Source organism: Alexandromys fortis, unplaced genomic scaffold, assembly GCF_014885135.2.
Source record: "Alexandromys fortis isolate MF-2015 unplaced genomic scaffold, M_Fortis_MF-2015_v1.1 scaffold_258, whole genome shotgun sequence".
Taxonomy (NCBI): Eukaryota; Metazoa; Chordata; class Mammalia; order Rodentia; family Cricetidae; genus Alexandromys; species Alexandromys fortis.
In genome coordinates, this window is record NW_026068132.1 from 1,173,325 (window position 1) to 1,241,586 (window position 68,262).

Below are 68,262 nucleotides of genomic sequence, written 5' to 3' on the forward strand. Positions count from 1 at the left end.
GAAAAATGTGGTACATTTACACAATGGAGTACCACACAGCAGAAAAACATAATGACACCTTGAATTTTGCTGAAAAATGGATGGAGCTAAAAAACATTATTTTGAGTGAGGTAACACAGACACAGAAAGACAGTTATCACAAGTACTCACTCATAAGTGATTTTTAAGCATAAAGCAAAGAAAACCAGTCTACAAACCACAATCCCAGAGAACCTAGACAACATTGAGAGACATACATAGATCTAACCTACACGTTGTCTTGTCTTTTTGACAAGATCTCCTGAGTAATTTGGGAGCATGGGGATCTTGGGAGAGAATTGAAGGGGAGAAGGGAGGCAAGGAGGGGAGCAAGAAAAAATGTAGAGCTCAATAAAATTCAATAAATAAAATAAAATAAAATATGCTGTATTAACATCCAGATTCCTAGCTTTGTTTAAAAATGCCATGGGACCTACAATCCCCCTGAGCTCCCACAGCATGCTGAGATTTACCACAGGTTAGCCCATTATATGGTCTGTGCATCATTGAGGTGGGTGGTAGGTAAAAATACCTCTAAAAGAAAACAAGCCTTTTATCCCAGCCCTTAAGATGGTCTCTGTGAGTTTAAGGCCATGCTGGTCTACACAGTAAGTTCCAGAATGTCTCCAAAAGGAAAGAAAAAGAGAGAGGGAAAGCCCATCAAAACTGATTAAATCTTTTCAAAGGGAATTTGACTTTCACTAGTTTAAGACATTTGATCCAGACTACAAATACATGTGCACAGAACAAAATGAAAGATATATTCAAATATACATACATACATATCTGTGGCAGTTCAATTGTAATATTGTTTAAAATAGCAAAACCCTGGAAACCACTAACATGTCTATCCATAGGAGACTGACTAAATATTACATTGTGCAGATGATCCACACAGCAGGGTCCTGTGCAGCTATTTTTAAAAGTAAGGAGTACAGTCTCTCTGTCACAACATTCCCCAAGAATATATTTTAAAAAGTGAGAGAAGAGGTAAAAGAAAGAAAGAAGTCTGGAACAATGTGAAGGATGGTATGCACAGTGTCATCCCACTTGTTAGAATGATTTTAACACATGTGGGTGTTTTGCCTACAGGCATATCTATGCACCGTGTGCATGCCTGATACCCTCAGAAGCCAGAAAATGGCATCAGGTGGTATCAGATTCCCTGGGACTGGAGTTAAAGTTGTGAGCTGCCATGTGGGTGGCGGGTATTGAACTCAGGACCTCTGGAAGAGCAGCCAGCGCTCTTAACCACTGAGCCATCTCTCCAGCCCCTAACTTCTGCTTTCCACACCTTTCCATTCTTTTCAAAACCATGACATATAGCATAGAACGGGTATTTTAATGATTAGAAGCAGGGACTAGAAAAATGTAGCTCCTGTGTAGCATGCTTACCTAGCATGTACGAGACCCAGGTTTGACTCCTCAGCACCCTAAGAAAACAAAGAAAAACCAAAGATGCGATGCTGTTAAAAATAAAATCCTAAGTCGGAGGAAACCACTTTCTGCGGAAGCTAGCTTGTGTGAAAATCCCATCAATGCTAGGATGGTAAGATGTAGCTCTACCGCACCGGCAGGCAGTGTAGGCTGTCATGACTCCGCCTGATTTCACGTAGGAAAACGCCAAGGCTCATGGCTCCATTAGAAACCGACAATGAGTTAATGAATATTTAAAGCACCTCACACTTGATAGCACTTAGTGAGGCCTCAATACATAAGGTGGGTAACTCTTGTCATCGTCCCCGCTTGGCAGTTGTACCATCCGCACCTCAGCCCTTCCACATTGCCCAATCCTGATTGGTCTCGATCAGGCCTTAGTCAATGACCAAAGTAGGATGCCCAGTGCAAAAATCCATGCAAGAAGCTCATCCCAGGTGAACTCTCTTCTGAGCCCCCGTCACGCCATGAACAAGATGGAAGCGTAGGTATCAATCTCAAGTGTTTCCTCAGGAGAAGCAGATGGTACCACCTCCTTTGCACCCTAGTTTCCTCTTCCAATAGATTCTCCTACACAAGCATGTATTCCCCAGAAAGATGCCCTAACCCACCACCTTCAACAACCTCCTTAACGAAGAATGGAAGCTTAAGACCCGACACTTCTTGCCTTCCTTCTGCCCTTTTCTCTTTACAGATCCCCTCCCTAACATCCCCTGTGCTTTTCCGAAAGGGACACTCCACTATTAGGACGTGACTCTCTTCGCCCTGAATCTTTGCCTCCCTCACCCCCTCACCATTCACCCCTATCCTCTGTCAGATAAGCTCTGTAGGCCTGTCCCACCAAGCCAGGCTTTGGGAGTTCCTACTCCAGTTCACCTTCCCCAGGGGCCCAGCTCCACACACAGTTGAGAGTCTGAGAAGTGTTCCCATGGTGCATTAGCTCCCAACAGTGAGAGAAGGGGAGTGTGGCGCTTTCCAGCCCCTGATCAATAATTCATTAGGCTCAGACTGAGGGGCACCAGTCAGTTCTTTTTCTCTGACAGGAGGCAAGCTGCCTTATCTCTTCAGGATGCGCTGAGCAACCCCGTAAATCCAGTTCTTGCTGGATACATCACTTGCTATCCATATACAACCCCCAGCACACCTGCTTTCTGTTTTGTCTTCTCAACTGATTTATGCATCTATGAAATGGTTCTTTTTTGTTTTTATTGTTGTTCTTGTTTTAGACAGGGTTTCTTTGTGTAGACCTGGCTGTTCTGGAACTCACGCTGTAGACCAGGCTGGCCTTGAACTCACAGAGATCTGTCTGCTCCTGCCTCCCGAGCACTAGGTGCAGTGTGCAATCACACCCGACAAGTAAATGAATCTTTAGTAAACACGAATGCTATAACAGTAACCCCAGGACTATTGCACAGCCTCGCTAACTGTGCAAGCTGTATATTTTACCAACTAGCAATGTTTTTCTAAAGCCACACCCCTGAGGTGGGCACCGTGGTCACTTCAGCCCACTTGGCAGCAAATGGAGGCTGAAGTCTTGGACTTAGACTTTAGAGCTGGTGAGTTTTATTCATCGTCTGCTTCACAGATGAAGCGTCGGGCCTGAGGCAGCCATAAGAATGATTGCATGGTGACAAATGCCTGTGTATTTAGCAGTTCGCGGTTTATAAAGCACTTTCACGTTTAGCAACTATTCATTGAGCGGGAAGGGAAGGGAAGACCTGAGGCTTCGTGGCCATGGAGAATCTAAGCACTCCCAGGTCTCTGTATTTCCACCACTGGTTAGGGGCTCTTGAGCATCTTTGCTGCCACCACCTGTGAGGTAGCAGATCCTCCCGGATGGAACCAGGACCTCCATTCTTTCCCACTGGGCATCATAGGGATCTTCTCAGGCTGTCTGAAGATGGAGGACTCAGGGGTTCTCAACCTTCCTAACACCGTGACCCTTTAATATAGTTCCTCATGCTGTGGTGACCCCAACCATAGAATTATTTTTATTGCTACTTTATAATTTTGCTGCTGTTGTGAATGTAATGTAAATATGGTATTTCCGATGGTCTCAGGTGACCCCAAAGGGTCACAACCCACAGGTTGAGAACTACCCCAGTAGACTTTGCACCAAGGAGAAAAGTGGGGTCAGGCCTAAGCCAGCTCATAACCCCTCACATTTGTCTCCTAACGTCCTCTTCCGTGACTGTGTGGACCCTGTGAGGAGCATGCCTCACCTGCACAGAGAGTCTCAAGACATTCATTCATCCTTCGTGTGTGTGATCTGTGCATGCGCATGTGTGCGTGCGCAGGTGTGATGTGTGTGTATGTTAAGAGCAGAAAGTTAGATACACACACTTGGTATAACAAAAGCCATATTTTATTATGCTGAGGGTCATCACATGAGGCTCACACTCTAAGTTCCTAACTACGGTCCCAAGGTTGCTCACCCGGGTGACATATCTGGCTGAAGTCAGGTCCAGTCTCTAACAGAAGTCTCCAATTTGAGGGTCAGGCTCCTGGGAGATTCTCCAGTCCCAGGGCAGATCAAGGTGTCCTCTCTCCAGGTGTGCAGAACAGAGCCTTGCTTTTGGTCTCTGCCTATATCCTGTCTAGTGGACATTGTGGTGTCCTAGAGTGAGGGGTGTCAGTGGGTTCTGGTTATCAGGTGCAGCCTTGGGAGAAGTGGAGTTCTAAGCTATTTTTCTGACTAAGCTATCTCTACCAGTCAAAGGGCATTTTCTTTTTAACTATGCCTATTACAGTGTGCTTGCTGGTGGGGAGATGTGCGTGTAGACACCAGGGGTCAACTCAGAGTGTTCCATCTTATCCTTTTCATGAACCGGGGTCTTTCTCTGAGGCTGGAGCGCACAGGCTTGGCAAAGGCAGCCAGCCAGAAGCCTCAGCCCTCATCCTGTCCCTCTCCCCAAAGCAAGGATTACAGCTGTTAACCAACACACCCTCTTTATGTTGATGCTGAGGATCCAACCCCGGGCCTCATGCTTGTCCAGTAAGCACTTTACAAAATGAATTCTCTCCGCAGCTTCACATATAAACCCAGACTTTTTTGAAAGAAGAATTATTTAAGGTTTAAAGAAGAAGGGAAAAATAAAAAGATTCAAAGCTTCCTCTACCGAAACTCGCCCACCACCACCACCACCACCACCCCCCAAAAAAATGGCCAAAAAATGGTGGGCCAGCATATGTGTGAAGAGCAGCTGGGGCACAGAAAAGTCTGAGTGTTCCTGCAGAGAAGAGCTGTAGGCTGGTCTACAGGAAACTTGGACTGAGAACTCGCAAGGAGTCCCAAGTCGGGCAGAGGTTAATGATTGAGAGGGTGCAGGCGCCAGCAGGCAGCAGGGAGCGCTCGCAGCCTCAGCGGTTCCCCGTCGCCCGGGACTCTCCAAGTTCTGGAAGTGGTGGCAGGCAGTCTGGGGAGACAGGACACTCGCTGCTCGCCCGGCCTCCCGCCTTTCAACTGTCACCTCCCCCAGCAAAGTTCAACCCAACCCCCGCCTGATCCATGCAGAAAGCGGGACTGCTGCTAGGTGGCTGGACTCGAGCGTGGAAGTTGGTGAGGATGGCCAGCTCCGGGGTGACTCGCCGAAACCCGCTCGCGAATAAGGTGGCCCTGGTCACGGCCTCCACCGACGGGTGAGTACGGGAGCCAGAGTTTCCATCCAGAAACAAGTGTTCTTCAACTCCTGGACTTTTGTCCACAGGCCTCGAATACGGCCAGAGGCCTGCCCGGGGGAGATAAACGAAACCCACAGTGGACCTGAAATCTCTCCGAACCCTCGACGTGGCCCTGGCACCAGCCAGCCCCTTGTGTGCCTTTGGCATTCAGACGGCTGGGTGCTGCGCGGTGGACCCAGGTCCCCAAGCTTCTAGGCTGCCCCCAATCAACAGCTCCACCTAGAGTATGGGAAGACCAAAACAGCCAGTCAAGGTTTCGCTCCATCTGATAGCTCTCACCAGTATCCAGACCCTTTACCGGATGAAACCCAAGATCCTGGGTCCAGATCTATGCTTAGGTCTGTATATTTTGGCCACCAACCCAGCCTGTCTCACCCACCACTCTTAGATATCCTGTTTTTCATCCCACAGGACTTTGATAGATAAAAGTTCCTTGAAAATCTAGATAGAATACAGATGTATATGAAAAGCTAACATCTGGCAATTGTAAAATATGACATTGATATTTATGTTTTGAGTCTTGCTTTTCCATAAAGGCCCCCATATCTAACAATGGATAGAATTTTGAAGTTGTAGTCTGGTAAGAGAGATACTTAGGGATATGGGCTCCTTCAAGCAAAACCCTCAAGCCCCTGCCCAGCAACTACTGTATACTCCTGGCGTTTCTCTCCCCTCTCTCCCAGCTGGATACAATAACCAGTCATGAGGTTTGTAGTAGATCATGACAGGTCATGGGGACCTGGGGTGAAAGATGAGATCATAATAAAATGATCTGAGTTTATCCTTCTGTCTGCACCATTAAATCTACTCTATCTAATAGGACTATGCAAAGCTTGCTGGTGGGTGGTGGTGCGCGCCTTTAATCCCGGCACTCAAGAGGCAGAGGCAGGTTTATCTCTGTGAGTTCAAGGCCAGCCTGATCTACAAAGTGAGAGAAAGCCTGTATGCTCTCACCCTTTACCCTGCTGTAGAGGCCTTGAGAATGTATCTCTTTTTACACTTGTAGGATTGGCCTCGCCATCGCCCGCCGTCTGGCTGAGGATGGGGCCCATGTGGTCATCAGCAGCCGCAAACAGGAGAATGTGGACCGTGCAGTGGCCACCCTGCAGGGAGAGGGGCTGAGTGTTTCTGGCATCGTGTGCCATGTGGGGAAGCCAGAGGATCGAGAAAGGCTGCTAACCACGGTGAGCAGGAAGGATATGGGCTCGGGGCCAAGAGGTGGCAGAAGGGAGGCAGCTTGTACCCTCATCCCTGACTTTAAGACAGCGCTGATGAGATTACAGCCCAGCATTGACTCCTGCCAGCATCCCAGTCCCACACCCAAACTAGTCCACCAATAATCTTTTAAAGATTTATTTTATTATTTTTAATTGTGAGTGTGTCAGGGGGAGTGCTTGTGGGTGCAGTTACCATGGAACCCACAAGAGAGTCTTGGATCCTCTAGAGCTGGTGATTATGAACCACCTGACGTGGATGCTGTGAACTGTACTCAGGTCCTTTGTGTGAACAGTGCATAACCACTGGGCCGTCTCCCTAGCCTCTCACCAATGCATTATTGTGTGACTTTTCTATTACATCTGCATCCTCAAGTCTAAGAACCACCAGATTCCCCCAGCAAGAGAATCAGAAGCCACTCTGGTGCTTCAGCCTTGCAAGATCCCTTAGACATCCCCCAAAAAATAGCTGGTCCTGATTCTCTGGGATGACCTAATAAATGCTGTCCTGTTCTTTGCCTTCCAGAACGAGCTCATGGATGCTCGTACGAGGCAGCTCACCATGTCTCATAACCTACCAGGAGCCATTTCTTTTCTGCAGAGCCTTAGGCATGTTGTTGTTGTTAGTAGTGGTGGTGTTTTGTTTTGTTTGTTTGAGGCAGGATCTCATGCTAGAGCTAGCGTGGTATGGAACTCACTTTGTAGCCTACTGTAGCCATGAACTGGCTTCTCCAGGGCTGGGAGTACAATGTGAGCCAACATGACCAGGCAAGGACTCTTCTCCCTGTATTTACAGAGACCGAATCACATAGCGGAAGGAACCCTCTCAGGGTCTCTCAGCCAGGATGGAAAGATCTGTGATGCAGCCCAGACCTACCCTTCTTTCGATGCCACAGACTAGATACTTCCCCCATTTATGTAGTGCAAGCCCTTGGGTACCCAAATAGGCTTTAGTCTAAGCCCATGTCAGGTGTGACACTTGGCACCAGACTCCAACTGTGTACAAAGATATGCACCATGCTGCAGAGAAAGTACGTCTTCCCCCAAGACTCAGGGTGAACACTAGTCCTCAGAGTACAAGGAAGGACTTACCAGCACAGAGAGAGCACAGCTTGAACGTGTCGGACAGCTGGAAGAAAGAATTTGGGCAGCCTTCTTAGAAGAGGAGGACCTTAAACAACAGTTGACTGAAGTGGGACAGATAGAATAAGATGATTCCATTTTTATTATTTATTTTTATTTTATATGTATGAGATATTTTTGCTTGCATGTATGTATGTTCCATGTACACTATGTGTGTTCCATGCCGTGGAGGTCAGAAGATAGTGCCATATCCCTTGGAACTGGAGTTACAGAGAGTTGTGAGACTCCATGCAAGTCCTGGGTACCAAATCAGGGTCCTCTGTAAGGTCAACCAGTGATCTTAGCCACTGAGTCTCATGATAATTCCAGTTTTAAAGAACTGTTGACAGATATTTAATATGCTCCTCAAAGGACCAAATATGAGTCCAGAAAAGTTGTATTGGAAGAGCCTGAGATTGTAGTCTTGATTCTAAGAAGCAGAGGCCAACTGGTGACATTTAAAATGAACATGGCATGCACATGTGTGTACACACACACACACACACATGCACACACACACACACACAGCAGTGCTGGGGTCAAACCCAGAGCCATGCACAATTTCATGTCAAAATCCTATGGTATTGGGGGGTTCGGGAGATGGTTCAGCCACTGAATCTCTTGCTCTGTAAGCAAGAGGACTGAGGGTCAGGCTCCCAGGCCCACATAAGTCAGGTGTGTCTAGGGGCTCACCTGTGATTGCAGCTTCAGAAGACAGAGATAGGATCCCCAGAGCAAGCTCTGGGTTTGACTGACAGGCCTTGACTTAACATAATAAGGTGGAATAGCGACCAAGGAAGGTTCCTGACATCGACCTCAGGCCTGGCCCACACACGTGCACCCACATATAAACTTGCAAATGCACGTGAAAAGAAGAAAGACCTTATTAGAAAATATCCTCTGGACAGGTGGTAGTGGTGCACACCTTTAATCCCAGCACTTGGGAGGCAGAGACAGGTGGATCTCTGGGAGTTTGTGACCACAGCCTGGTCTACAAGAGCTAGTTCCCAAGGACAGACTCCCAAGCTGAAACCTTGTCTCAGAAAAACAAAAAGAAGGAGGAGGAGGAGGAGGAGGAGGAGGAGGAGGAGGAGGAGGAGGAGGAGGAGGAGGAAGAAGAAGAAGAAGAAGAAGAAGAAGAAGAAGAAGAAGAAGAAGAAGAAGAAGAAGAAGAAGAAGAAGAAGAAGAGGAGGAGGAGGAGAAGAAAAAAATCCTCTGGCCACCAGCAGGTCCACTTAGCAAATCCTGCATCCTGCAGCCCTGGCCCTGAAGTCGAGCTTGAGTTAGACCTCAAGGAATGAGTGATAATAGGCAGATAGGATGAGGCTAGGGCTCCAGTGACCCTGGTAAATGGCCAAACAGCCAAGGACTGGAGGGAAGAGGGGAACTCTGCCAGTCCTCTCAGCCAAGAGCTAGAACTGTGGGAAGTGAGCTGCTTGGGTGGGACTCAGTGACTTCCACGGCCACCCAAAGAAGTGTCAATGACTGTGCAGCAGATAGAATCTATGTGAAGCTTGGAGCAAGATAAAGATTATTTAAAGAAGGATAATCTGGCGGTGGTGAGGATTAACACGGAAGGTGACAAGAGTATCAGTAAGGAAGCCATTGGCTATCACCCAGGGCGAGGGCAGTGACAAAGGGATTGCTCAAGAGACAGTGGGAACGAAGACTTTTCTAACCACGTGCCAAGAAATGAGATCTAGGAGAGGCGAGTCACATACATAGACATGTGCATGTATACATACATTTAAAAAATCACAACTATTGGGGCGTCTTACAGCAGATGTCAGGTGGAGAAGTTCGAGAAGTTCTTTTTCTGTGTCCGCTGCTCCCCAAGCATGGTTATTGATCATAACTTCCCGCCCTGCACCACAGTTCAGCGGTAGTGTGCTGAGACAAGGTCTGCAGATCCCCCACTTGTTTTAAATGCATAACTGTCAAAACAGACAGGTCCAAAACACATTGTGCTGATCAGACCTGTAGAGCAAGCTCTGAGAGACATCAACGTGATCTTTTCTCACTCAGCATTTGGGGGGGGGGATGACTTTTTATAGCGGGGTTTGAGACAGGGTCTTGTTCTGTAGCTCATACCGGCCTCAAACCTATGATTCTTTTGCCTCAGTTTCCCCAGAGCCGGGGTCACAAGAATAGACTATCATCTCCAATTTCTCATGAACTTTTGTGGTCCTATGATGCTCAGTCAACACATAGACTTCTCCCTGTCTGTGCTGATAGGCCTGAAAGGGAGGGAGACAAGTCAGAAGAGGGAGAGAACCCTCTTGGCAACCCACCCCCTTCTCCCCCTCCCTGACTTTCACAGAGCATGACATAATCACTTCCCTTCTGTTCTGTTCTTGCCAGTCACATGTCATCGGGCTCTTTGCACAGAGCCAAGCCAGGTGGCTGAGACTTTGGGTGACAATACCAAAATCTAGAATGCACGAGCAAGTATCAGTTGGGACTGGTTTTAAAGGACTCTGTGATTTTAAATTTTTGTTAAATGAACACGTTGACAGCCTGGGTATTCCTTTAACGGTGTAGAAACAACTGAGCTTAGCACCTAGTTAGCGGGAATAATTAGTTAAGAGGGGAAGCCAGCAGATGGTGTGCATGGTTAATAACACCCCTCCTCTGCCAAATTGGAGGCACAAAGTTGATTGAGGGCCCATTACATGCTATTTGCCCAAGGCTTCAAAATTGCCAGGTATGGGCAAACACAAAACCTGGTTTTAAGGTGGCTTCTAACTACTGACAGTGCTTGTTGGCATGTCCTCCCAAGCCTTTACCACCTACTTACAACTCAGTGAGGAGGTGAGATGTCTCCTTTCTTGACTTTCTCCGTTTAAGCCTCAGTTTCCACCTCGCCTCCTTGTACCACTGGGCCGAAAAGAGAAAGGAAAGTGGCATCAAAGCTTAGTGTCAAAGTCTGTAAGCCAGAAACTTCACCATCGCAGCTCTCCTGCACAGCTGCCTTCAACATCGCAGCTCTACAGCACAGCTGCCTTCAACATAGCAGCTCTCCTGCACAGCTGCCTTCAACATAGCAGCTCTCCTGCACAGCTGCCTTCAACATAGCAGCTCTCCTGCACAGCTGCCTTCAACATAGCAGCTCTCCTGCACAGCTGCCTTCAGCACCGCTGCTCTCCTGCATAGCTGGCTGCGCCATTGCAGCTCTCCTGCACAACTGTCTTCATAATGTTCCCAACTGGCTTGGGAGGGGGGGTGCTCCTAGGAATCAGCTCTCTGCTAGAGTTGGAGTCTGACCTCAGTTCAGCCACCACTGTACCTGAGGGGATAAAAATCCCCTCACCTCTCTAAAGAAGTGGACCACCCTGCTCTTAAATGTCCCTGCAGAATGATTACTGAGTTACAAGCTTGAAAAATGAACCTCCTCAGACCTAGGTGTCATAACTAGGAAAATGAGGAAATTGAGCTAGGATGATCCTTCCCCAGGATCTCTCTTCATTCAGGTACATGTGGACAGGCTGGCTTTGAGGTCGTGGTGACATCCTCAAGGAAAATGGTCAATAGGTACTCGAGGAAATGGGGCTGGGACTCAAGAGGAAGTCTAGAAATAGATTTGAGGTGAGAAGTGGAGACATAAGAATGTGGGCGCTCACTAAAGGAAAGTGTAAAGAAAAGAACAAAGGGTCAGAGTCGCCCTTAGAAGAGGCGGCAGATTGAAAGAAGCGCAGAAATAATAGCTTCAAATGTCAGCAGAGCTTAGGGTGGCTTTAGAGAGAACACGCTTCGAGAAAGGCATTTGACAACTGCTCCAACATTGATGAGTGCACCTCCCTCCCTTAGCTGTAGCCCTGACTCACGCCTTTCTCCTCTCCAGGCTGTGAAGCGTCATCAAGGCATTGATATCCTGGTCTCCAATGCTGCTGTCAATCCTTTCTTTGGAAACCTAATGGACACCACAGAGGAGGTGTGGGACAAGGTGAGAAGTTAAAGCAGCAGGGAGTTGGCCTCGGAAAACAGCCAGCACAGATGGGGCCTGCCTGGAGAGCGCCTTCTCCACGTGTGGTTGCGAAAGGCTCACTTGGTAAAGCCTGCGTGGCCTGTATGGCTGTTGACTCCCCACATCCTACTCTCCTCTCCCACACACACACTTTTCCCATTTGCTCTGTGCTAGCCACCTTGGCTTCCAGCACACGCGCGCACACACACACACACACACACACACACACACACACACAGCCTCCCTCCCCTAGCCTCACCCACACCCTTCTTCCTGGTTTGTTTCCAGCAGAAACATGGCAGCTAAGAGGCCAACAATACCATGCTTAAACTTACCCACCCGCCCCCTTCTCAGCTGTTAGAAAAGAATGTTTTTTCATCAGTTGGGAATGTTAATAACTGCTGTTGACTGAAATGTCAGTCTTGGTGAAATTACAAAAGTTGATGCATTATAGCATACGGCCTTTGGATATGACCTATTTTTTCTCTTTCTACCCACACTGCTAAGACAATTCTAGGTGTCTCAAAGGTGCTAGGATCTGGGTTTTCAGGTGACCGTGTCTTGTCACATCGTATTCATAATGTAATTCTCCCATCTACATACACCCTTCAATGATAAAACTTTAACCTAAGGTCACTATTCCCACATGATTCGGATATGCTAAGTTCTTATGATTCCCCCATGGATTTCTCAGCATGAAAGTTTAAGGATAGCAAAAATATTATAGTTTATCAGCTTTTCAAACATAAAGACCAGAGTGCCAAAATGTTCTTCAGTGAGCTAGTTTCTGCTTATTTTTGAAAGTAAAAAGCCTCTTTTGGTAAAAGTTAAATAAAACCAGTTTGTAAATCAGTACTTTTTATTTGAAAGGTTTTTTTAATTTTTTAAATTTTTTGTTGTTTTGTTTTTGTTTTTCGAGACAGGGCTTCTTTGCATAGTTTGGTTGTCCTGGAACTTGCTCTGTAGACCAGGCTGGCCTGGAACTCGCTGAGATCCACCTGCCTCTGCCTCCTGAGTGCTGGGATTAAAAGTGTGCACCACCACCATCCAACTGAAATTGTTTTTTTAAATTTTTATGTGGATGTGTTTTGCCTGTATATGTATCTGTGCTCCGCATGCATGCAGTGGTCCCAGAGGCCAGAGGAGGATGTTGAGTGACTTGGATGTCAAACCCCCGGAGTGCCTATCATCACAGAACCAGGAAAAACAAGACCATGGTGCAAGCTTACTGACCAGTCAGTCCAGCTAAATCCGTGAGCTCTAGAGTCAGTGACAGGACCTGTCTCAAGAAACAATAATAAGTTGGAGTAGCAATTGAGAAAAATACACTGCACTGACTTCTGACCTCTACATGGACACACATATCCCACAAACAAGATTAAGTAAAGCTGGGCATGAGAACCCAGCACTAGTGAGGCTGAGGCAGGGGAATTGCTATGAGTTCAAGGCCAGCCTGAGCTACAGAATAAGTCCCAGGATAGCTGGGCTACAGAGTAAGAAAATAAAACTATACAGATATGTGAAGAGGTTAAATCAGGCAAAAGGTATATAACTTGACTCTAGGTAAAGGATGCTGGGTAGTCCCTGTATTTTCTGTCTCAAATGTTTAGTACAATTAAAATTTTTAAGAAGTTGGCACAGGAACACAGAATGTGAGCAACCCACTACTCAGAACAATGTAACGAAGTCATACGTTTAAATGTTAATTTTGAGATATGGGAATTGTAATTGCGGAGTATACCCAGCTCCCTGGGAGATGTTCCCTCATTATTCTACTTTTTGGTAAATACCCATCCCAACAGTCCATCCTGAAGATCCTCTCCTCCCCCAGGTGTCTCAGGTCAGGCTACATATTCCCTGAGAAGCCCAGCCCACTACAGTGTAGGCCCAAGCAATGACCCAGTTCCAGGTTCCCTTCTTAGAAGCTCAAAACCAAAGCATCTCTGAGAGGTCAAGCTGATTGTGGCCTGGTTGGGTAGGAGAGATGTTTGATCACCTGACCTCATGTGTCCTCTAGTAAGATGAGCTATGAGCGGCACCTACTCAACCTTGAACCCGAATCTTTCCCATTGTTTGGTCGGTTATCCCTGAAATCTCTCGACTCCAACAGGCATTTCCAGAGAACCCACGTAACTCCCGCTCACGGTGGCCTTGCGAGAACCCGCTCACGCTGTCTTCCTTTCTGTTGGCTTCAGGTTCTGAGCATTAATGTGAAAGCGACAGCCATGTTGATAAAAGCGGTGGTGCCGGAGATGGAGAAACGAGGGTAACCAATACAGAGAGGAGGCTTGGGTGAGATGGGCCCCATGAGGGCAGTGGTCTTTATGCCGAAAAGGGTCAGCTCTCTTTCCTTTTCAGAGGCGGCTCGGTGGTGATTGTGGGGTCTGTGGCAGCCTTCACTCGATTCCCTGTAAGAACCTACCCCTTCTACCCTGGCCTCCATCCTCTGCCATTCACCCCTCCAACTGCCCAAAGAAGTATTTTTAGCTTCGCTCTACCAAGTCCCCTTCCACAAAACAGACACCTTGCTTCCATGAACTCTAGCCTACCTGAGACTGCAGGACCATTTCTGACTGTGACCCTCCTTTACAGGAGGTGCTCCTGCCTCCGTTGTACAATAAGAACCAAAGATGGCCTGCAAAGTACTGAACTGGCTCATTCTCTTCTTCCCCTAGTCTCTAGGCCCTTACAATGTCAGTAAGACAGCTTTGCTGGGTCTTACTAAGAACTTCGCTGCGGAGCTGGCCTCTAAAAACATTAGAGTGAACTGCTTGGCACCTGGACTCATTAAGACTCGTTTCAGCAGTGTGGTGAGAAGGGAGAGCACTGAACCCCTAGACCCTTGGAAAGATAGGGAAACCCAGTGCCTGAACCCCTACCCCTTCCCATCCCTGCTGCCTGTGCTTGTGCGTATGTATCCCCCTTTCTTTACCAGTTACCTTCCCCAGACCAGACTCTCACTTCCTCCTCTCCTCCTACATGGGCTCTACCAAGTGAGGAATTCAGACTGTACCCATATTGTATCCTGTCTCCTAAAGTGAATGAGAATTGAGGAGACCAAGCAAGATTGCTGAATAAGACCTGATGAGAATGACTGTAGAGTCCCGCGGTGGGGAAGGCAGGTCGTGAATAAGAGATGAAAATGTGAAACCCCCCCCCCTCCCTCCCAGATGCTGTGGAGACAGACAGTTCCCTCCCTTCTCTTCCCATGCTTTCCTCTTGTAACACATAAAAAGATTTCTCTTCTTCCTATAGCTATGGAAGGACGGCTCAAGAGAGGATGTCATAAAAGAACACATGCAAATTAGAAGGTAAGCTGACACAGGGGAGGATTAGCGTGGATAGAGTCAGAGCTCAGCCCTGGCTCCCAGTCCCAGGGATAACACAGCATGCTCCTCTAGACTTCACAGCTCAGAAGCCCACCACTCCTATGGCCTAACCAAGGACACTGCTTTCACTGCCAAAAGCAAAGCCGAGGTCTCGCTCGCTATCTGCCTCTACCTCGAATGTGGAGACCAGAACCCAGAGGACAGTGGTGTTTCCAAGGCTCAGACTAATGACCCTACAATCCAGGGAAAAATGTCTGTGAAGCTCATTGAGCCCAGACTCAGCCTGAGGGAATTTCTCTCTTCCCCAGTGGGCTGATTGAACTACTCAGACATTTTTGCTAGGTCTCTATCACTGCCCCTCTTCCTGCCTTCTGGCTGCTCTAGCTTGACCCCTCAAGGACAAATGCTGGCAGTGTCCTGTAAACATTCCATCCAGCCTTCCTCCAGTTCTCCCAAAGTCATGCTGAATCTGGGCCTAGTTAACATCTTCTCTCGACAAGTCAGAGCATTACCATCCTAGAGACTCCAGTGGGTGATACACCCCAGTGATTCTGAGTCCTGGTGGCACATTTGAATCGTCTGGGGAGGCTTTGACAAGCGCGGTTGATTAGGGCACACTCCCAGGGACTTCTCTTTAATTGGCCCGTGGTGGAATTTGCACATCTTTTTTCCTTTCCTTTCCGTTTTTTTCGAGGCTCCCACGCAGCTGCAGTGTTCAGCTGGGTTGAGGAAATGCTCGTCCAGGCCTTCTACTCACTCACAGTCACCTCTGGAGCACACAGAATCACAATCCAAACAATGCAATTTTGCACATTCTTGTATCTGATCTTAAAAGGATAAAAGTAGATTCCTAAAAAGCTCTGTACATTGAGCCTGCACAAGTGAAATAACCTGATCATGCCATTTCCCGTCACAAAGACTCTCTGACACTGGACTAGTATACATACATGTTGAAACAGTTTCTTCTGAAACATGAAATAATTGTTCACCTTTTTATCAATTCCACTCTGCATCCTGGTATCTAAAAACAGTGTTTCTTATTTAAATATAGTATGGTTTTCCAGGAATCCGTATTTATGCTTATGTAAATAATAGCCACATAATCATAACCACCCTATTTAATAGGTTAAAAAAAAACTGTACACTGATTCGGGAAAATCACCTAATTCTTTTTAACATTTTTTTAATATGTGTGGGTGGGTTGGTTTTTGTTGTTGTTTGGTTTGGTTTGATTTTTTTCAAGACAGGATTTCTCTGTGTTCCTCTGGCTGTCCTGGAACTTGCTCTGTAGACCAGGCTGGCCTTGCACTCAGAGATCCGCCTGCCTCTGCCTCCCTGTGTGCTGGGATTAAAAACCTGCCCTGCAGCCACCACCGGATTCCACCTGATAATTCTTAAGCAAATTTCATGCGCTGTGGGCCAGTTGAGAGGCTAGCAGGATTTACATTTGCTCTCTACCCGGTTCCCAGGCTAGGCAAACCAGAGGACTGTGCGGGCATAGTTTCTTTCTTGTGCTCTGAAGATGCCAGTTACATCAATGGCGAGACAGTAGTGGTTGGAGGAGGAACCCCTTCTCGCCTCTGAGGACCAAGAAAGACTGCAGAGGTTAACTCCAACTCGTGGGGGTGGGGGTGAAATCCACCTTGCCTCTGTCACCCTTTCTTGCCGCTGACTAATATTTTTTTCACCCCACAAAATCAGCTCTACCCGATAATAAATTCCTGGCTTCTCTGTGGTCAAAATGTGATCATATGAGCATTCCTGTTGTTGCTATGGCCTTGTAAAAGGCTTTGCGTCGGGGAGGAGGGGTTAGCGGGATGGAAAGGGACTTGCTGAGAAGACGTGGCTACCTTGATAAAGACCAAGTCCCCCTCCACCGTCTCTGGAGAATTTGAGGGGAGAGAGAAGGGACCCGGAGTGGAAGGAACAGAAATGGAAATTAACCATTTACAAATAAGGTCCAAATAAAACGAAGATGATCGCGTTGCTCTGAATCAGTGTGTGCTCATTTCTCAATGCGAGGTGCTTCAGAGTATCTGAGAAGTCTGGGCAGTGCGGGATCTCTGGATTTCCCCCAAGCCTCCTCCCTGTCTCCAAGGCCTGAGCTTGATGCTCAAGGGTGGCAGTGTCTGCCGAGCTGCCAGCTTGCGGGGGGGGGGGGGGGGGGGGGGGGGGGGGGGGGGAGGGGGTTGGCTCGGGAACTCCCAAGTGCTACTCTTAGCTTCACACCCCCAGGGACGGTGCCAAGGACGCTACGGGGATCCCCGAGATTAGACTAGCGAGCAGAAAAGAACCAACTCCCTCCCTCCCGCTCGGACAGGTCTTCTTGCAGCATCGCCCTTGATTCAGAGTTCCCTCCAGGGTCAGCAAGGACGAGCTAGACCGTTCCTGGGCAGGAAAGAGGGAGAGGGCGGGGCCATACAAGGATGACTCGGGGAGGGGTACCAAGGTACATAAACGAAGAAACTGAAGGTTCTGCTCCGGGTGGCCGATGCGTGGGTGGCACGGCAAGTGGAAGCGCTGCACTCCGCCCCTGAGATAGCTCGGACACCATGCGCCGTTCACTGGGCTTCTCACGAGGTAGCCCGCGGGAGGGGTCGCCGCGAGCGCGCGCGGGGTCTCACGCGGCTCGGAATCTCAGCGCGCATGCTCCATTGGCCAACTCTCCGGGAGGGGCGGGAGACCCAGCGCTCAGTAGCCGGGGGGGGAGGAGCGCTCGCGCAGCCGCCCCTGACGGGAGCGGGCTCGGCCGCTACTGCAGCGCTCAGCGCCGGGCCCTGCCGGAGCCGGGACTAGCATGTGCGGTGCCTCTCGGGAGGCGGCGGCGGCGGCTCCTCTGCAGCAGCAGCAGCAGCAGCAGCGGCGGCCGCCATGGCCAAGGCCAGCGTGGAGCTCACCCGCGAGCTGCAAGGTACGAGGTTGCCTTCATCTCCGGACGCCCGGTCCGCGAGCATCCAGACCCAGTGCTTTCCTGCGGTACACCCCAGCCCGGCGCCTCCCGCCCCCTCACGCATCCTCGCTCTTAGGCAGTCCCTTCCTCTGCATCTCAGTCCGAGCTTTGCTTTCCGTGGAGCATCCTTCCCTGCCCCACTCGCCTCACCCTATCAGAACCTTCCTGTCCCGGAGCCGCCCGTCCCGCTCTTCGGTGACAGGTGCAGTTCCCTGGCGCTCTTGGGGGCTGACTCTCGGCGTTCTTGACCCACCCCTCCGCAAGGCAGATAGTCTTCCTTCCCTCCGGAGAGTCCCAGCTTTCCCCTCACCCTCGCCGGGCGGGGCTCAGCATTGGGAGCTGCCCCTGGTCCTGACTGCTGCTTATCTCTACACCCTCCCTCCTCTCGGCCCCGCCCCGGAACTGGCCCTGGAGAGGCCCCTGGGAGCCTGGCAGCGCCCAGGCCAGTGGGGCAAAGGAGGGAATCAGGGCACAGGCCCTGGACTGAAGCTAAAACCAAGAGCAGGGTTTCTGCGTCTCATCTCCCAGAGCCCCAGTCCCAGCCTGCTCCCTTCTCATTACCCACCACCCAACACCTCCACACCTCTCTGGATCAGTGATTTTCAGACGTATCTCCTCTAATCCCCCCCCCCCACACCAACGCAGCACTGCCACAACCCTGACCCTCAAAGGCAGGAGCATAGGCTAGCCCATGCAGAAAACAAGACGCTCAAGGATATTCAGAGCCCTGTTGCACTTTGGAGATCTCTCACACCTATGCATGCATTTAGAAGCACAATCATGAGATGTGTGTACACACATCTTACAGAAGCTGCACCTCCACCACATATATGCATACTTTATCGTGCACGTGTAAGCGTGCACACACACGCACACACTCACACAGTGGGGTAACTGGATGGTTCTGTCAGAAGATTGTATGGGTTCATTGAAACATTAAATCCTTCTCTTACCCTACCCTCCACACACAAACTGTCTGGCACTCTGCCCCTTTCATATGCAAGCCAGCACTCATTCACACTCTGTCCCCACTAATGCCATATTCAGGTTCTCTGGCATCCTCAGAAGAAAAACATACAGCCATAGTAAAAAGCAGAATCTCACGCCCAGACCACCTAGGGTACAGTCAGGGGACATTCCCACCCACACCCCCCAGCCCCCCCCACACACACACACTGACTCACTATGTGTATGTTGATGTAGTGCATGCGTGGGAAAAATCCTTCACACCATCAGAAGTGTAAGATACATGCTCCCACAGACAGTGTCAGTCAGCAACCATCCCCTGAGTCAGGGACACCGGGAGCCAGAGTTTCTCCTCACCATCCTCCAGTAATAAAGTCATCCAGAAAAGAAGTCTCTGCCCCATGCCTCCCTATCCAGGGCCTGTTTGCCTCTGTTTCTCACCTCTCATCTGCCCCTTTCTCTCTGGAGAGTGGGGTGGGGATGGGGGGCATAAGAGAAGTTTTGAGCTGGTCCTACCCATCTGCAGACAGCATCCGGAGGTGCCTGAGCCAGGGGGCTGTGCTCCAGCAACATCGTGTGAAACTGGAGACAAAACCCAAGAAGTTTGAGGACCGAGTGCTGGTGAGAGCATTGGTCTTAGGGGAAGAAGAGATATTCAAGGGCAGCTGAGCTGTAGGGAGGTGGGCAAGAAAACAGCTGGAGATGGTGCTGAGGAGACAAAGTCTAAGGGTGAGGACAGAACCAGACCAGGCTGGTGCACAGGAGCTGAAGGTAGGACAGGAAGAATGTGGGGGGCACGGAGGGTCTTGGAGCAGAACTGAGGAGCTAAAAGATAGCAAAGGCACCGTGGCCCAAAAGGCTGCCCTAAGCTGTTGATGCTCTACGCTGCAGGCCCTGACCTCCTGGCGCCTCCACCTTTTCCCCCTTAAAGTTCCTGCCAAGGTAAGTTGGGCTAAGGAGTCGGAGGGGGGGGATGCCTGGCATGCTCCTCTCGTGTCTAGTGACAGGCCCTTGCCAGGAGCTGAGCACCCCACCCATGCCCCACCAGGTGGAGAGCTCGTTCAATGTCCTGGAGATCCGTGCCTTCAACACACTCAGTCAGAACCAGGTGAGCCGAGGGGCTCAGGCCACCGCTGGGCCAATTAGAAGACGGCGTGGATCTCTAAGGCTCTGCCACTCCCTCCCCCTCAGATCTTGGTGGAGACTGAGCGTGGCATGGTGAGCATGCGACTGCCATCAGCTGAGAGCGTGGACCAGGTGACACGACATGTGAGCTCTGCCCTCTCCAAGGTCTGCCCTGGCCCTGGGTGAGTGGCAGATGAGGGGTCTCCAAGGGCTAGACTACAGGCAGAGTTCTCCTTCCTGTTGATCTGGGCTCCCAGGACCAGAATTCCTCTCTCTGATCTTCCCACACCGTAATGCAGGGAGAACCGAGAACCTCTTTACCTCTCTCTCTGAAGTGATTTGTTCGTCTTCCAGGTGTTTGATCCGGCGTGGAAATGCAGACACCCCAGAGGGGCCCCGAGACACATCTCCCAACTCTGAAACTTCCACATCCACCACCCACAGCGTGTGTGGTGAGCAGGGGCAGACATGAGAACGTGGGTCTTGGCGCACCCTGCCCCCTATCCACAGCCCTCTGTGCGTGGGTTTTGCCTGTCCTGAGGACCTCAGGCTCAAGGTTTATGGCGTGGAAGGAACCTAGGACACTAGCACTTGCAATGACCTTGACCATATCTGAATTCTAAGCCTATTTCCCATCCCCCTCACCACCCTGGAGCCAGCCCATCTCCTGCCCTGCAGGTGGCTTCTCGGAGACCTATGCTGCCCTGTGTGACTACAACGGACTGCACTGCCGTGAGGAGGTGCAATGGGTGCGTTGGGCAGGGACTTGGTAGGGAGTAGGTGGGGCCCAAAGGGAGGGGACGGAGGAGGGGCCTGAAGCGGATGTGAGCCACTCCCACCTCTCCAAGGATGTGGACACCATCTACCACGCTGAGGATAACCGAGAGTTCAATCTTTTGGATTTCAGCCACTTGGAGAGCCGGTAAGCAGATGGGCAGAAACTTAACCCCCAAATTCCCAGCCTCGGCCTTGCCCCTCTCAAGGTTCCCCCTTCTGGTCCCACCCACAGCCCCTGCCTTATCCCTGCAATTCCGACCACTTACCCCACTGCCATCCACCCATCTAGCTTCCCCCCACCCATCCCATCCTTAGTCCCCTCATTCTTGCCCTGGTTCATCCTTTCTTGTCCTATCCAATGTCCCCCAGAGATTTGGCCCTAATGGTGGCAGCCCTGGCCTACAACCAGTGGTTCACCAAACTCTACTGCAAAGACTTGAGACTGGTAAGAACTAGGACCCGGGGAAGGGGAACAGAGTTGTGTTCTTCTTGGTTCCTGATTGCAGGACCCCTCTGTCCTCAGGGCTCAGAAGTGCTAGAACAGGTGCTACATACCCTCAGCAAGTCGGGGAGCCTCGAAGAGCTGGTGCTGGACAATGCTGGCCTTAAGACGTGAGGCCAGGCTCCTCCGTGGGCAGTACTTTCTCCATATAGTCTTAGAGTCCCGGAACACTAGAGAACCTATGAGACCCTGGGCTATTTCGTCTAGCTCCTCACTTTATAGAGGATGCTGATGCTTAGACAGGCACAAAGCAAACTGGAAGTCAAAGTGGGACTCAGATCTTAGTCCCTTATGTCCCAGCTCCTGACTTCTCCTCAGAACACACTTCATGTCCCACCAACTCCCAAGCAGGGTGGGCTGTTCCAATCTTAACAACCCAAAGCTGGGCTTTGCCTCAGCATGCCATCCTGAAGTATAGAATGTCTATAGGTATGGAATACAAGATGCAGCCCCACCTTTTACTCCCACAAACTCCTGCGTGAAAATCTCCCTGGTCAGCCCCAAGTTGCTCCTCCACTTTGGGGTCCTCTGACAGGATAGCCCTAGTCAAATAGGCAGATAGGAGATGGGAGGGCAGCCAGGGGCTGGAGACCTGGGGCTCAGCTCAGGACAAATCCTTCCTCCCCTTCCCTGAAGGGACTTTGTCCAGAAGCTGGCCGGGGTGTTTGGGGAGAACGGGAGCTGTGTGCTGCATGCCCTCACTCTGTCCCACAACCCCATCGAGGACAAGGGTGAGCCCTAGCCCTGAATCCTATCCCCACTGCAATGCAGACCCTTATCCCAGCCCAGAGCCCAACCTAGGTTTGAATAGGGCCTTTGCAGCCTGAGGATTGCCCCAAGCCCAAGCACCTCCATCCTTGACCCCAGGCCTCCACCCAAATCTAGCCCCAGCCTGACCACACCATATGTACCCACTAACAGCCACTCACCAGCTCCTTTTCTCTCTCCACTCCCCAGGTTTCCTCAGTCTGAGCCAGCAGCTCCTCTGCTTCCCTACTGGCCTCACCAAACTGTGCCTGGCCAAGACTGCCATTTCCCCTCGAGGTACTCACACCAGGACCCCAGGCCTCTGACCCTTCCTGAATGCTGCCTGAGATGCTGAGCCCTAGAGGTGGACCCATTCGCTCACATACCATCCCAGGGACTGGGAGAGGGGAAAGAATGATACTGGGGAGTGGGGGGTGGAGCCTCATGGATTAAGAGAATGAAGTGGGGATGGGGGCCAACCCAGCCCAGTGCCCGCTGTGCTCAGGGCTCCAGGCACTGGGCCAGACCTTCGGGGCCAACCCGGCCTTTGCCAGCTCCCTTCGATACCTGGACCTGAGCAAGAACCCTGGGCTGCTTGCCACAGATGAGGCCAATGTGAGTCCGTGGAATGTAGCCTCAACCGTCTATAAACGCATGCTTGGGATTCATGGGAGTTTCTATCCCATGGCCCCTAAGGGTAGGGGGATGCTACCCACCTTTCCCTTCTTCTACCCTTTCTTCCCCAGGCCCTCTATAGTTTCCTGGCCCAGCCCAACGCCTTGGTACACCTGGATCTGTCAGGGACTGACTGTGCTGTGGACTTGGTGAGGGGTTGGGTGATGGAAGGAGCTGGACAGGGGGGTTTTAAAAAGTGGGGGTTGAGGGGGCCTTCCATCTCCCCCTCTCCCCCTGAGTACAGAGATGGACAAAGCTACAAGGACGACTTCAGGTTTATAGTCTATACCGTGTGTGCTTCATTCAGATCACTAGACCATGCTGGCTTTACCTAAAAATAGACCCTCACTCCAGTCCTGGCACAGGGCTATGTCCACTAGCAGAAAATGCTAACTTGAGAAAATGCTCCTGGAAGCCAAGAGTGGCCCTGTTTTAACAATACTGCCTGTGAGTCTCCTGGTAGCCCTGCCTTCCATAGAAGAGCAAACTGGATCTTGAAGAAACTGAATGAGCATTCTCCATGGAGGACTCAGAGAGAGAACTGACAGGGACTTGACAGGGATAGGAAGGGTCTCACGCTCTCCCCAGGCCTGTTAAGGTCCACTGTGTCTCTCCGCAGCTTCTGGGCGCCCTCCTTCATGGCTGTTGCTCCCACCTCACCTACCTCAACCTGGCTCGAAACAGCTGCTCCCACAGGTGGGGGAGAGGGGGCAGGGAGGAAGAAGTAATGCTTGTCCATAGCCCTTCCATACTGACTCCCGAGGTCTCCACAGGAAGGGCCGGGAGGCCTCGCCAGCCTTCAAGCAATTCTTCAGCAGCGCCTACACCCTGAGCCATGTCAACCTGTCAGCCACAAGGCTGCCCCTGGAGGCCCTCAGGTTGGGTGGGTGAAGAGTTGGAGGATGCCCCAGGGAGCCATGGGAGTGCGAGGGAGGGGTAAAGTGGGCCTACTGACCTTCCTACTGCAGGGCACTCCTTCAGGGCCTCTCCCTCAACAGTCACCTCAGCGATCTGCACCTGGACCTTAGCAGCTGTGAGGTGAGCTCCGCTCCTATCTCCCAGGCGTCGTCCCAGTGTCCCCCAGTCAAGACTTAGCTCTGTGTTGCCACCCCATCTCTCTCTGTCTCTCTCTCTCTCTGTCTCTCTCTCTCTGTCTCTCTCTCTCTCTCCCTCACACAAACACACACACACACACACACACACACACACACACACATACAGAGTAAGAAGCAGAAAGAGGACAGCTATCTGGCCTGACCACATCCCTTTCCCTCTCAAACTGGCCAAGTTCAGACTCCAGAATCTCTCTGCCCCTAAAGCTTTGGGTGGCAGATACCAGGCTTGCCCAGCAGAGGGCAGGAGCAAGCTGTCTTCAGAGCAGCTTCTTTTGGCGGAGGGAGGGGAAACCCCTAGGGATGGATACTGTGCAAAGGTGTCTCCCTGATTTTACACTATTGGTATAATATCTATGCTCATCCCCTACCTCATCCTTCACCCCCGTTCCCTGTCCCTCCAGCTCCGCTCAGCAGGAGCCCAGGCCTTGCAGGAGCAGCTGGGGGCCGTCACCTGTATAGGCAGCCTAGATCTGTCTGACAATGGTGAGTAAGACTCCTTGAGCACAGGGGTGAAGCCCTGAGGAGCCCTCTGTTGGCCTTGGGCCTCACGGCCAGGACTCTCCCGTCTGCTGAACAGGGTTTGACTCAGACCTCCTGACACTGGTGCCTGCACTGGGCAAGAACAAATCCCTCAAGCACCTGTTCCTGGGAAAGAACTTCAATGTCAAGGCCAAGTGAGCCCCATCCTGTGCCCACAGACCCTGCTCCGTCACCCGTCACTCCCCATGGCTGGCTGTGTTCCCCCCCGGCCCCCTCCCCTCCCGGTGGCTTCCTGGGTTCCCTCTGGCCACCTCTCTCTTTCTCTAATAGCATGTCCCTGTCCCCCTCCCCTCCTCCTCTGACCCCCATCTCCCTGCAGGACTCTGGAAGAGATCCTTCACAAGCTGGTGCAGTTGATCCAGGAAGAGGACTGTGTGAGTGACCAGGCCTGGGAGGGAGCTCGGGTGGGTGGTGGTGAAGATTGAGCCTAACCTCCTTTTGCCCACTCAGTCCCTGCAGTCGCTGTCCGTGGCGGACTCCAGGCTGAAGCTTCGCACCAGCATCCTCATCAATGCCCTGGGCAGCAACACCTGCCTGGCCAAGGTGGATCTGAGTGGCAACGGCATGGAGGACATCGGGGCCAAGATGCTGTCAAAGGCCCTGCAGATAAACTCTTCCCTCAGGTGAGGCCCACGTCTCCACCCTTCCACCTAGATCCCCAACCCACTGACATATACACATGTTTCCCCCCTTGGTCCCCATGCCCTCCTCTTCTGGAACTGTGACTCTGTCAGGGAAAAGGGGGATGCAAGAGGGTTACCCCTCTGGCCTTTACCGAGGGCCCAGAGGGAGTGCTAACAACTATTGTCCACCCTCCCCCAGAACTATCCTATGGGACCGGAACAATACATCTGCTCTGGGCTTCCTGGACATTGCAAGGGCCCTGGAGAGGTGAGTGGACCAGCACTGTATCCTGATACAGGCCCCAGCCCCTCTGTTCCAGGACGAGAATTAAATGACCCTAGGTACATCCCAGTTCCCAGACCTATAGGATAGGGAAATAATGAGCAAGTGGAGGCTGGGGAAGGCTCCCCTCTTTACCTCCACCCCCCGACTCTACTACCATTTCACAGCAACCACACCCTGCGCTTCATGTCCTTCCCCGTGAGTGACATCTCTCAAGCCTACCGCAGTGCCCCCGAGCGCACCGAGGACGTATGGCAGAAGGTGAAGGGCTGTGTTGTAAGCAGTGAAGACAGCAAGGGGCAGAGGCAGCCACACCCTCAGCCCTGACCCTTCCCGCTCCATCATCTCCAGATCCAGTGGTGCCTGGTGAGAAACAACCACTCCCAGACATGCCCCCAGGAGCAAGCCTTCAGGCTGCAGCAGGGCCTGGTGACCAGCAGCGCCGAGCAAGTAAACATTTCCCTCCCAGGAGCATGGGGCATGCAGGGTACAGATGCCACGTGCTGGAAGCACACGGATGGGCATCACATGGTGCCCCAAACTGGATTGAGCAAAAAGACACTCTGATTATGAGCCCCCAAATATACACAGGCAAATAGCAGTCAAGGGGTAGCCCCAGCCCAGGGGTACAGAGGACTCCTGGGGCTCAACTAGGTATTCAGGAAGGGCATTCCGAGGAAAGAAGCCATGCAGAGATACCACCACTGTAAGTGCTGGCAACGTGGCCCACAGGGTCTGACCTGAGACCCCTGCCACTCCTGCCGCTGTGCTCTAGATGCTGCAGCGGCTGTGTGGACGAGTGCAAGAGGAGGTGCGAGCCCTGAGACTGTGTCCCCTGGAGCCTGTGCAAGATGAGCTGCTCTATGCCCGGGACCTCATCAAGGACGCCAAGAACTCCAGGGCGGTGAGTCCTCCACAGCCCCACCCTCCCCTGTAGTCTGAAAAGCCAAGAAGGTCACCCAGTTCTCAACCGACTGGGAATATCTAAGCACTGGTCCGTGAACCTGTTCCTCCTAGCCTGGGGGCCTGGTGGAGCCTGATTCTGACCTCTTCCTTTCCAGCTGTTTCCCAGCCTCTATGAGCTGGGCCACGTGCTGGCCAACGATGGACCTGTGCGTCAGAGACTAGAGTCGGTAGCCAGTGAGGTATCCAAAGCTGTGGACAAAGAGCTTCAGGCAAGTTCTGGGAGAGGAAGGAGACCCTTGGTGGGAACCCAAGGTTGACTAAAGCTGAAGTCAGGGCAACGGGGTCAGAGGGCACGAAGGAAATAGAGTTTAGGCTCCCCCAGACTCCCCTGTGCCTGCAACAAGATAGACTTAGAATTATTTTCTCTGTTAGCTGACATCTTGGATCCTGACTTCCAACCCCTTCCTTTCTCAGATTCTGATATCTGGGCTGACTCTCCTCTGTCAGGATGGTGGGGTGGAAGGGCACTGACCAAGGCAGAAAACTCTGAGTCTCCAAGGTTCTGGGACTAACGGCTGTGTGATCTTAGCTAGGTCCCCCCGTCTCCTCCTGGGGAACTAGATAAAGGACTAAAGACTTGCGACGGTGCTCCTAGCCCTGATCTCTCCCTGCCTTCCTCCTCCTTAGGTGATTCTGGAGTCCATGGTCAGCCTCACACAGGAGTTATGCCCTGTGGCCATGCGGGTGGCCGAAGGGCACAACAAGATGCTGAGCAATGTGGCGGAACGTGTCACTGTGCCCCGGAACTTCATCCGAGGAGCGCTGCTGGAGCAGGCGGGACAAGACATTCAGAACAAGCTGGAGTGAGAGGCAGAGGGTGGCAGTGGGATGAGGCTGGATGTGGCCCAGAGCACTTAGGCGGTTTGGAGCTCTCCGCGATGAATAATGAATGGATAGCCCTTCCATTTCAAGGGACGGATCTTTAACTGTGCAGCCATGCTATTTAGGGTCTGATTGGTGCTTGCCCTAGAAACCTGGGTACTGAGATGGGTACCCAGGCAGAAGGGGTCAGGTGTTCCCGAGAGTAGGGATATACTCCCATGACCTACACATATACCAGGAATTACCTCCTAAAAGCAAAACACAGCCTCCTCAGAGGCATAGACAAAGAAAAGTATGTAAGACAGGAGTATAAAGATGTTCCCTTCTTCCTAATTGTCACCACCTCTCATCTGGGCGTAGGCACCACCACTCACTAAAGCAAGGGAGAAATAAGCAGCCCAAGGCTTGTCAGCTCCCAGTTTACCCAGCTCGGTGCCACTGGAGTGCCTGACCTGGAGCCTCCTTGTTCTTGCTCCTCCTTCAGTTCCTCTTTGTCCACACACACCTTGGCCAAAATGATCACTCTCTGGGTCCGGCACATATGTTTGTAGAGATATGGCTGTACCGGACCCAAGGTGCAGCCAACAGCAGCTATGCTCTCTGTAGGCAGCCAGGCCAGCTGGCCCATTCTCAGACATCTGGGGAAAGGAGGGGTGGAGGCCCAGGGGTCAGGCAATAAGTAGCTGAACAGCCCCACTTATACCTACAGTGAGGTGAAGCTCTCCGTGGTCACCTACTTGACCAACTCCATAGTGGATGAGATCCTGCAGGAGCTGTACCACTCCCACAAGAGCTTGGTAAACATTCTGAGCCCAGATGGACTCAGGCCTTCCCTCTACCCTGTGCCATCCTATCTCCCCTGGCTCTTCTCCAGAATCAGGAGAGTGAGCAGGTTCTTCGGGATTCTGTATTAATGCCTGTCATTCTTCAGGCCCGGCACCTGACCCAGTTAAGGACACTGTCAGATCCACCAGGAGGGGCGAGCCAAGGGCAAGATGCATCTTCTCGAGGCAGAGGCAGGAACCACGACCATGAGGAAACCGACGATGAACTCGGGACCAACATCGTGAGCCTGTCTTCCCCCTGCCCTTTCACCTGAGTCCTCTCCCTGAACCTGCGCAATGGCTCCCCTCACTTCCCTGGACTCACTCCGCCTCACTCTGCTCAGCCTCTTCCCTCATTCCAGATCCTCAGCCACCCGAGGCAGGGGGGTGAGAGAGGTCAGACGAAGGTGGGGCCCACTTTTTGTCTCCATTTCCGCAGGACACGATGGCCATCAAAAAACAGAAACGCTGCCGGAAGATCCGGCCTGTGTCTGCCTTCATCAGTGAGTCCACAGCCTCTAGAAAATGCCATGGTTCTCAACCTGTGGACCGCAACCTGTTTAGGGAGGAGGGTCAAACAACCCTTTAAAGTGGTCACCTAAGACCATCTGAAAACACAGGTGTTCGCAATATGATTCACGACAGTGACAAAATTACAATTGTGAATTAGCCATGAAAATAATTTGAAGATACGGGGTCACAACATGAACTGTCTCAAAGGGTCGCAGCGTTAGGAGGGCTGAGAACCACGGCTCTAAAGCCTCCCACATCCTACCTCTCCCCAGGCCTAGTCCCCTTTCTTTTCTCTGCCTCTCCATCCTGACTCTCCTGTTAGTCTTGGAACACATTGCATCCACAGGCGGGAGCCCTCAGGACATGGAAAGCCAGCTGGGGAGCCTGGGCATTCCTCCTGGCTGGTTCTCGGGACTTGGAGGCAGCCAGTCCACAGCAAGTGGCTCCTGGGAAGGTCTATCCGAGCTACCTACTCACGGCTATAAACTAAGACATCAAACACAAGGGAGACCTCGGCCTCCCAGGACCACCCCACCAGGACCTGGCCGGCCCAGTGTAAGTCCCAAAGACCTGACAGAAGCAGCTTCCCATGGCAACGCCAGAGCCAGGGCTCTAAGCTTTAGGACCCAGATTGGCAAGAGCCAGAAAATACTTAATAAGAAATCTATCTTGTGTGTGTTTGGTGGCATGAACCTACAGTCACAGCTACTCAGGGGGCTGAGGCAGGAGGCTCACTTGAGCCCATAAGTTCACAGTCAGCCTAGACAACATAGTGAGACATTCCTCACCATCTGAAAGGGGGAGGATGCAGAGAGAAGGGAGGAAGGAAGGAAGGAAGGAAGGAAGGAAGGAAGGAAGGAAGGAAGGAAGGAAGGAAGGAAGGAAGGAAGGAAGGAAGGAAAAGGGGAAGAGGGATAAATCTATCTTGCCATGTAGTGGCTGTGACATTGAAAATATCTTGTTGTGCTGAAGTCTAAACTTTCCTGGGGCCAAGTCCAAGGGGGAAGATCCTGGGAAGATCTGAGAGGTGGGACTTCCTGCACCTGACTTTCCTTCCAGCAGGTACCAGTACCTGGGCCTCGGCAGGAGAACGGGATGGCAACCCGCCTCGATGAGGGGCTGGAGGACTTCTTCAGCAGAAGGGTCATGGATGAAAGCTCCAGGTATGAGGCCCACTCCCCACCCTCAGCAAACCACAGGCTCAGTGAGGGTTCCTTTGTCCTCCAACAACCGGGTCCCCTAACCGGTCTCTCTGGGAAATATCCCTGTATTCTCATCCTAACCTCACCCATCCTCATGCTCCCAGGCCTCGGAATCCCCTCAGGATGGCTGAAGAAATATGGAGCCAGCATTTATTGCTGGCCGAGGTCTGGGGTTAGGAACAGATCAGGGGTGACAGGCACCAGGTGGAGTGCCCTTTTGCAATATGAGACCCTGAGTGGTCTCTCTCACTGTTGGCAGATTCCCCTGGGACTGGACATAAGTGATGTCATTTGGGGAAGCTGAAAGAAGGAATTATGGGAGGAGATCTAGGAAAATAGAGTCACTTTGGGTTCAAGAAGCCACTGATGGTTTATGACAGAGAAAGTTAGGACAGCGTTCCCTGCCGAGTGCCAAGCCGCAGTACAGGAGAGACTAAATGGAGAGGGATCGGGATACTTGTTACACTTAGAGTGGACCAGTACCAGCTCCGACCTTAAGCCCTGCATTTGGCCCTTGTCGCCAACCCACCCCATCTCTGCCCAGCTACCCCCGGACTCTGAGGACCATGCGGCCTGGCCTCTCGGAACCACCACTGCCTCCACTCCAGAAGAAGAGGCGACGAGGCCTGTTTCACTTCCGCCGGCCTCGGAGCTTCAAGGGGGACAGGGGACCAGGGTCGCCTACAGCTGGACTCCTCCTCCCTCCACCCCCACCTCCACCACCAACTCAGGAGAGCCCTCCCAGTCCAGACCCCCCAAGCCTTGGCAATAACTCATCTCCTTGTTGGAGCCCAGAGGAGGAGAGCAGCCTTCTTCCTGGATTCGGAGGAGCCCGGGGGTCTACCTTCTGCAGGAAGATGGTAAGCCAGACAGAAGTACCAGTCTCCCCTTCTCCTGGCCCACACATGGCCCACTCCCTGAATACAACCCACCCTTCACGGGAGGACATTGGTAATTCAGATTCCCTTTTCTTAAGGATGATTCGGAACATGGTGCATACAATGAAGAAGATGTTGGAAGGGTTCCCCCTAGAGTCAAGGCAGGGTTTCCCCCAGAGCAGGGTCTCACGGGGCATCAGACCTCCCACAACGCCCCTCTGTCTAGAAAGCCTCTTGTGTCTTTAACAAGAAACTTTATTCTAGGGTCCAGAGAGGTTGGAGCCAGGGGAGGCAGCCCCAGCCCCTGGGACAATGCAGCAAACCAGGGTACACGGCGTTGCCCTTCCTGGCTTGGGGAGAACCAAAGGCTGGAGCTTTGATGGAAAACGAGAGGTGAGGGGTCCTGGGGTGGCAGTGTAGGGTCCTGTGAGTTCCTTCCAGCACCCCGCTTCCCTCATCCCTGTGGTCAGTAGACAAGGCGGATTCTTTCCATGTTGTTCACACTGAACCCAGGGCTCACTTTACCTATTAGAATTGTGTTTCCCAACCTGTGGGTCGTGACTCCTTATACAGGGGCCATATATCAGATACCCTGCATTTCAGATATTTATGTTATGATTCATAACAGTAACAAAATTACAGCTATGAAGTAGCAACAAGAATAATTTTTATGGTTGGGGGTCACCACAACTGTATTAAAGGGTCACAGCATTAGGAAGGTTGAGAACCACTGAATTAGAACTCGTAAAACAGAGGATAGAGTCATAAAAAATACTTGCTTTTAGAATCCTGTTTCCCGAACTTCTGTGGCTTGTGTCACAGCCTTTGCGACTGACTTTTGCCTTATTCGTGAGCACCTGGTTAAAATTGTACTGCATTTTTATTTAAATCAGCCCACTTTTTCAAATTTAGTCTGGACCTAACCACGATCCTCTTTAAAATCAGAGGCATTTTGTAAGATCCATGTTCTCCTGCGGCACAGACACTCAGATAGCAGTGTGTTCATTGGCGCAAACCTTCTTATGCCCCCAATGTGATTTGAGTGCTGTGCTTTGGAAGCAAAGTCTGAGTACCTAGGAACTCGTAACCTGTGACTGACGGGAGCGTCTAGGGCCAGTGCCTCTTTCAGCTGCTGTCTCCATGTGAAGGAGACTTTTCTCATAACCTGACTCAGATGTCCTTTTAGGGCTCAGGCCCAGACCAGGAGGACAGTACCCAGGCTTGGCAGACACGGCGTTCTTCAGATGATGCAGGTGATGTTGGCTGACCTCGCTCCTTTAGTCCCTCTCTCTTCGGTGCCTCCTAATTCTCCCATCCCTTCTCCCCTTCTGCTTCCCATCCCCTCCCCGACTCCAGGGCCTGGAGCCTGGAAGCCACCCCCACCCCCACAAAGCTCCAAGCCAACCTTCAGCGCTATGCGCCGGGCAGAGGCCACGTGGCACATAGGTATGTAAAGCCCTTTCTTGGCCAACAGTGCTGAAAGTTCAAAGAGCCAAAAGCCATGCACCCACACATACACACACACACACCAGCCCTGCAACCAAGGGGAGGCAGTGGGAAGTCAACACCGTGAACATGTTTAAAAATATTTAGAGATCCATCCAAAAAAAGACTAACAACCTAATCTAATCCAAATCCAGACTCTGCAGAGCACAGGTAGCGTCAGCGGGGTTAAACGGATGTGAGGAAAGCTTTGTGGATGCTTCTAAAGAATTCTCTGGGACAGGTGGCTCCCCTGGCCGCTGTCAACAGGGATGTCCTCTATAAATGAGGCCTCGCTGGGAGAGAGGGAAAGCCCAGCTACCAGCAAGTGGCGGCTAACACTACCACCCTGCTTCCCAGCCTGTCCTCAGAGTTCTCAGGGATGCCCCAAAGCAGAAGCAGTGCCTCTGCTCGGAGGTCAGAGTCTTGCTTACTAGTGCCACTCAGCCACCTGTGACCTCAAGCCACCACCACTTTCTAACTTCATGGTCAGGAGCTGGGGAAGGGAATTACTCTGGCTGTTACATTTCCCCCTTCTGGGTCCAGAGGACCTGAATTCAGCCTAAGAAGGCACTAAAGAAAAGCTAGATGGCCCAGCCTCAGCTCAGGTTCCTAAAGGCCTGGGATACAGCTCCTGGCAGTATCAACACAGACCCAATCTCCCTGGAGACCCAGCCCCCTCCCTCCTCCATCCCTACTCCTAGGCTAGGGCATAGGCCCAAAGATAAAGGACAAACAAGCAGGCAAGTCTGGTTTGAGGACTCCCTACACCCAGTTGTTGCATCCTGTTCCTTTCTGTTCTGTCCCCTTCTTCTCCTGCAGTGCTGGCATAAGGCTTGCCAGTACCCATATGCCTGTCCCATCCTCTGCCCACTGTTGGAGGCAGCTTTACTCATTTTCCATCTCTGGCACCGACTAGATGAAGCATTCAAAGCAGGGCCTCATCCTTCCTTTAGTAAACCATGGTAGCCAGGTCCTGTGCTACGTACTCAGAGACAAACAGCATCTGGCAGGTGTTTCCTTTCTGTGCTCATGTGGCTTAGAGTCCCAGACGAGCGTAAGAGGGCGTCTTACCTCAGTCAGACTTGAGGACAGTGCTGAAAGTGCCAGGCTGCAGCCTTGGCAGGTCCCTGGCAGCTGCGCCTGTGGAACCAGGAGTTCTTTTATCCTGACTCTGCTCCAGTAGGAAAAGGACTGAGCCCTGCTGGCCCTGGGCAACCCTGGGACATGGGAGAATAAAAGAGGACACGGAAAGCAGAGATGCTGGAGCAAAAGAGTTTAGATAGGGCAAGTCCTAGCCTTGCAGGGCATCATGGGAAAAGTAACAGGATGGCTCTGGACAAATGCCTTTTCTGTAGCTTCTCACGTCTTCCCTTTCCCAGCTGAAGAGAGTGCTCCCAACCCCAGCTGCCAGAGCCCTAGCCCAGCTTCCCAGGATGGAGAGGAAGAAAAGGAGGGAGCCTCATTCCCAGAGAGGGCAGTCCCTGCTAGGAATGCCAAGGTGAAGGATGGAAGATGGACCGGGAGGGTATTTTGAAGGGGTTAAGATTCTAAAAGACCTGGGAATGTCAGGCTGAAAGCCAGTGGTCAGTGAGGAGGCTCCCTTGAAGGAATCAGAGACTAACTGACCCGGCGTCTTTACTCTGTTAGCTACAGGACCCCCCCATAGGTCCACGTCCCCCTAAGCCAGTGGCTGTGCCCAGGGGCCGCAGGGCCCCCCAGGTGCCAGGAGGCAGAGAAGAGCCTGAGACTGGCAGCGCTACCCCAGGAGTCAGCAAGCCCCGGCTGAGACTGGGCTCACAGCAAGACCAAGAGGAACCGGAAGTGCAAGGTCTGCCACCCTACCTGATGGGGGCTTGGGAGAACTCTGGGGGTTTAGGCCCCCACATCAGCTCTCCTTCCAAGGCATGAAACTGGAATAAGCAACAACCAGGAGTCAAAGCCCGGATGAGTACCCAACTGGCCCCCTGTGTGCCAGGCTTGCTATGACTCCTTTCAGGGCCTTCGGATCTGGGGCGCCGAACAGCCCCCCTGAAACCCAAGAGAACAAGGCGAGCACAGTCCTGTGACAAGCTGGAGCCTGATCGAAGACGGCCCCCTGACCCTACAGGTGCCTGTGGTGAGACAACAGGTTCCCTTCCCACTGGTCCCTTCGATCCCCAGCACTGGGTGGCTGGCTCTCTTTGCCCAGGAAACAGGGTTCCCTGGATTTATCCCCAGCAGGAACCAGTGAACCAGGAACGGACTGACCGCCACTGACTGCCCTCCCCAGCCTTCCTCGACATGTGCCTCAGAAGGACTCAGGCCCTCCGCCCCTGCTCCCTCAGCCCTGGCCAGCCCTTGTCCTATAGGGCAACACACTGAGTAGGCCTAGGGGAGCAGGAGTGGGGCCTGGAAGGGAGGGAGCAACCTGAAGCAGGGAGGCCCTCACACCTGCCTTGCCTCACCTCTGTAGAGAGCTTGGGGCAGAGGCTGTCTCTTCCCCTGGGGGAGGGTAGATCTCTGCCCCTCCATGCCCAGGGGTTCTCTGCCACTTGTATAGAATAATAATAAAAAAGAATCACTGTCTGTTTCTATTCTCTATAACATTGCACAAGCCCCCAGGGTTGGCCTCAGCAGAGGGCAGTGAGGAACAGCTCACGTGTGTGGGGCTAGGGCTCCCAGAGGAGAGGAGGAAATAGCAGACCTGGTGACGAAGAGTGGCAAGTGGCCGGTTCTGTGCAGAGCGAGCCTGTAAAGGGGGCTGCTGTGACAGAAAGCAACGTGGTGTCTTTCTGGCTTTGGGGATCGTGGTGGGATTAGAAGACCCCAGTCAGTGTACCAGAGAAGACTGGGAAGCTTGTGTGCATGTGTGTGTACATGTGTGCACCTGTGTTCACACATATGTTCACTAACATTAAATGCTGTATTATCCTATAGGTACCCTTTTTAATATGTTATTATTATATTTATTTATTTGTGTGTATGTATATGAGCACACGTATGTCACAGATTTCATGGGGAGGTCAGAGGACAACTTGTGGGAATCAGTTCTCTCCTTCTACTGTGTGGGTCCCCAGGATCAAACTCAGGTCCTCAGACTTAGTGACAATAGCCTTTTCCTGCTGAGCCATCCTCAGTCCTCCTTTAGATACTCTTTTTACATGTATCAGTGTTTGGCGTGTATGTATGTATGTATGTATGCATGCATGCATGCCTGGCATCTGTGGAGGCTAAAAGAGGGCGTCAGACCCCCCTGAAACTGAAGCTATGTATGCTGTAAGTCACAGTAGGGGTGCTGGAAATCCAACACAGGATTCCTACAAGAGCAACAAGTGCTCTAAACCACTGAGCCATCTCTCCAACCCCTATAGATATTACTTTTTTAAATTCTTTTATGTGTATGGGTGTTGTGCTTCTGTGTGTCTGTGCACCGTGTGTATGCAGTGCCCACAGAGGCAAAAAGAGGGCTTTGGAGTCCCTAGGACTGAAGTTACAAGTGGTTGTGAATTGCTGTGTAGGTTCTGGGAACTGAACCCAGGTCCTTTGGAAGAGCAATCGGTGTTCTTTAACTACTGAACCCTCTCTCCATCCCCACCTGTGGATACTCTTAATAATCAAAAATCTCAACAATAGAGTAGCTTATAGTGAACAGGTCTCTATGACATGAAAAGAAAATACAATACTTTAACGATTTCTGGTGCGTCCTGACAAATATGATTTTGAAACTCAGAACTGCCTCCAGCACCTTCTGGAAGCCTTCCCCCACTCACCCAGATTGAACTTCCTTCCCTCATTATGCCTCCTTTTCGCCCGGAGCATAATTGTGTGTGTCATACTTAACTGCATCTCATATCATCCTAACATCTCTGTGTAGGTCCCTCTATCTCATATCCATCTGCCTGCTTGGGAACAGGAGCTACGTCTTAACTACCTGACTAGCCCCAGTGCCTGGCACACTCTCCAGCACTCGGGAAGTAGTTCATAAATGGTTTCTACCTTAATAAATGAGCAGCTTAGGGGACAGAGATTGAAGGTGTCCCTGTGAACGCGGCTGAGTGCTCCTCCAATCGCCACGCCCAAATGTCTCCCCACACGGCTAATAGCAGCCCAGAAACTGCTCACTTCCCCTGACCTCACGGAGAATGACTACTTCTGTTGCCTTACGCTTTGTACCTGGCCCAGCCCCTCCCATAAGGATGTGACCATAAGGTACATTGTGGCCCTAGGAACATGCCTTGGAAGTCAGTCTTTCAGTAAATGCACTACGTGTGCGACCCTGCCCTCCAGGACTGAAAGAATGAAAACCTGTCCAATGCAATCAGGTGCACGTTCCATCTTTCCCTAAGAAAGGGTAACTCGGGGACTGGATGTTTTCCCTGAGGTTCAGTGTGGTGCATGTGGTTTTTAAGGAGCATGCGGACATCAACATTCTGTTGTATCCAGGTTAAGTGAGAGTAGGTGTCTGTGTGTATGTCACAAGTACAGCCCAGGGTTCTTTTATGTGTAGCTACAAATATCCTTAACAAGTATGATGCTGTGTGAACGTGCTATGAGAGTGTGCTTCCCACGGCGCATCGCTGGGGCTAGAACTGTCATGGTGTCACTGTGAATTTATGTGCTGGCGCCTGTGCGTGTCAAGCTATGTGTGAGTCGTGGGTGCATGTGTCGCCATCCTTCCTCTGTGTGGCTGTGTGTGCATGTCCCCCTGCAATGTGTGTGTGTCTCTGTGATGCTGGGTGTGGGTGTGATGAGAAGGGGATGTGTGTCACTGTGTCTGTGGGGGTCCTGCCTTGGGTCTGCCCCCAGCCCGCCCTCCTTCCCTAGTTCTGTGGCTCCCTCCCAAGCAGTGTCCCTGCCCCTCCCCTCTTCTCCCTCCCAATCAGTCTGTGCAGGGGGGGGGAGCTGGTGCTGCGGCCCCCCTCCTCCCCATCCAGGCCCCATAAATAGCAGCAGAGCCGGAGCCGGAGCTGGCGCCAGCGGCTGGAGCAGCAAGGAAGTCAGGGGCAGGGCCGGAGAGCTGGAGAGAAGAGACCCCAACTAAGAGCCCAGGTGAGCCCACCCTTCCTCCCTAATCCAGGCTGAGCCCTCCCTTCCCCGGCTCAGTCTCCACAACAACATCTCCTGCAGCTGTCAGAGAAGTCACCAGCCAGCCCTACCTGGTCCCTCTCCACCACATGCCCCTGCCTACCTTAAGACAGCTACATTAACTGAGAGACTTGTGGCTGGAAGACAGAAAGCACCCCAAGCCCAGACCCTCCCTCCGGTATCTAGAAAGATGTCATCGGGAAGCTGGTATCCAGCCAGGGACTGGTCCCTGTTCTGACAGAGCTACAAGACTGTCACACCCTCCTGGAGATGGACACAGGACAGAGGGGGACAGACAGAGGGTGGGGCACTCGGGCACACCAATGGACACTCACTCAGGAAGCAATGGCATGGATCAGAGAACTTCACCCTGAGATCTGGACAGGCACAGATAGATGGGATGGACCAGCCATGAACTCGGGTCAGCAGACCCCCGTTTGCTGCTGACTGAGGCTTGGTGACTCTGCCGGGGGAGGGTAGTGCGCATGCATCCCACGGGCAGCATGGTGGGGGCCATGGCGCCCCCAAAACCCTGTCGCTAAGAGACGGTGCCTGTGTTGCCAAGAAGTGTGAGAACAGGGAGGGGGGAAGACTGCAGGCTTGTCAAGCGCCTGGGGAGCTCAAGGCAGAGCCCCAGTCCTGACTCTCACTCCCCAAGCCCACCACCCCTCCTTTTCCATCAGCCACCCATACAGTGAGTCGGGGGGGGGGGGCGCTAAGACAGTGGGTCCAGTTGGGCACAAACTCCTTCCACTGATAACCTGGTTCCTGTCCACGACAGACTTCTTTCCTAAGGCCCATCCTCTTCAGACCTCCAGGGGCCTCCCCACCCCCCTGCCCCACCCCCTTGCCCCACTTTGGTTCCCTAGTGCCAAGACTGAGTGCTGCACTGGCTCATCCAGCAGTCGGGAAACAGCCGAAGGTGCTGAGACAGCAGGAGGCATAAATCAATCGATGGCCTAGGAGCCAAGACTGCCAGGAACCCACTTCTACCCCAGCCTTCCAGTCTGTTCCAGCCCCAGCCATGACACCTAGGCTAGCAGAGTGACAGAGGCTCTGGACTCCTCATCTTTGCTGTTCAGAGCTTCAGGGAAGTCAAGCAGAGGGCAGGGGAAGTGGGCTGACCTTAGGACCCCAGGACCTCAGGAAGAAGAGCAACGGATAGGTCCAGGACCCCCAAGAGACAAACTCCTCCTCTCCTTGTCCAGGCTGTCTGTTCTGTCCACACGGTCATGTCGGACCCTGAGATGGCATGGGTGCCTGAGCCCCCAGCCATGACCCTGGGGGCCTCGCGAGTGGAGCTGCGGGTGTCCTGCCACGGCCTCCTGGATCGAGACACACTCACCAAGCCACATCCCTGTGTGCTGCTCAAGCTGTTCTCTGATGAGCAGTGGGTAGAGGTGCGGGCAGCTAACCTTGTTAAACCCAAGAAGGAGGGAGGGTGAGTGGGCAATGGGAGCCTCATGGGGATGTGAGGATTCCAAAGGACCTTCTCTAGCCTTGTGGATAACCTTGAATGTAAGTGTGCCATCATTATGAACCCAAACTTTTTGACCAGAGACTTACAGAGCCCCCAAAGGGCTGAGGTCTAGTAGTCCAGCAGTACCCCAAATTCAGAAGTCAGCTAAGAAAGACAGGAGCTGGTTAACAGGGACAAAAGGACCAAGGCAAGTCCACGTGGCCAGGGAAGCACAGGGAAGGCACAGTGGCCTTGGTTCCCAGAGGGTCCTATCCCTCCTGCTACAGGTGGAGCGTACAGAGGTGCTCCGCTCCTGCTCAAGCCCCGTCTTCTCCCGGGTGCTAGCCGTTGAATACTTTTTTGAAGAGAAGCAGCCTTTGCAATTCCATGTGTTCGATGCAGAGGATGGAGCCACAAGCCCCAGCAGCGACACCTTCCTTGGCTCTACAGAGTGCACCTTGGGCCAGGTCTGCACCCCAGTTCAGTCCCTACCTCACCATCAGCTTCTGCCTCTAGAAGCCACACTAAGAGAAAGGAACTCGGAAGCTAGTTCTGAAGCATGTGCACCCTTGGACAAGATTCTTTAATGTACTTCTTCCATCTGGTGGAGGGGTGACAGGTTATTCTCATAGTGCTCCTTTTGTTATTGTTACTTTTGTTGTTGTTGTTGTTGTATTTGGTGCTGGGGATTGAACCCATGGCTAAACAGGTAGACTACCACTAAACTACACTCCCCCCTCCCAGCACCTCTCTTTAGGCTGCTGTAGAAACTGAATCCACCCTAGTCCAATCAAAGGGTCAACATCCTGGACACTCTGTGGACATTTCTTTCCCACCCTCACACCCTTGTCCAGGGCAGATGCATGCCTCACAGCCAGGCTCCCCCTCCACCTCTGTCTTTAGATTGTCTCACAAACCAAGGTCACTAAACCATTACTGCTGAAGAATGGGAAGACAGCCGGCAAGTCTACAATCACGGTAGGCAAAGCCAATGTCCCCATATAGACATCCGCTGTGACACTGGGCTTACAGCCACCTTGGTTTATGGGAAACCTATATGGCAGCCCTTCCGGTGGGGAGAAAATCCTTCACACCGTGTCCCCTTTTACAGATCGTAGCCGAGGAGGTATCAGGTACCAACGACTATGTGCAACTCACCTTCAGAGCCCACAAGCTGGACAACAAGGTTGGAACCCTGGAGTGCAGGCACCCATGCCTCATTAGAGAGCCACGGGCATCCCACTAGACAGATTCCAGGGTCCCGAGCCAATTCTCTTCTCAGCGTTACTCCCTCCCCACCTTCCTCATAGACTCATGAACTCTTTCCCCTACACCTCCAGGATCTGTTCAGCAAGTCTGACCCTTTCATGGAGATCTATAAGACCAATGGAGACCAGAGTGACCAGCTGGTCTGGAGGACTGAGGTGGGTGCACAGGGCTATGGGATGGAGGTGGGCAGATTTTGGTAAAGACATTCATACAGGAAGTGACAAGATCCCTCCTGCCTCTCCAAGGTGGTAAAAAACAACCTGAACCCCAGCTGGGAGCCATTCCGCCTGTCCTTGCATTCTCTGTGCAGTTGTGACATCCATCGGCCTCTCAAGGTAAAGCCCCCTTGGAGCACCCAGTCCGCTGTCCAAGACCCTCCCCAAGATACTGCAAACCTCCTCCCTCTCCCTCCTGTGATAAGCACCGCAGCGTGTCTCTGCCGGATAAATAACAGCTCACAGCTCAGAGTTCAGCTTCCCACAGAAGTGCCTTTATCTGAGGCCAAACTCCCTGCCAGAAATTGAGCTTAAGAATGACTTTTAGCAGGTGGCTTCTGCTTGGTTAAGGACCTCTGTTTGGGCCTAGACACTGTGAGGCCCCTACTACCTTAAATCAGGAACCTTTGGGGCCACTACTGAGCGCCCCTAAACTGCTTCTTCCCTCTTCCCTCAGTTCCTGGTGTATGATTATGACTCCAGTGGGAAGCATGACTTCATCGGCGAGTTCACCAGCACATTCCAGGAAATGCAGGAAGGAACAGCAAACCCTGGGCAGGAGGTGCCAAAGACCCCATGGGAAAATCTTGAAGGGGGTTGGTTGCTGACCACATGGCTGTAGGTGACTGCAGACAGAGAGGGTGGAAAATGCCCAGGCTTGGCACAAGGACAGGGTCATGAGTGTCTTGCCTTGGAAGCATCTGCAGGAAAGGGCCAGAAGGTCTACTTGATGGACGTCTGACTTTGCGGTGTGGGGTGGGTCTAGATGCAGTGGGATTGTATCAACCCCAAATACCGGGACAAGAAGAAGAACTACAAGAGCTCGGGGATGGTTGTTCTGGCTCAGTGCACAGTAAGTCACAGTTCACAACTCAAGCACCCACTGCCCCTGCCCAACCACAATCTCAGACCCATGCCCTTCCTTCCTTCCTTCCTTCCTTCCTTCCTTCCTTCCTTCCTTCCTTCCTTCCTTCTTAATTTTAAAAAACTTTCCATTTATTTATTGGGAGTGTGCTTGTGTGGACACATCGGTGCCACTGAGCCCATGTGGAGGGCAAAGAACAACTTTTGGGAGTCAGCCCTCCCTCTTTGCACCATGTCTGTCCTGGGGATCAAACCCAGGCCTTCAAGCTGGGTAACAAGTACCTTTACCTACCGAGCCTTCTTTCCAACCATTTATTGCTTGCATTTATGTATTTGTTCTGTGTCTGTCTGTCTGTCTGTCCCTCCCTTGCTTTAAAGACTTGCTCTGAGAACTGGGAACCTTTGTCCCATCCCCATCCTCAGTTGCAACCTTTAAAACCCTAGTCCCCCACCCCCGCCCCACTTTCCCCATGAAGCCTTGCCAAAGCTTCCACCCAAAAGGACCCTCTCACCTACCTCATTACCCCTGCCCCTCTGCCAGGTGGAAAAAGTGCACACTTTCCTGGATTACATCATGGGTGGCTGCCAGATCAGCTTCACGGTAAGCCCCCACCCCAGGCGGCAGAGGGATGGCATAAGAAAGAGGGAGGGCCCAAATCCATGCAAACAAAGGAAGCCAGAGTCTCCCTGCCCTTAATAACTGGGCATCTGGTGTACCTTGCATCCACCACCCCACTCAGCTATGAGGCTGCCCGTGGGCTCCCCTAGATTCCCCCTGGTTCTCTAACACATTCTAACTCTGGCCTAGCCTGTCTGCTGGTTCTCATGGCTACAGCATGACCGTTCCCCACCTTCTCCCAGGTGGCCATCGACTTCACTGCCTCCAATGGGGACCCAAGGAGCAGCCAATCCCTGCACTGCCTTAGCCCCCGACAGCCCAATCACTACCTGCAGGCCCTGCGCACAGTGGGAGGCATCTGCCAGGACTATGACAGGTAATGGGAAGGGAGCGGGGTGTGGATCAGGAAGGGAGGCCTTGCCCAGGACCTTCACAGCTTTCTCCTCTCTCCAGTGATAAGCGGTTCCCAGCTTTCGGCTTTGGAGCTCGAATTCCCCCAAACTTTGAGGTAGGCTGGGTACAAGAGACAGAAAGGTGGCAGGGGAGACAGAAAGGAGATGCTCCTTCACTGCCTTGCCTCACTCTTACAGGTGTCCCATGACTTTGCCATCAACTTTGACCCAGAAAATCCTGAATGTGAAGGTAAGCTAGGGGAAGTTACATCACCCTGCGCCACTACAGATGCTTGTGACCTCCTCAGGACCACAGACTCTACCCCTGAACATTCAGCTCCCAGACCCATCCCTTCCTCCCATCCAAAGCCTGTCTTCATTTGGGAAGAGCGCTATGGCCCGGTATCACGCCCACCTACCTCTCCTGGCCCCAAGGACCATCTAACTCTCTCTCTCTCTCTCTCTCTCTCTCTCTCTCTCTCTCTCTCTCTCTCTCTCACTCACTTACTCACTCTAAAGTGCCTGGAGCCCCTGCTGACTCTGCCAGCTTCACCTCTTTTCTTTGCCTACAGAGATCTCAGGGGTTATTGCCTCCTACCGCCGTTGCTTGCCTCAGATCCAGCTCTATGGTCCTACCAACGTGGCCCCCATCATCAACCGCGTGGCTGAGCCAGCCCAGCGGGAGCAGAGCACTGGCCAAGCCACGGTGAGGAAGCAAAACAGATAAGCAGGTGCTGCCCTGCAGGGTCAGGACCTGCGTTTGGAAAGAGCATCGGAGCCCTTTCCTACAGAATCAAGCCATGTTTCCCTTTTGCTCACTCCCAGAAGTACTCGGTACTGCTGGTGCTTACTGACGGTGTGGTGAGTGACATGGCCGAGACCCGAGCGGCCATTGTGCGAGCCTCCCGCCTGCCCATGTCCATCATTATTGTGGGTGTGGGCAACGCTGACTTCTCTGACATGAGGCTACTGGATGGAGATGATGGTCCCCTGCGTTGCCCAAAAGGGGTACCTGCAGCCCGTGACATCGTCCAGTTTGTGCCCTTCAGGGACTTCAAGGATGTGAGTATTTGGTACTCTCCTCCAGTGAGAAAAGGCTTCTCAGCAATTCATGCTCCCCAAATCTGTCTTTCTATTTTACTTTTCTTTTTTTTTTCTTTTTCCTTTTTTTTGTTGTTTTGTTTTGGTTTTAGTTTTGTTGTTTTTCAAGACAGGGTTTCTCTGTGTAACAGCCCTAGCTGTCCTGGAACTCATTCTGTAGACCAGGCTGGCCTCAACTCAAACCCACAGAGGTCTGCCTGCCTCTGCCTCCCAAATGCTGGGATTAATGGCATGCACCGCCACCACCTGGCCCAAATCTGTCTTTCTCATCCTCTTGATGTCCTTTGAAGATCACTAGCATCCAGCACGCCACTCTGAAGCCCCACCAGTCACTCATTTGACTCAGCTGCTCCCACTCTCCTGCCCCTAACCAGTCTCCTTCCCTCCGCAGGCTGCTCCCTCTGCCCTGGCTAAGTGTGTCCTGGCAGAGGTACCACGGCAGGTAGTGGAGTACTACGCCAGCCAAGGGATCAGTCCAGGAGCTCCCAGACCCTCCACACCGGCTGTGAGCCCCAGTCCCAGCCCGTGATTGCCCCTCCACAAGCCAACGCCCCCTCATTCCTTCAGTAAGTTCTTGGGGATCAAAAGGAGGATGCAAAATGGGTCCGGAGTGGCGCCTCTGAACGACCCATCTTGGCTGCTGTGGCTGGCGTAATGCTTTTGACTATCCTGCACCTCTCAGGTGCCTGTGCTGACCCTTGTGACTCCGGTGACCAGCGTCTCTGCCTCTTGGACCAGTGGTGCCCTGTGAGTCTTGGAAGTGAGTGGTGGGCCCTGCTGCCATCTCTTCAAGCCCCAAACCCCTCAACTCTGTGGACCCTCAATAACTTCCTTCAGTGATTGTGGCTTTATGGGTGTTAATAAAGGGATCTACCCCAGTATTCCAGCCTCAGATGCTCGTTGGAGAATCCATCACTCCCACATATACCATAGAAAAGAGGGCCCAATCTCCTTCCAAATCTGAGCCAGAGCTCCCCAAGCATGCTGTTGTCTCTGCAACCCCCAACTGTGTGCCAGTGGGATCTAAGGAGCCCCTACTCTCACCTCCCAAGCCCAGGGGGTCTAAGCACCATGGGCGTTAATTGCAGGAGATGGGGGAGGGTAATGAGGGGCTGTCAAGAGGGCAGGCTGATGCTTTCTTAGATCTGTCTCCAGAGAGGCCCCGCTGAGTACCCCAGGGGCTGAGCCCCAGCCCCCACACAGCTGCAGGGCAGGCCCTGGAGGGATGGTGGAGCGGTGAGGGGGTGCAGCAGGTCTGCTAATAGTGGGGGGCACAGAGAGGACACTGAAGCCTGCAAGGCCTGGTTTCCCATGTGTGCTCCGTGCACCACACATTGAGGAAGTCCAGTTGGGTGCTCTTACTGCTAACATGGCAACCGCAGCCAGTATTGTTCTTTAACATATTACACTTGGCTTCTTTCAATGTGTATTGTGATAGCAAGCCAGAGCGGTATTTCTCCATCTATCCGAGGAAGCAAGTAAGGCTTGATTTTTAACGCTTCAAGGTCAGAAGAGCCAGAACTGGAGCTGCCTAGCCACAACACCCACACATATCATCACTACTGTACCTCAGCTAGCCACAGGGTCTAGACATGCCACATTGAGACCTCGTAGATGCATGCTGGTTTGTGGGCATAAGCGTCTGAGGACAGTGTCTCTGCCCTTGTGTGGCGTGCAAATAAGGAGGGGTTGCAAGAGAGCCAATGGCCTGGACTGAAGCTCCAAAGGACGGATGAGGACACAAATGAAGTTCAGAGTAAGGGAAAGGTAGGAGATGTGCCACCTGCCTGCAACCCTAGCACTCGGAAAGTGAGGGCACGGCCAGGGATGATGGTGCACACCTTTAATCCCAGCACAGCCAGGGGTGGTGGTACACACCTTTAATCCCAGCACCCAGCACACCAGGTGAAGCAGGCAAGTCTTAGTTGATCTACAAAGTGGGTTCCAGGCCAGCTAGGGCTGCACAGTGGGACCCTGTCTCAAAAAAGGAAGAAAGGAAGGAAGGAAAGAAGGAAGGAACGAACAAAGGAAGGAAGGAAAAAGGATTATGAGTTTGAGGCTAGCCTGGGCTACATAGTTAAAAAAAAAAAAAAAGAAAAAGGGAACACAGTGTAAAGGAAGAAGAATTGAGATCCTAGGTGAGCTCCCTCTGCCCCAGCCTCTCCCTGCAACAATGAATGTTGAAGAGGAAGATGCTGAGAGTTCTCATAGGGAGGAACCCAAGCTAAAGAGGAAGGCCGCTGGCCAAAGGGCAGGCAAGGGAAAGGAATGAGCAGGGGTCTGCCGGCAAGGACTGCGCTTTCAGTCTCCTGCATAGCCGAAGGATGAGCTAGGCTAGAGGAGGGGACGGTGCGAACAAGAAATGTGATGGGAAGAGAAGAGACAGCTGGTCAGGGGGTGGGTAGTGGGGGCAGAAAGGAAGAAGGACATATGGGAGCCATGTCCCCCACGCAGGACTGCTTCTCCCATTTATTATGCCCCTTGGAAGACAGATGACAGTGGCTGATGAGGTGGACACTCCCAGCTCAAAGCCTCTGTTCTGCCCAAAGGCCCTCCCCATATGTTACTGAACTGGAGGGCTGGGTTGCCATAGCAACTGTGAGACCTGGAGGACAGCCACAGACGGGCCTAGCTAGGGCCACTGCTGCTCCAGGACTTTGGTTGCGGTGGTGGTTGGTGGTGGGCGAGGCTCCATCTGGACCACTCCCCACCCCCTCCAATCCACAGTCGTCCGCACTCTAGAACTGAGAGGAGTACACTGCTCAACTCCGGGAAGGGTCTCTCTCTGCACAAATGAGACAAGCAATCTACCACTGAGATACAACAGACTCCCCCAGACCCTCCCACCTCACTATTCTGTCTCCCTCCTCCCAGGCCGGTAGCTGAAGCAGTGATGGAGAATTGACTCTTTTTAAGTTGCAAGAACTTTTAACCAACAACATTAGTTTTCCTGGGCTTCAGGTTTAATTCACAAAAGCCACCCTCTCTCGGCTCCTGGTTATCCTGTGAGGTCACACTTCAGCTCTGAAAGGCAAGAGGTAGCAGGGGCACCCTCTGCAGTTGGAAGGCCTGAGGCAGCCTAGAGGGAGCCACAGAGAGCCGGCACAAATGAGAATTTCCAGAGAAGCCATGCTGTGTATCTAGCGCCTGAGCTATACCCTGGAGGCTGAACAGGATGTCCTTCTGGTCCCGTTATCTTGAAGCCTCTTCGGGAGACCATTTAGACTTGCTCACTGTAGAAGATGCCAAAACTAAAACAGTGTCAGAAGCCATCCAATCCAAATGAAAGTTAGATGAAGTAACTGAAATCCCATGGCAACTGCTTTGCTTAAGGTAACAGACATACAGCCTGCGACACAGTTGAGACCACTGCCCAGGTCTCCAGGCTCCCAACCAGGGTGTTTACTCTGCTGCTTTGGATTCTAAAGGTCACTGGCTTGAGCAGGAAAAATCATCTTGAGTTGATCTACTACTCTGTTTGAAGAAACTGAAATCTTGAAAATTCAAGATTCAAGTCCTCAAAAGGGGAGTGCCGAGCATCAGTTAAAATGCGGCTTCATTGTTAATTACAGCATCAACGCATTACAGGTTGAAAACCTTGAATTAAAAGCTAGACTGAAGGAGGGCGCTGCACCCCTCCCTCTCCTCCTATTGAGCACGCCACCCACCCACCCTCCACACCTTCACCCTCCGCATGCGCACTAGCCCCTGCAGAATTCAGTGCCCTAATCATGAAAAGTCGTGGCCTGCAAAAGGGAAGGGGTCTCATCTCCAGGAAAGGGCAAGCATCTAAGCTCAGGCATGCCACGAGGATCAGTAGTTTGGGAACATTTGTACCGACACACAGGACCTCAGGTAGCGATTTAGTGAGTGGTATACTCTGTATAGTGCCACCTACCCAGACACCTCCAAACCGCCACACCCCCTGCCCTAGAGGCTCAGAGGAAGAGGTGAGCGTGGTCGTCGGACCCAGGGCCGCTGGAGGTCAGTCGGTCACAGCGGGCCTTGTAGAGGTCGCGCTCGCGAGCGAGTCGGGTCACCTCGGCCCGCAGTGCGTCCAGCTGGGCGGCCAAGCGGGCACGCTCGGCCTCCAGCCCGCGCCGCTGCTGCAGCCGCTTGGAGCGACAGGCCTGAGCGTAGCCGCGGTTCTTGAGCGTGCGGCGCCTCTGCTTCAGCCTCAGAGCCTCGTCGCGCCCGCAGCCCCGCAGCTGCCGGTTCAGCTCGCGCACAGACATCGAGACCAGCGCCGCGTCCGAAAATCTCTCGGGCAGCTGCGGAGGAAGAGTGCAGGGACCAGATCGGTGCAGGTCCCACCCGGCTAGACACTCGAGTCCCCACACCAGTCAGGGAATCCTTGGGATTCCAGGGAGCATGCACTTTCACCTACTGCATGCTCGCTCTTCCTATAGACCCCACCCCAAGTTCCGACACGTCCTGGACTCCAGGGTTACACGCGCGTGCACACGCGCGTACACACACACACACACACACACACACCGCCTTGTGGCCCCTCCAAGTGTCGCAGTGTGAGCTCCGCCCCCTCCCCCCCTCCTCCCCGCACTCTGGCGAGCCAATCGCGCCTCCGGTCGTACCCTTCAACTGTCCGCAATGTCCTGGGAGACCCGCGCCCAAACAGACTCTGCCCTTGCCACAGAAGACACGTTTCCCTGTCCTGAACTGCACAGCCCGGTGACCCTCAAGGATTTGGATTACATCCTAATGCCCTCAACACCCCCATCTGTGTCTATAATTAATAGGATGAGTCCCAATCCTTTCTGAGAAGGTTAGGCGCTGGGGGGAAAAAACGGAGCCATGAAAAAGCTAACTTCAACCACAGCCTTTACCCAGCTAGATTCCACACATCGTTTATCTATTTGCTTCTACATAATCGCTCATCCCCCACCACGCTCTTAAACTCTAATCCCTTTTCCCTTTGAGGCCCCTTCTAATCTTTTGTTTTGTTTTGTTTTTTGACGGGGTCTCTCTGTGTAGTGTAGCTAACCTGGAACACATTTATTGAACCAAGCTGGCTCCTAACTCACAGAAATCTGACTGAGTCTGCCTCCAGAGTACTGGGATCTTGTGGCTTCTTCCTTATCTTCTCTCTGTAATTCAACTATTCTCTTCCATTGTGAAAAATCGATGTAGTTTTCTCAAGGACCTTCCTCTGTCTTTTTCCAGAGGAAAACAACCCTCTCCAGGAATTCTCGCTCTCTTGATTGCCTCCTTCCCTACTTCTTCCTCCCCTCCGACCAACCTGTTGGTCACTTACCTGGGCATGCTGGGCTCCTGTTTCTCCTGGGCTCCCTGAATAGTAGCCATGGGGCCCTTCTACAGGGACTGGGCCCTGGTTCTGAAGCAGCTCCACAGCCTCATCAGGACTCAACCCCAGCATCTCATCAGCCCCCAGCTGCTGCTGCAGAGTGGCCAACCAATACAGCTCCTCTAGGCCTGGCCTGGGGCCCTCACTGCTGCCCACGATGCCCGGCTCACTGAAGGTGGGTGAAGGAGGCACCGAGCTGTAAGGTGTGGAGCCCAGTGAGGCTGTGGGGAGCCCAGGTCGGCCCTCTGGGGGTTCCCGCTTTATTTCAAACTTCATCAAGTCAAAGTCATTAACATATTCCATAGCCAGGGGACTCGGGGGAAGGGCCATTCTGGGAGTGAGCTGAGAGAGGTGTTCCTGCAAGGAAAAGAAAAGGTTCGAACCGTTTGAGGGGTGTCTGCCATCCCTCTCTCTATACCTCCTTCCCCCCAGACCCAAGTGCCCTGAAACTAGAGCACTGGGACTCCAGAGTAGTGATGCAGCCAGCCCGTCCTCCCTGCACAGCAGCTTCCAGGCGGCTCCTGTCAGGCAACAAGAAACTGGAGACCTGAAGGACAAAATGGTCAGCACAGCCTCTCACCCCTTCGTGCCTCTGGCATCCGTGAGAAACAGCAGCATGGCGGTGCTCCAGGGCTCCGTGGCGGCACCCCAGTACTGGGGCATGCTGAGGAGCTCTGTCATCTCCAGAGGCACAGTTCCATTTACAGTCAATTAAAATGTGGGCTTAATTAATGTGCGTGTGTGTGTGTGTGTGTGTGTGTGTGTGTGTGGCTGTGTGGCTGTGTGGCTGTGTATGTGTGTATATGTGTCTCTCTGGGTGTGGCTGTGTGTGTATGTGTGTGTCACACTAAGCTGTGGATTTTAGGGCCTAAGAACATTGTGCTGTTATCTTTATCTCTGAAAGCCTTCAGTATCACTGAACACATCTGTTCTATGGGTCTATTTACACATCTGTTCTATGGGTCAACAGACAAACCTCTTCTTCTCTAAGAGGGTTTCTATGGGGAAAAGGTTCTAGAAAGATCTGGACCAGGTGGCCACTCTTCTCTCCTCAAGGCCAATCCCTCCTAAGAGAACCCAGGAGGGCAGATCTTCTTTGATTCAGAACCCGCTATGTTAATGTGAGTTTGAGCAGATTGCCTTCGCTTTCTGACCCTGTGGGCAATTAGGCTTTGAAAACTTCCCTGAAGACTGTTCTGTGGAACACTAATTCTGAGACATGCCCTAGAAGAGATTTATACACAGGTAACTTTAGGGAAGGCTACCTCTTAGCCCCATCTCTTGCAGATTCACAAGCATGAAAGTATGTTAACCCAAGAAGTCCTTGAGCAAATGCGGTTCAACAGAGTGTGCCAAATCTCCAACACGGAGGAACTCTTCTGTGTTCAGCTCCGGCTAGTTTACCTCACTAGTTCACATGTCCCAGTGTGGACGTCCCAGCTCTAGTTCAGCCCCCAATTCCCTAGGTCCAGAAGTGGACGTGCTCAGAGTCTTGTCCCCCAGGCTTGGGCTCTAGCTGCCTCTTGACTCCCTCTTTTCTTCAGCCACATCTCAGATTCCACACTGAGCAGAAAGGTGGACAAGGAGACAAGGCTTCTCTTCCTTTCCAGGGGAGAGATGTCCTCTGCAGAACCACTCAACCATGAGGAAACAGGGGTGCTAGAAGGAGCTCTAGCCTTTGGCAAAAAGAAGATGGCGTGACACTGCCTGGGGTGTCCAGAGAGACAGGAGACATTAAACACTAAGCAGGGACAGTTGCTTATCTTTCTGAGATGGCAGCAGCCAGAGCAGGAATGGGGCAGGTACAGAAGAGTGAGAACATAAGATAGGACGGAGAGCAGACTGTAGGGCTCTAGGGGGCAGGCCCAGCACCAGGTCACCAGACATACTCACTTTAGGAAGGGCAGAGATGACGTAGTTGGTGTCAGAATCAGAAAGGCACTGCTTTGCCAGAGACTAGAGACTCCATAGAGCAGGGTCTGGCGCCCCTGTCTTCAGAACAAGGGGGCTATGGGTACAGAGCCCAAAGGGCTCTCTTAAAGAGCTAGTTCTTTGAGATCATCTGTAGCCTTGGAGCCTCAGCCAATGAGATAAAGAGCTTATTTGCATATCTCATTGGCCTGGGGCAGGGATGCTGAGGACAGTGAAGGGCAGGTACCACCAGTTCTCAAAAAAGGAAAAGGGGCATCTGCCCCCCAAGAAAGCTTCTTATTGGTGGCCGCACTTATATATGCGTATCACCATGCATATGACATAACCTCAGGTCAGTCAGCCTAGGGCTGGTCATAGTCCAGGCAAACTCCATCTTTTAGGATTCTGCACAATACACCATCCCCGCCCATTCTCGGCTGGCTTGCTGGGTCCTGCTTTCTCTTTTCAAGCATCCTCTCATTCCAGCCCCCGCCCACCTTCACCCTGGCTAACCTTATAGCTCTTAGAGACACTGTATTAGAAAGATAAGCAACTTTCTCCACGAAGAATCCCACTCTGGAAAACCTAGCCCTAAGAAGAGCTTGAGAGAAGGGACAGAAAAAAACGGGGCCGGACTCCTTGTCTTTTCTCAGGTCACCAAGAAGGGCTGAAATCTAATCACAACATGTTCATCAGGTATGCTTCTGTAACTAACGACCCTCAGGAGCCCTCTGCTTCCTCTCACCTTTTCCCTGTGTGGGTCTCAGTCCCCCCCCCCTCTCCTCCTTGCTCACTCATTATGATTCCCAGATGGCTGGGATGTGACCTACATTTTCAGTCTAATCTCCTAACACCTCTTAGGGCTATCATCCCCCAGTGGGAGCTGGAGCAGGGATACTAAGACTTAGCCAAGGAGATGTTTAAACCTGCCTGAAGCTGTTTAAATAGGGTCTGTACTAGAATAAACTCTAGATATTAAAGGGTATTCCCCCACCTTCTGAGGACACCCAGAAAGTTAGTTAGTAGATCTTCTTTCCCAATGCAGAGTAAGGTCTTGGCTCTGTCAGTTCCAAGAGTCTTCAGTTATAACAATTAACTTAGTCCCAGTCTTAGGCGTTACCAAAGAGCTAGGAGATGCAGATGACTTAAGACTATGGCTCCCAAAGTATGGTCCTCAGATCAGCAATAACAGCATCTCTTGGGGACTTGAAGAAACCAATTCTCTGGCTTTACCTCAAACTCACAGAATCAGAAACTCTGTAGTAGGATATAGACATCGGTGATTTAATAAGCCTTCCAGCGATTCTGGCACACACTAACGTTTAAGAACCACTGGTCTACAGATGCCTACATTCAACCCATCTTCTCCCCCCTCCCTCCCTCTCTCCCTCCCTCCCTCCCTCCCTCCCTCCCTCCCTCCTCTCTCTCTCTCTCTCTCTCTCTCTCCCTCNTCTCTCTCTCTCTCTCTCTCTCTCTCTCTCTCTCTCTCTCTCTCTCTCTCTGTGTGTGTGTGTGTGTGTGTGTGTGTGTGTGTGTGTGTGTGTACCCGTACTACATCAGTTTTCCATCACTGCTTGGATATAAAAACCCCCAAAGGCCCCTGTGTTGAAGGCTTGTTTCCAGAGAAGGGTGCAACTGAGAAGCATTCAGATGAGGGTGTTAAACTTCTCAATGAGTTTATCAGTTGAGGAGTTCACACACAATCGGCTGGGAGGTGGGGCCTAGATGGAAGAAATATGCCTGTGAATGATATATCTTTTCCTTAGTTCACTCTTGTATCTTCTCCCTCCCTCCCTCCCTCCCTCCCTCCCTCCCTCCCTCCCTCCCTCCCTCTTTCTCCTCACTGCCCACCATTGGCTTCACCAATATTCTCCATCATGATGTTATTAGATTTCTCCACCATGATGTTAGATTTTGGACCAAAGCAATAGTAACCATCCACTGAAACTGAAACCATTGGCCCACGGAAATCTCTCCTCCTTCCTTTTTTCCTAGGTGTCTCACACACACACACACACACACACACACACACACACACACACACACACACACAACTAACAGACAGTTGCTCCAATAAATACCTAAAGTAATCAACTTTAATTGGAAAGAGGTTTGTGCTGGGGTGGTAGGGGCACACACCATTAATCCCAGTTCTCTGGAGGAGGCAGAAGCAGGAGGATCTCTGTGAGTTCGAGGCCAGCCTGATCTACAGAGTGAGTTCCAGGACAGCAAGGACTGTTACACAAAGTCGGGGGTCGGGGGAGGGATTGTTTTGCTGCCATAGAGATTTCAATCTGTGAACACTTGGCCCCATTGTTTATTGTCTAGAGTGAGCATGACACACCTTAAAGGCTACTCATGCGAAAGAGGAAGGGGCTAGGGCCCTGTCTTCCTCACAGATACACCCCATGACAAGAAGCTGTCCCACGAGGCCCCACCACTAGAAATTTTCACCACCATCCAATAGTGACAAGTTTTAAACTCATGTGCCTTTGGAGGACTTTTGGGGGTTTATTTGTTTTTAGAGATTGAGTTTCTCTGTGTTAACAGCCCTGACTGTCCTGGAACTTGCTTTGTGGACCAGGCTGGCCTTGATCTCACACAGAGATCCACCTGCCTCTGCTTCCCTAGTGCAGGGTATAAAGACACGTGCCACCAGGCCCAGCCTTGGAGGACATTGGAAATCCAAGTTTTCTCCACATAGACTAGAGACCTAGGTCATCTGTCATGACTTCCCCACCCTTGGGTCTCTCTTATGTGCAGCCTCTTGTCACTGTGCAAATAGGATTGCCACTCTTCACCTGGACCTGTTGCTTGTTTTCTCAGGAAAAAAAAAACAGGAAGTTTACAGCCCAGAAACAGCCACACAATGGGAATAGGGATGATGAAAGCAAGGAAGCCCACGTACATGCCCGTGGAATGCTGTGCAGTGGACAACCAAGAAAGAGCGCCTAGAATTTCCCTAAAGGAAAAGGGTTTGGCAGCATCGAGTGCAGACCCTTTTTATGCCTGCCCTGAGCTAGCCAGACACTTGCTCCCACCAGGCAGCTGTCGGCTCTCTCCTGATCCTCTTGTTTACAGGAGGACTCAGAGAAGACATGGGAGGGCTAAGCTGCTGAGGGGCGAAGGGAGTAGGGCCAAACAAGCTCAGGCAAGCAGAGCCCCTCCAGCTTCAGACCCTCCCTGGGCAAAGGTGTTGGGATGTGATGGCCAGGCTCAGAGAAGCACCGTGCTCACTAGTGGAAACCCGGGAGGCAGAGAACAGCCAAGCATACCAGGGAGGACTTGAAGAATAAGAAGTAGATAATGACCCTAAAAGACTCCTGGACATGTGAAGAAAGAGGGAGGACCAGGGACAAAGAAGACGGAGTTCTCTGTGCTCGGTGGTAGAGTGCATTCAATCCCCAACACTTATTACCAAAAAAAAAAAAAAAATGAAGGCAAGTTAGGTTACACATGCCTGTAAACACAGAACTGGGGAAACCCAGACAGGAGCATCGTAAGTTCAAGGCCAACTTGAACTACAGTAGGAGAGGGGAGGAGAAGAGAAAGAACGAAAGAAAGAGAGAGAGAGAGAGAGAGAGAGAGAGAGAGAGAGAGAGAGAAAGAGAAAGAAAATGAAGGGAGGGAGGGAGAAGGAAAGAAAGGGAGGGAAGGAAGGAGGGAAGGAGGGAGGGAGGGAGGGAGGGAGGGAGGGAGGGAGGGAGGGAGGAAGGAATGACACGGAGACAACGTTCTAGGATGTCACTCACCCCCGCCTCCTCTGCTCTGTACGTTAATATTAGAATCCTGAAAGACCAGTTCTCACCCCTAATTTTGATTTTGACTTTGCTATGTAGCCCAGGCTTACTCAAGGTCACAGCCCTCTGCATCACCTTCTGGAGTGCTGGTGTTACAGGTACACACACTGCCACTCCTGAGGTCACCTCTAGTTCTCTTCTCTTCTCCCCTCCCCTCCCCTCCCCTCCCCTCCCCTCCTCTCCCCTCTCCTCTCCTCTCCTCTCCTCTCCTCTCCTCTCCTCTTCTCTTCTCTTCTCTTCTCTTCTCTTTCTCCTAATAAGCCCAAAGATCTCCCAGCATACCCCATATATATTTGACAAATATTTGCTAGACACCAGTTATTCTGCTAGGCATAACGGATACTCAGTGACCTAGGCTACCGCTGGCCTACCCTTCATGGAGCCTAGAGACTGATGAAACTGAAATCACATCACTAACTTTATCCAGTGGTTCTCAGCCTTCCTGATGCCACGACCCCTTTACTGCAGTTCCTCATGAAGTGGTGACCCCCAACCATAAAATTACCTTTGTTGTTACCTCATAAGTCTAATTTTGCTACTGTTAGGAATCGTAGTGTAAATATCTGTGTTTTCCAGGAGTATTAGGTGACCCCTGTGAAAGGGTTATTTGACCCCCAAAGAGGTCACTGCTCGCAAGTTGAGAACCACAGCTTTAGTCCCAGGCAGAGGCGACCTCTGACCTGTATTCTCTGATTTGGAAGCTCGACGCTGGTCTTTCTAAGACTAAACCCACCCCATAGTGTAAAACATCCAACCTTTCTCTGGTTCCTCAGAATCACACTCCAGGTATCCAGAAATTTCCTGTCCAAAGAGTTCATTCCTGGTTCTAGGCTCACATTGGCCTTTTTCCTGGGCTTACCCTTCTATGGCTGGACCCTGAGTCCAGAGGGTGACTTTCAGGAGGCTGAGGACAGAGATGGATATTTGTATGAACATAGTCCCTTACAGACCAAAATGGCGTCTGAAGTGGGAAGAGAGGCTGATCCTCATCTGAAAGCTGCCTTTCCCCACATCACCGCATTCTGGACAGAACCCTGAGGACTCGATGTAATCACCAAATTTGAACAAGTCTTTCTAGACTACTATGAAGTATGTATGTGTAAATGCAGAAAAATTAAAAACATGTTTTATTTAATACTCATTACCTTAAATTATTTATACTTGTTTCAATGGAAGTACTAGGGATTGGAGATTGAATCTACGATCTCAGTGCATGACAGAGAAGTACTCTACCCATGAATTCTTTTTGGGGTGGGGTGGGCAGTCTCACCAGGCTGCCTGGACTGGCCTTAAACTTTGGATCCTTTTGTTTGACACCTCCCCACCAAGTAGCTGGGATTAAAGGCGCATATCACCTCACACAGATGAATCATACATTTTACATATTTAAACACAAAGCTCACAAGCTACTATTTGTACTCTTGTCCCAGGCACAGAGATGTTTCTACATTAAATGTACATACAGACAGGCTGGAGAGATGGCTCAGCAGTTACTCTTCCAGAGGACCCAGGTTGGATTTCCAGAACCCACAGGACCCCTCACAATTACCTGCAACTCCCATTGCAGGGATCTAACACCCCCTTCTGGCCTCTGTGGGAACTGCACACAATCATGCTAACAAAAAAGATTTTTTTAAAAAAAACATTCTCTTCCCACCCACAATATTCATATTCATTTGTTTATTTCCAATCAAGGGTGCATTCCTGTCATATACAAGTTCTGGCCTTAGAATTTAGAAGACTGTCTTTGTCATACAAAATATCTATGCTCACTTGAAAGCTTCCAAAAATTTAACAGTTTACAGCCTTAGAATTTATTTTTAAAATGTGGTTGCTAGTGGCGAAGCATCTCCAGGGACTCTGGCAACTCTTCACCTAAATGTTCCTTACTGACAGTGCCCTCTGCCCAAGCCCTGAGTGCATGCCTAGCATCATCTTGTCCCAGTGGGAATTTATTATGCAGAGCCATATACTTCCTGTCTTGTTCCTATCGGCTAGGCCAGTAGGATGGGCGGCATCTCATTTGGTCCCTCAGATGCTGGCAGCTTTGTGAGCTGACTCTTTACCGTTGCTGGAATTGTTCTGCTTTTAACTCAACTTATATCTGTGGAATCCTTCCTGCCTTCCAGAAAATGAAAAATCATGGGTTTTTTTTTACATTGTTTCTAGAATTTAAAGTAGAAAATGATGACACAATCCAAAATTTTCTTATTTCAGAACATGACAATAGATTGTTTTAACATACACTCAAGATCAGAATATGTTGCCCTCTGGGTTTAGATTGACTGTTGACTCCGGGGGTTTTGATCAATACCAGCAAAGCCTTTTCCACTAGGCATGCTCAGAACTTTGGCGTGTGCATTTGTGCACGAGCACGTGTGCTCCTGGGAGGGTGTGTGCATGCAAGTGTCCATCAGCATCACTTCCTGCCTGAGACAGAATTACATTCCTGGTTCTGTGTGAGGAGAAGGGTGGATAAAAGAACATAAAATAGCTCTCATTTAGTTTTAATTAAGATTAATGTTAATTGTTCTCAGAACTGGACTCTTTTTTTCCTCAAAATTAAAGATTTTTTTCTTTTGGATTTAGTGTAGTATTGCTAGCGGAAGCCAGTTTGGCATGGGGAAAGATGTCAGACTTTTGAAAGGTGTGCAGCCTAATTTAAAGCCAAATCCTGAACCTTTTTAAAGAACAATAAAACATTTTACACACACACAAAAAAAAATGTGGGCCGGGCGGTGGTGGCGCATGCCTTTAATCCCAGCACTCGGGAGGCAGAGGCAGGTGGATCTCTGGGAGTTCGAGGCCAGCCTGGTCTACAAGAGCTAGTTCCGGGACAGGCACCAAAGCTACAGAGAAACCCTGTCTCAAAAAACCAAAAAAAAAAAATTTGGTTGCGAAAAAGTCAAACACCACTCTAGTATCTTAAAATGATTTGGTTCTGTATGTTCATTAACTTCATTCAAGACTCGTTCCATTTAGCTATGGAAAAATTTTTTGTTCATTCATGAAAATATGTACCAATCAAATACAGTTGTTTATCTGCTTAAACAAGCAAAAAATTCTCTCTCTCTCTCTCTCTCTCTCTCTCTCTCTCTCTCTCTCACACACACACACACACACACACACACACACATTTTTTATTTTGAAACAGACAGATATCTGACTATATTACCTGGGCTTACCTGTGGCTTCTGTACTTAAACCATCCTCAGGCCTCAGCCTCCAAAGCAGCTGTGACTCCAGGTGCAAACTAATCCTTTTAATTGAGATGAGTGCGCTAAAGAAGGGCAGGATGCTACGAGACTTTATTCCATAAAGATGTGATATTTATTTGTGCATTGATTTGCTTATTTGGAGAAAGAAAGAGAGTGGAGGTAAAAGAGCAAATTGCAGGCACCAGTTCTCTCCTATTCTGTAGGTCCCAGCCACCAAACCAAGGTGATAAGTCTTAGCAGCCAGAGCCTTGGCTTGGTGGGCCATCTCTCTGGCGCCGTGAAGATGTACTCTAATAGGAGCTGTGGCGGGAACCTTCCTGGAATAAGCATCCCAACACCAATATAGAAGAGAGTAGCTGTCAGTGGTGGGCCAAAGCTCTTGAAAGGCTTCGATACCAGATCTAGTTTGTACTCTCATTTTCTACTCTAAAACCACGAGGTGGGGTAGTCAAACAAGCAAGATTTTGCAGGAGCGCACATGGCATTCAGCAGATGGCTCCAGGCAACGGCCCATGCTTTCAGCTGTTTCTCCAGGTCATTCTGTTCCCGGTAGCGAGTGAAGTCATGCACTAGGCTGTCCAAGCAGCGCTTTAAGCAAATCACTAAATGAATCAATAAATCATTGTCTCAGAATTGACCTTTTCTACCTTAGTCTGCTTCCAAGTAAGGGACAGGCTGCCCTAAAGAAGTCACATTAAACTAAGACTAGTCAAATAATCAAACCTGAAAACCTGAAGAGGGTGGAGATTCCAGGCGGCAGGGAGAACCTCTGAAAGGCTCTGTGGTAGGAAGGAGGTAGACGGAATCGTCAAACCGAAGACTGACCAGCCAGAGGGTAGTGAAGAAGGGGAGCGAAACAACGACAGGTCGGAAGGAACAAGGTAGAGCAGGGCCGGCCACTTCAAGGATAAGACGTAGGCTTTCTTTATGGGCAATGAGAAGCTGCTGCAGGTTTGTCGGTGGTGACACGGCTGGGATCACATTTGTCCATGAAAAGATCTATTCTGAACTTTTGTTTGTGCAGGGGAGCAAAGCGGACCAGAGGTGGAGCCTGGAGCCCAGACACGTTTGAGCAGAGTTTGCGGATATTGAAACCTGGTGCCGGCACCAAAGTCCAGTGGTGTGTGGAGAGGCAGCTTCCGGTGGTGGACACTAATCCGGGACCATCCCGCCCTCTGCTGGATCACACTATGTCTGACTGCAAGGGACTCTGCGTATAAACTGGTAGCCTCGAATCTACCTGTGCCCACTTGGATGGATACAAAACGGCTTATTGGGACAGACTTTCATGGGGAGTGAAAGGGCTAGAGAGAGGGGAAAATGAATGATGTTGCCGTTGCAATCAGTGTAATCCATAGGCATAGGCGCTGAGGAGCTGCAACGGTCCTGTAAAGTTAGCTTGAATTGAGGCAGAGGTGAGCTTCTGTATTCCTCCAAGGACCAGTCATTAGATACAGCGTCCCTGGAGGGGGCATTGCATTTGCCAGCACGGCCCCCTTTGGTCTCGGAGCATGTTTACGTATGTACAGCCGGTCCCTTTATCTTCAGCTCCCCTTCGCCACGGTGCTTAAGAGGGCACAGGAGGGCCTTTTTAGCCCGGTTCACCTGCCCTGTTTTTAACTCCCTGTGGCCAAACATGGCCCAAAATATTCAGTTTATTTTGGGGGGATTGTTTGTGCAATTGTTTTTGAGGCAGAGTCTCACTCCGTACCCCAGGCTGGCCTCCGAATTATGGTAATCTCTCCACCACAGTTCCTGAGTAGCAGGATTGCAGGTGTGAGCCATCCTCAGAAAATGCATAACTTTATAATGTATCGTTCACCTTTGAATATGAAGTGTCCCCCTAGGTCTGTGTATTGACGGACAGGCTTTGAGGAATGATTGGATTCTGAAGGTTCTGATCTAATTGACAGATTGCTGTCTTTGACAGACATAATCTGATACCATTATTGGAAGGTTGTGAAAAGTGGGAGACAGAACGTCGTTGGGAGAAGTATGTCACTAGGGCTGTGTCCTCAGAGATCTGTCTTGACCTGATAGTGCCTGTTTGCTTGCTTTTTTGCTCTCTGCTTCCTAGGAAGTGAGCAGCCTTCCTTTCCTGTGCTCCCGTCACCATGGCGACCTCTCTCTAAGGACCCAGAGACAACAGAGTTGGCCATGATGGACGAAAACCTCTGAGCTAATGAACTGTCCCACCCCCACCACCTTGTTTACTTCAGCCATAGGAAAAGTAGCTAACAAGAATGACATTCTTGGTGCCGTGATAAAATATCAAAGCTTCTTGCCCTGTTCCACCCAGGAAATGAACCATCCCTGCTGCGCAGCACCCTCCAGTGAAAAGTCAGGTGGAGTTGTCGTAGTTAGCGGATAGGCTGTGCTGGTATCATATTGCTTGTGTTCATTCAGGCATTATTTTACTTACTAATTGCCACGAAGTTCAAGAGTCATGGCGATGGCAAACGATTTTCCTTCGGACATATCATCAGATCAATGGTAACCTAACCCTATGTCATATTTTCTCTCATCAGGTAGGCACTGGATCATCTCACGTCATAGAAAGAATGGTAAAATGAGGCTCTGAAAAAGACTATAAGGCCAGGCATGGGTGGCACACTCCTTTAATCCCAGCACTAGGAAGGCAGAGGCAGACGGATCTCTGTAAACTTGAGACCAGCCTTGTCTACATAGTGAGTTCCAGGCCAGTCAGTGGTGCCTAGCAAGACCCTGACTCAAGAAAAAAGACTGTATATATTCACCACGTCCATCATAGTATGCTGTCATAATTAATCTCTTAGTATTCTATTTGTTTGTTTCTTTAATTTATTTATTTATTTGTTATGTATACAATGTTCTGTCTGTGTGTATGCCTGCAGGCCAGAAGAGGGCACCAGACCTCATTACAGATGGTTGTGAGCCACCATGTGGTTGCTGGGAATTGAACTCAGGACCTCTGGAAGAGCAGGCAATGCTCTTAACCGCTGAGCCATCTCTCCAGCCCCTGTTTGTTTGTTTCTTGAAACAGGATCTCTCTACATAGCCCTGGCTGTCCTGGAACTCACTCTGTAGATCAGCCTGACCTAGAACTTGCAGCTACCAGCCTGCCTCTGCCTCTGCCTCTGCCTCCCAAGTGCTAGAACTAAGGCACGCACCACTATGACTGGCTCACTCTCATTATTTTTTAACCTGTTTATCTCTGTAGGCGTATGTAGTGTATATATGTACATGTTCATGTGTGTACAGGTACATACCCACATATGTGCACACGTGGGGGTCAGAGGTCAATGTTAGATTTTTACTCTGTTGTTGAAATATGAGCGGCGGGCTGCGTCCCCGGCACCCGGCCGCCCGCATGGCTAGCTTATACCCAGAAATAATTACACGGAAACTGTATTCTTTCAAACACTGCCTGGCCCGGCTAGGTCCAGTTTCTTATTGGCTAGCTCTTACATATTGTTCTAACCCATTTCTAATATTCTGTGTAGCCCATGAGCTGGCTTACCAGAGAGGATCTTAACCTGCATCTGTCTGGAGTGGGAGCATCATGGCGACTCCTCCTCTAACCTTCTTTCTCCCAGAATTCTCTTCTGTATACTCCGCCTACCTAATTTTCTATCCAATAAAATGGGCCAAGGCAGTTTCTTTATTAGTAAGAAATCATTCCCACATCATTTCCCCTTTTTCCGTTTAAACAAAAAAGAAAGGCTTTAACTTTAGCATAGTAAAATTACATATAACAAAACAGTTATCAAGTAAGAATTACAGTTACAATATTTATATCTATTTTATCTCTTATCATAACTAAGGAAAACTATAACTATTTATTCTTCAACTCCATCAAAGACTCCAGAAGGATATAATATTATCTAAGTAAACAAGAAATAAGAAAACTCTAGAAATGACAGAGACATCTCGCTGCCTGGACAGTCACCCAAAGTTCCTCTGTACCGTTGGGGCATCCATCTTCGGCCTACAGGCCCATGGTATCCAGATACATTTCCATGAAGCAGGAAATTTTAAAGACAGTTCAGTCACTTTCTGCTGTGTTCTGTAGAATGTCTTGTAGACTCTTTCATGAATCAGGAACCCCGAAAGACCATCTCACCTTTAGGCAAGTTCAGCAGTCCTCTCTCTGAGGGTTCTCTGTGTCCAGTTTATGCAACAGTCCAGGCAAGAGCAGTTTCTTGCCCAAATGACTATCCAACTCCATAAGGATCCTCTTCGATGCCCATCTTCCTCTTGAAGTAGCTGGTGCTGCCAGGAGCAGACGTGTCTCCTTGTCATGAAAAGTCCTAAGTTATTAAAATATTTTAAATGCCATATTCTGCAGTCTTTGAAAGATATGAAGAATGCCTATCTAATTGAAATATATCTCTATATATCTAGAAAATCTAACTAACATGACTACAAGCTTAACTATTAGCAATGATTATCCATTAACAACCTATATTTCCTAATTATACATTACATTTTAAGTGAACTACATAATCACAATACCTTAATCAAGTTCAAAAATACATATACATATAACAAAATTGACCTTAAAATCCATACCAATGCAAATTATTCATATCTATATCATATCCCCCTTTAAATGTAAAAGAACATTTATAAACAATATTTGGGAACATGGGCGTAGTTTTTTCTCTCCAAACTGCTTCCTGCTGAATGGGGGCACTGTTAATCAGATCATTTAGGGTGTAACCTGTGTGTCAGGTTCATCTCGGTTGGCAGTTGAGTGAAGTAATTTTTTGAGGGTGTTCACAGCAACCTTTCAGGAGGGCGTGGTCTATCATACCATACCGGGATAGATGCAATCCATAGGGTCACATCCTCTGTGGAAACAAAAGAAGACCCTCTCCAAAGCATCATATCCTTAGATCCAAATTTTGAAGTCAAGATACCTTTAGAACATATGTGCAGGTTCAGCTTAGCAGCCCATATAATAAAATGTCTCTTTGTACTTAGCTCCTTCACAGTCAAAAATTTTAAAGAAAACACAATGTACATAATCCAGACTCTCTGTGAATTTTTCATTTTTACGTGGCTTATTTTTCTTTATTTCTCTTAATCTATAACTATCTGTACTTCTGTACTCTGTCTCTTTAAAGACTTTACCCTTTTTCTTTTTAAGACATTAACTTTATTCTTTATATTCTCTTTTTTTCCCCAAGCCTACGTACATTCATCCAACGGTGTCTGAATCTGTTTTACTGTGAATCTGTATTTTTTTTTTTATTATCCAGGAGCATTTCTTAAAATGTTAAGCATTTCTTAAAAACTTAAGTTGCACCATGTATAGGTAATACGGTACTGCCTGTGTCCTGCCCAGTCTAAACCTTAACTGCACGGTTTTAAGGTAATTACGGTAGTTCCTGCCTGAGATCAGCACAGTTCAGCAAGGAGCAGCCGCTCCTGCCTCAGAGTCATTTGGTGCTTTTGAGCTGAGCACAGTTACAGGCAAACAGCAGTTTACATTGGAGCCGCAATCAGCAATTTAATTTTGAGACTGAGTGTGCAGCACAGAAACTCTTTTTATCCAAGTTACAGCCAAATCTGACACGCAGAGCACTGCGCAGTCTGAAAACGCGTCTCTGTATGGCAGCAGGAATCCGCCATGCTCTTCCGCCTGCCTAAGCCTGATTCCGCCATCTGCCCAGGTGTAGGCAGGGAACGCTGAGCCATCGGCAGGTCTCAGAGCAATCTCCTCCGATCCCAAGTGGGAACAGAAACATCCAGTCCCATAAAAGCCTTGAAATGCTTTAAAGCCAGAGTTCACGCTGGCAGCACAGCACCAGGAAGCCGCGCTTTAAAATGACGCAGCTTTTTTTCTCTGCTGCTGTTGCTGAATCAGGAATCTCTCTACAGCACGCCACCAACAAAACAGCAAAAATCTGTGTTAAACTCTCTCTCCCTTATTTTTAAGCCTTCTCAGGTTTTTAAGTGGATTTAGCCCATCACGTCTGGGCGCCATCTGTTGAAATAGGAGCGGCAGGGCTGCGTCCCCGGCACCCGGCCGCCCGCATGGCTAGTTTATACCCAGAAATAATTACACGGAAACTGTATTCTTTCAAACACTGCCTGGCCCGGCTAGGTCCAGTTTCTTATTGGCTAGCTCTTACATATTGTTCTAACCCATTTCTAATATTCTGTGTAGCCCATGAGCTGGCTTACCAGAGAGGATCTTAACCTGCATCTGTCTGGAGCGGGAGCATCATGGCGACTCTTCTCTAAGCTTCTTTTTCCCAGCATTCTCTTCTGTCTACTCCGCCTACCTAATTTTCTGTCCTATGAGGGCCGAGGCAGTTTCTTTATTATTAACCAATGAAATCAACAGATAAGATACAAGACCCACCTCCATCACTCTATTGTTTGCCTTATAAACAAGGCCTCTCACTGAACCTGGAACTCACAAATTCAGCTCGACTGACTGTACAATGAGCTCCAGAGAGCCTCTGTCTTTGTCTCTCCAGATCAGAGTCATGAACCACATAGACCAGCACTTTTTTAAACGTTTGTGTACATGTGTGTGTGTGTGTGCAAGTGTGTATGTGTGTGCATGCACCCAAGTGTTCATATGTGGAGTCCAGGGGTCAGCATAGGCGTCTTCCTCTGTTGCTCTCCACCTTAATTTTTGAGAAAGGGTCTCTCACTGTACCTGGAGTTCATAAATTAGCAAGACTGACTGGTCAGTGGACCTGAGATCTTCCTCTCTGCCTCTCAGGACTGGGATTGAAGATGTCTGCCACCAAACGCAGCTTCTTATCTGGGTCCTGGGAATCCAAATTCAGTTCCTCATGTTTGCTTAGAACTTTACCATCATCCCAGTCTCGTCACTTTATTATCAATCACTAACTATGAGTATTTATAGATCAAATTTTAGCATAGAAATGTATGTGTAAGAAAAATGAAGATGCCATATGAAACTTGAGTATTGAGTCTGTTCTCTCTCTCTCTCTCTCTCTCTCTCTCTCTCTCTCTCTCGTTTAGTTTTTCAAGACAGGTTTTCTCTGTGTAGTACTGGCTGTCCTAGAACTCATTCTGTAGACCAGGCTGGCTTCGAACTCACAGAGATCCGCCTGCCTGTACGTCCAGAGTGCTGGGGTTAAAGATATGTGCCACCATGCCCAGAGCCACTGTTGTTTTTTCAAGTATCTAATGTGGATTTGGGGTTAGTGTCTTTCTCAGATAAGTTGGATCTGTGAGACATCCAAGGGATAAATCAAGATTGTCCCCAACCTGTCAGAATGGCTAAAATAAAAAACATCAATGATAGCCTTTGCTGGAGAGGTTGTGGAGAAAGGGGTACACTCATCCATTGCTGGTGGGAATGCAAACTTGTACAACCACTTTGGAAAGCAGTGTGGAGGTTTCTCAGGAACTTCGGGATCAACGTACCCCTGGACCCAGCAATACCACTCTTGGGAATATACCCAAGAGATGCCCTATCATGCAACAAAAGTATATGCTCAACTATGTTCATAGCAGCATTGTTTGTAATAGCCAGAACCTGGAAACAACCGAGATGCCCTTCAATGGAAGAATGGATGAAGAAAGTATGGAATATATACACATTAGAGTACTACTCAGCAGTAAAAAACAATGACTTCTTGAATTTTGCATACAAATGGATGGAAATAGAAAACACTATCCTGAGTGAGGTAAGCCAGACCCAAAAAGAGGAACATGGGATGTATTCACTCATAGTTGGTTTCTAGCCATAAATAAAGGACATTGCGCCTATAATTCATGATCCTAGAGAAGCTAAATAAGAAGGTTAACCCAAAGAAAAACATATAGGCATCCTCCTGAATATTAACCTTCATCAGGCGATGAAAGGAGACAGAGACAGAGACCCACATTGGAGCACCAGACTGAAATCTCTAGGTCCAAATCAGGAGCAGATGGAGAGAGAACACGAGCAAGGAACTCAGAACCGTGAGGGGTGCACCCACACGCTGAGACAATGGGGATGTTCTATCGGGAACTCACCAAGGCCAGCTGGCCCGGGTCTGAAAAAACATGGGATAAAACCAGACTCGCTGAACATAGCGGACAATGAGGACTACTGAGAACTCAAGAACAATGGTAATGGGTTTTTGATTCTACTGCACCGTATTGGCTTTGTGGGAGCCTAGGCAGTTTGGATGCTCACCTTACTAGACCTGGATGGAGGTGGGTGGTCCTTGGACTTCCCACAGGGCAGGGAACCCTGATTGAGGGGGACTTGATTGGGGGAGGGGGAGGGAAATGGGAGGCGGTGGTGGGGAGGAGGCAGAAATCTTTAATAAATAAATAAATTTAAAAAAGAATATTGTCCCCAAGAAGGAGAAAAAACACACAGCGAGAGAACATGGCAAGGCTAGTCACGCCCTGCCCCCTGGTGGTGCTGTTTGGACAAAAGGCCATCTAAGTGGAGCAGGCCAGGATTGAGGGACAGCTGAAGAAGAATGGAGCAAGCAACAGTAAAGCAGGAAAATCCTCCAGCGTGCCTTTGTTTTGTCTCCCTGAAGCTGGTAAGGAAATGGTGGAAAAGAATTGAAGAAATGCAGGACTTGCTAGGCATGATGCTACATGGTTTTAATCCCAGCACTCAGGAGGCAAAGCTTACCTATTCTACACAACAAACCCAGACCAACCAGGGCCATGTAGTGGAAAACTGTCCCCAAAATCAAAAGCAACAAAGAATGAGGGAGCATCCATTCCTTCACTCAATCATCATTTTCCGAGTGATTTTTGTGAGAGGACAGTGGGAATGGACAGATAAAATCGAGACTTGGCTTGTTTAGATTTTTCTCTCTACAAAGCAGAGAAAGGGCAGGCAAGAAGGGAGGTGAGGATGATAACTAGAGACAGACAGGGGCCAAACTAGGAATTTGAAGCCTATGCCTAGTCTAAGAGTCTTAGGAGTCCTCTTTTTCCCTCATTTGTTTTTTTTTTTTTATTCATGAATTTTATGTGTGTTGGTACTTTGTCTACTTATACATCTGCTCACCAGAAGAAGGCATCAGACAGTTGTAAGCTGCCATGTGGGTGCTGGGAATTGAACTCAGGACCTTCAGAAGAGCAGTGAGTGCCCTTAACCACTGAGCCATCTCTCCAACCCCCCTCCATTTGATTTTTGAGATAGCTAACCATAAACTGAGGAAATAGTATATTATAGGATTTCATTGACGAAAAAAGCCTTGGTAATTAGAGTCGGAAAGACCTAAAGCCAAGTTCCATCTCTCCGGACAACCAGATGTGCGATCTTGAGCAACTGACTTAACCTTCAGTGTCTACATCTGCGAAGACAAAGTTATTGTGGGCTGAATGAGACTTGCACACAGAGCACAGAACCAAGCACCACACCATCGATGTCAATTCTTTCTCTTAACTCTCCAAAGTGAAGCTATACACACAAAAGACACTCGGGCTGTTGAAAAGCGCGGCACCAGGAAGTGCCTGGAAAGCTATCACATAAAGCCAGGTGAAAGGTAAACCCTACACTCAAGTGTGGTACAGTCAGATTTAAGAGCGAACTGGGTAGAACAATCCTGGTTCTGGTGTCTAATTAGCTATGGAAAATTAGGGGGGAAATGCTGTAGCCTGATTTTGGAGCTCTCTGGGGCAACTTGCTAGATGATGGTACCATTTGCTGAGACAGCAACCATGGGACCTGGAGGGATTGTGAACAAGGTGATGACCTTCAGGAAGTCAACCAAGCTGATGCCCCTGGGAACACCTTGAAGCCTAAAATGCAGTCAAGGAGTAAACTGGTGGTGGCAAGGTGAATATAAACAGGGTTTTGATGCAGGGACTATGGGGCGGGGCACAGGGGTGGGAGTGCTAGAAGATTACATTACCTGAAATGAAGGCAAACTCAAGTCTGAATGGGAAGCACTGGGGGACAGCTAGAGACCACCATTAGAGGCCAGCTCTCCTTGGGCTACTACACTTCGGCACAAAACTCTGAAGAGTCAAAAAAAATCAAGATTATTTTTATGGAAAGTGACAGAATCCACTTAAAATTAGCTTAAGTAAAAGAATAAATATATTCATTCTTATCACAATAATGTAGACTTTCTGCTCCACAGAGTTCCAGAAACAGCCACATCTCCTTGAAGGGCCAGCCTAATATCTGAGACATGATAGCAAAGGTTAGAAAGAATGAATTTGACTGTACTGAGTGCTTAGTCAACAAGGCTGCCTTCAGCTCTAGCAGAGGGGATATTGTTGACATCAGTGACCCCTTCGTTTACCTCAACTATGAGGTCTACATGTCCTCGTATGATTATACCTGTGGTACAGTACAGGATGAGAATGGGAAATTTGCCTTTAATCTTCAGGAAGTTAGATCCTGCCAACATCCAATGGGTTGATGCTGGTGCCAAGTATGTCATGGCGCCTTCACTATGATGAAGAAGAGTGTGGTCCACTTGAAGGATGGAGCCACAGTGGTCACCACCTCTGCTCTTTATGTTGATGCCTCCCTGTTTGGGATGGGTGTGAACCATGAGAGGTACAACAACTCAAGCTTGTCAGCAAGGCCTCCTGTACCACACACCGCTCAGCAGTCCCCAGTCCCAAGCCAAGGGCACCCATGCAAACAGTTCAGCATCAGCAAGTTCTTATGACCACGGTCATACTACCACTGTAACCCAGAAGTCCTTGGTTGCCCCCCAGACCCAGGAAACTGTGGTGTAATGACCATGGGGTTACCCAAAGCATCATTCCCACATTCCCCCTGTGCCTCCTGGATCTAACAAGCTGCCTGGAGAAAACTGCCATTTTGGAGACACCAAGAAGATGGTGGCACACACCTTTAATCTCAGCACTTGGGAGGCAGAAGCAGGTGAATCTCTGTGTGTTCAAGGCCAGCTTGGTCTACATAGTGAGTTCCGGGATTTCTGGGACTATTTAGAGTGATCCTGACTCAAAAATACATACATTCATACATACATACATACATACATACATACATACATACATACATACATACACTAGAAGGTGTATTATGAAGCAGACATTGGAGGACCCCCTAAAGGTAATGCTGGGCTTATCTGGGGACCAGGCTGTTTCCTGAGACTTTAACAGGAGCACCCATTCTACCTCTGATAGTGGGACCAGCATTGTTCTCAAAAACCACTTTGTCAAGCTCATGTCTGGATATGACAAAGAATATGGCTACAGCAACAGAATGGTGGTCTTTATGGTCCACATGGCCTCCAAGGAGTAAGAAACCCTGGACTACCTTCCCCAGCAAGAACAGGTAAGAAGAGAAAAACCCTC

The 68,262-nt window shown here is 50.4% G+C and overlaps 4 protein-coding genes across 22 annotated transcripts; 3 read left to right on the forward strand and 1 right to left on the reverse strand.

Moving 5' to 3' along the window:
* The first annotated feature begins 4,791 nt into the window (after positions 1-4,791).
* On the forward strand, positions 4,792-16,513 carry LOC126490879 (dehydrogenase/reductase SDR family member 4). The gene is made up of 8 exons (XM_050126135.1): positions 4,792-5,094; positions 6,143-6,320; positions 11,315-11,416; positions 13,633-13,703; positions 13,796-13,847; positions 14,113-14,247; positions 14,693-14,748; positions 16,236-16,513. The coding sequence occupies exons 1-8, from the start codon at positions 4,964-4,966 to the stop codon at positions 16,348-16,350; spliced, it is 840 nt and encodes a 279-aa protein (XP_049982092.1). The 5' UTR covers positions 4,792-4,963; the 3' UTR covers positions 16,351-16,513.
* A 134-nt stretch (positions 16,514-16,647) lies between these two features.
* Positions 16,648-34,326, forward strand: Carmil3 (capping protein regulator and myosin 1 linker 3). Of its 19 annotated transcripts, none has more exons than XM_050126121.1 (40): positions 16,648-17,677; positions 19,209-19,303; positions 19,574-19,624; positions 19,731-19,790; positions 19,874-19,989; positions 20,162-20,259; positions 20,486-20,556; positions 20,656-20,729; positions 20,954-21,029; positions 21,108-21,196; positions 21,723-21,817; positions 22,044-22,130; positions 22,318-22,448; positions 22,580-22,657; positions 23,128-23,204; positions 23,282-23,386; positions 23,477-23,546; positions 24,025-24,106; positions 24,201-24,297; positions 24,483-24,537; positions 24,614-24,786; positions 24,986-25,054; positions 25,237-25,330; positions 25,421-25,519; positions 25,845-25,973; positions 26,131-26,244; positions 26,663-26,838; positions 27,567-27,654; positions 27,789-27,923; positions 28,121-28,184; positions 28,541-28,749; positions 29,254-29,357; positions 29,941-30,256; positions 30,539-30,667; positions 31,461-31,527; positions 31,631-31,720; positions 33,139-33,257; positions 33,407-33,587; positions 33,756-33,875; positions 33,977-34,326. In XM_050126121.1, the coding sequence occupies exons 1-40, from the start codon at positions 17,638-17,640 to the stop codon at positions 34,003-34,005; spliced, it is 4,152 nt and encodes a 1,383-aa protein (XP_049982078.1). In that variant the 5' UTR covers positions 16,648-17,637; the 3' UTR covers positions 34,006-34,326. The 19 variants fall into 19 exon arrangements, with proteins under 19 accessions (XP_049982078.1, XP_049982079.1, XP_049982080.1 ...); XM_050126122.1 differs by having other exon boundaries at positions 33,980-34,326; XM_050126123.1 differs by having other exon boundaries at positions 33,756-33,866.
* Positions 34,327-36,256: 1,930 nt separating this feature from the next.
* Cpne6 (copine 6) lies at positions 36,257-43,297 on the forward strand. Its single transcript, XM_050126146.1, has 16 exons — positions 36,257-36,787; positions 38,032-38,223; positions 38,570-38,749; positions 39,186-39,260; positions 39,394-39,468; positions 39,623-39,706; positions 39,797-39,886; positions 40,224-40,328; positions 40,533-40,619; positions 41,172-41,231; positions 41,492-41,625; positions 41,703-41,757; positions 41,840-41,891; positions 42,214-42,347; positions 42,467-42,703; positions 43,134-43,297. The coding sequence occupies exons 2-16, from the start codon at positions 38,056-38,058 to the stop codon at positions 43,269-43,271; spliced, it is 1,674 nt and encodes a 557-aa protein (XP_049982103.1). The 5' UTR covers positions 36,257-36,787; positions 38,032-38,055; the 3' UTR covers positions 43,272-43,297.
* Positions 43,298-46,446: 3,149 nt separating this feature from the next.
* On the reverse strand, positions 46,447-57,080 carry Nrl (neural retina leucine zipper). Its single transcript, XM_050126061.1, has 3 exons — positions 56,962-57,080; positions 48,015-48,422; positions 46,447-47,013 (listed from the first exon to the last, which is right to left on the reverse strand). The coding sequence occupies exons 2-3, from the start codon at positions 48,393-48,395 to the stop codon at positions 46,681-46,683; spliced, it is 714 nt and encodes a 237-aa protein (XP_049982018.1). The 5' UTR covers positions 48,396-48,422; positions 56,962-57,080; the 3' UTR covers positions 46,447-46,680.
* Positions 57,081-68,262: the final 11,182 nt, after the last annotated feature.

Coding starts and splice junctions, on each gene's coding strand:
- LOC126490879 (XM_050126135.1), top strand. CDS start 4,964: ATGCAGAAAGCGGGACTGCTGCTAGGTGGCTGGACTCGAGCGTGGAAG. Junction 11,417..13,632: donor CAGAGGAGGTGTGGGACAAG/GTGAGAAGTTAA, acceptor TGTTGGCTTCAG/GTTCTGAGCATTAATGTGAA. Junction 13,704..13,795: donor CCGGAGATGGAGAAACGAGG/GTAACCAATACA, acceptor TTTCCTTTTCAG/AGGCGGCTCGGTGGTGATTG.
- Carmil3 (XM_050126114.1), top strand. CDS start 17,638: ATGGCCAAGGCCAGCGTGGAGCTCACCCGCGAGCTGCAAG. Junction 22,131..22,317: donor GACTGCCATTTCCCCTCGAG/GTACTCACACCA, acceptor GGGCCAACCCAG/CCCAGTGCCCGCTGTGCTCA. Junction 31,721..33,138: donor AGAGGCCACGTGGCACATAG/GTATGTAAAGCC, acceptor TCCCTTTCCCAG/CTGAAGAGAGTGCTCCCAAC.
- Cpne6 (XM_050126146.1), top strand. CDS start 38,056: ATGTCGGACCCTGAGATGGCATGGGTGCCTGAGCCCCCAGCCATGACC. Junction 39,261..39,393: donor CCGGCAAGTCTACAATCACG/GTAGGCAAAGCC, acceptor CCCCTTTTACAG/ATCGTAGCCGAGGAGGTATC. Junction 39,707..39,796: donor AGCTGGTCTGGAGGACTGAG/GTGGGTGCACAG, acceptor TGCCTCTCCAAG/GTGGTAAAAAACAACCTGAA.
- Nrl (XM_050126061.1), bottom strand. CDS start 48,395: ATGGCCCTTCCCCCGAGTCCCCTGGCTATGGAATATGTTAATGACTTT. Junction 47,014..48,014: donor CAGGAGCCCAGCATGCCCAG/GTAAGTGACCAA, acceptor CTTCCTCCGCAG/CTGCCCGAGAGATTTTCGGA.